Source organism: Phalangium opilio, unplaced genomic scaffold (assembly GCF_054372755.1).
Source record: "Phalangium opilio isolate 3A_F unplaced genomic scaffold, DU_Popi_V2 ptg000217l_1, whole genome shotgun sequence".
Classification (NCBI taxonomy): Eukaryota; Metazoa; Arthropoda; class Arachnida; order Opiliones; family Phalangiidae; genus Phalangium; species Phalangium opilio.
The window spans coordinates 12166455-12238307 of NW_028324218.1; the positions used below are offsets into that span (position 1 = coordinate 12166455).

At 35.8% G+C, this 71853-nt stretch overlaps 5 protein-coding genes and 1 long non-coding RNA gene across 30 annotated transcripts; 4 read left to right on the forward strand and 2 right to left on the reverse strand.

The window, feature by feature from the left end:
• Nucleotides 1–12941: 12941 nt before the first annotated feature.
• On the forward strand, nt 12942–14129 carry LOC149616339 (glycolipid beta-1,4-mannosyltransferase egh-like). Its single transcript, XM_089856186.1, has one exon. The coding sequence runs from the start codon at nt 12942–12944 to the stop codon at nt 14127–14129; it is 1188 nt and encodes a 395-aa protein (XP_089712312.1).
• Nucleotides 14130–14218: 89 nt separating this feature from the next.
• Nucleotides 14219–35548, reverse strand: su(r) (dihydropyrimidine dehydrogenase su(r)). Of its 10 annotated transcripts, none has more exons than XM_089856753.1 (24): nt 34704–35548; nt 33703–33782; nt 32616–32713; nt 32077–32187; nt 31931–32013; nt 31779–31866; nt 24705–24866; nt 24133–24329; nt 23985–24066; nt 23749–23833; nt 23570–23677; nt 22502–22671; nt 21265–21475; nt 21018–21202; nt 20251–20466; nt 20026–20190; nt 19335–19406; nt 19191–19274; nt 19009–19129; nt 18199–18461; nt 17250–17429; nt 17051–17194; nt 15850–15933; nt 14219–15764 (listed from the first exon to the last, which is right to left on the reverse strand). In XM_089856753.1, exons 3-24 carry the CDS (start codon nt 32682–32684, stop codon nt 15483–15485), a joined length of 3162 nt encoding a protein of 1053 aa, XP_089712879.1. In that variant the 5' UTR covers nt 32685–32713; nt 33703–33782; nt 34704–35548; the 3' UTR covers nt 14219–15482. The 10 variants fall into 10 exon arrangements, with proteins under 10 accessions (XP_089712879.1, XP_089712876.1, XP_089712875.1 ...); XM_089856750.1 differs by having other exon boundaries at nt 32616–33629; XM_089856749.1 differs by adding an exon at nt 33509–33629 and having other exon boundaries at nt 32616–33106; nt 33703–35548.
• On the forward strand, nt 25909–30069 carry LOC149616341 (uncharacterized). The gene is made up of 8 exons (XM_089857099.1): nt 25909–26039; nt 26103–26182; nt 26516–26582; nt 26646–26807; nt 26903–27053; nt 27401–27546; nt 29483–29775; nt 29841–30069. The coding sequence occupies exons 1-8, from the start codon at nt 25962–25964 to the stop codon at nt 30067–30069; spliced, it is 1206 nt and encodes a 401-aa protein (XP_089713225.1). The 5' UTR covers nt 25909–25961.
• On the reverse strand, nt 34987–42692 carry LOC149616342 (delta(24)-sterol reductase-like). 2 transcript variants are annotated; one of them, XM_089856756.1, is made up of 9 exons: nt 42550–42692; nt 42241–42486; nt 41036–41297; nt 39996–40114; nt 39176–39433; nt 38975–39115; nt 37466–37663; nt 37224–37402; nt 34987–35745 (listed from the first exon to the last, which is right to left on the reverse strand). In XM_089856756.1, the coding sequence occupies exons 1-9, from the start codon at nt 42616–42618 to the stop codon at nt 35592–35594; spliced, it is 1626 nt and encodes a 541-aa protein (XP_089712882.1). In that variant the 5' UTR covers nt 42619–42692; the 3' UTR covers nt 34987–35591. The 2 variants fall into 2 exon arrangements, with proteins under 2 accessions (XP_089712882.1, XP_089712883.1); XM_089856757.1 differs by lacking the exon at nt 42550–42692 and having other exon boundaries at nt 42241–42535.
• On the forward strand, nt 35651–41949 carry LOC149616343 (uncharacterized). Of its 15 annotated transcripts, XR_016375934.1 has the most exons (5): nt 35651–35788; nt 35855–38253; nt 38435–39087; nt 39208–39305; nt 39367–41949. It is a non-coding gene; the product is annotated as an uncharacterized LOC149616343 (long non-coding RNA). The 15 variants fall into 15 exon arrangements; XR_016375927.1 differs by having other exon boundaries at nt 38435–41552; nt 41672–41949; XR_016375929.1 differs by having other exon boundaries at nt 38435–40127; nt 40186–41949.
• A 6813-nt stretch (nt 42693–49505) lies between the features above and the next one.
• On the forward strand, nt 49506–57288 carry LOC149616344 (glutamate receptor U1-like). The gene is made up of 8 exons (XM_089856714.1): nt 49506–49847; nt 51133–51233; nt 51298–51385; nt 52674–52838; nt 52907–53069; nt 53948–54162; nt 54508–54788; nt 55425–57288. Exons 1-8 carry the CDS (start codon nt 49806–49808, stop codon nt 55765–55767), a joined length of 1398 nt encoding a protein of 465 aa, XP_089712840.1. The 5' UTR covers nt 49506–49805; the 3' UTR covers nt 55768–57288.
• The last annotated feature ends 14565 nt before the right edge of the window (nt 57289–71853 follow it).

Here is a 71853-nt window from a genome sequence, read left to right on the forward strand (position 1 = left end):
TTCAGCAAAGTAAGGCTGCCCTTTCAGAACCCGGAAGCGAATTTCGCTCAGACGTTCTTTATTGATTTGCTTTAGGCCTAGATTTTTCTAGGCGAAGGATTTTCAAGGCCACGCGTTTCTGCAATCAACTGAGTTGCTAGCTAAAAATAGAGGTAACCTACTTAGACCTCGTGAGCGGGACCTTGGCAACAGAGGCTCTATACATTGTAGCCTACTTTCATCGATCTATCAGGGAAATACTTCCTGGATTTAAAGGATTAGACGCTAAACGACTAAGGAACAAGGCCTAGAAACCTATTCAGGCGATAAAGTGGAATCGTTCCTCTATAATTTTATTTTGCTCTTTAATTTTTAATATTATTAAAAGTTAAAATATTTAGCAGTTAAACCATTAAATATGGAAATCTATGATTTTTTTTTCGATAATATCATTTTAGAAAGCTAACTAATTTCTATAACTTGAATTAATTGTTATAAATGTTCAAAATAATGTTCAGTAGTTTTGTACAGCCGACTCAAAACTTAACAAGTTGGGAAACCAAAATAAACCTCTCCGAGTCGAGACACAATTAAGGGGTTTTTCATAAATAATTAATTAAATAGAATTGATATTAATTATTTTAATCGTCATTAATTTACCTTAATACTAGGTTGTTCTAAATGCTCAATAGTTTTGTTCAGCTGACTCAAAACTTAACAAGTTGGGAAACCTAAATTAACTTCTTCGAGTTGAGACGCAATTAAAAGATTTTTCTTAAATAATTAAATAAATATAATTGATGTTAATTATTTTAATCGTCATTAATTTACTTTAATTCTAGTTAAATCGTTTTAAGAACCTTCATTTATTCCAAAAACCATTTTAAACATAGCTATAGTTGACGTTTGAATTCAAGCGCATGCCTTTTTACATTTTTTTTTTTTTTGGAAATTTTGGGTATATAAGGCGATTGATTCACAATAAATGGTAAGGAAACCCACAATTGCGTGAACCTTTGGTGGAAGCCCTGCCATTGTGAGACTAGACGTTTCTCATAACCCTACCAGATCGCCGCGTAAATCTTAACCCTAACGATGATAATGGAGTAGAAGCTAATATAGTTTTCTGCGAACACGTTTGCTCCGATTTACCATCTGAGAAAGCAGTGACAGACACACAGGTACATCCATTGTAATACCTCTCCATGACGTCATCGTCACTCGGAGAGGTAAAAAAGGAACTTTCTTTTTGTTTTACCATGAGATTTTTGAAGGAAATAAATTGTGGTTTAGAATAATAGAGAAATTCATTTATTAATTAGATATCTAATTAAACACATTTATGAATGTTTTTTTGTTGAATTCATAATAGGCAAATTTTTTAAAATCAGACGAAGTTCAATAATTGTCTTTCTTATTATAGTTCAAAAGCTAGGACCACCCAACTCAAAATAAGAAAAAGCGCATTTTGTTGCTCTGGCATTTGATTTTTCAAAAAATTTAAGAATTAGATCGAGATTTCGAGAGGCTTTCTCTTACTGAAAATGAAACCTACTCGAAATTCTAAGCATTTTAACCCTATTCTCCCACAGATATTCGTATGAATGTTCTATAATTTTGTATTATCAACTCAAAATTGGGAATAAAACATTTAGTATATGATGTAATGTAGTACCTTTAATTACTAACTAATTTCAGAATTAAATCTGTGATTAGATACATGTACACTTATAGATAATGAAAATCTTCTTAAGCCAACGTATTCAATTCCTTTTCTGCCACAGATATATTCACGTTATAAAGCTTTATTTTAGGTCAATCCTGAGATGTTTATAGCATAATGGTTTCCTGAACACGAGTCTCGATTAGACCAATGTTAAATAGAAAACCTAATCCAAGGTATTAAATAAAGCACGATTGAATTTGAAACGATATCGGAATTTCAATATTTACGTCTGATTTGGTTCGGTGAAATATTCACAAATGTGTATTCAAGCGCCATCTAATGAATGGAGAGGGAACCTAACTTAAAGATAATATGCAATATTTGCCATCCGAATGAGTTGTTCGTAATATGCAATTGCTAAAAGACCAAAACAATTAAAGACATATTTTATAGAAGGTTATAATAAGGTTCATACATTAATAAACTTTAACATTCTTGCAATACTGATATGATAATATCTGTTTTGATGTATATTGTATCAATTGGTAAATAACGGATATTCGATTACACAGATTATTAGTAGGCAATTATGTCTTGTGGTAAGATACGCTTCCGCAATTTTAGCAAGTGAAGGCTGGGAACTGCTATCCAGAGTAATATCTTGATGTACCTATCTATCCTGGTCTGAGCTACGCGCTTGGAAGCATTAAACGACGGTGCTGACAATTTCTAACTAGTTCGTCCAGGGGGATTCAAACAAGTTGGGAAACCAATTTTAACCTCTCCTTGTCGAGACGATATTAAACGTTTTTCCTTAAATAATTAAACAAATATAATTGATATTAATTATTTTTATCGTCAGTAATTTAACCTTAATATTAGTTAAGTCGTTTAAAGAAAAGTTATTCCTTAAATCATTTTAAACATGGCTATTGTTGTCGTTTGAAATCTAGCGTATGCCTCTTTAAGAATTTTTGAATCACAGAAATTGGTTAGTGAACCTGCAATTGCGTGAACCTTTGGTGTAGGCCCTCCCATTGTGACGTCATCGTCACTCGGAGATGTAAAAATGACGGAGGCGTCAGGCTTCTTTAAAAGGGACAGTGGAAAACCGTTGTTCCAGACGGTTCTAGGCCTTGGGTGTACAGTCTTTTCATTCAGTAACTCAAGCGTGGGTTCAGATGATCAGTTCGCAGATTGAGTCTCCGACAGTTTCACCAAGAAGCGATATCTAGTTTACTATGGAGAGGGGATAAATGGGAAGCCCTCAGATGAGCGGTTCCCGTATGAGCGGATTCCATAATAGCGGTCCTCATATCAGCAGTTCCCTAAATAGCGGTTTCCCGAAATGGCAGTTTACCCGTTACAATAGTTACCGATACAGCAGTTCTCGTAAACGCGGCGTACCATTACAGCGGTTCTCGTAAACGCGGCGTACCATTACAGCAGTTCTCTAAAGAGCAGAAAAACAGGAATGCGAAAAACGACTGTTCTTTTTTATGGTGTACGCTGTGTTATATGAACTTAAATAGAACTAGGTCAGATATGGTTAACTTCAAGTTGATTATTTGAACCCCCAATAGTGTTAGGTTAGGTTTAGTTAGGTTTGGTTAGGTTAGGTTAGGTTAGGTTAGGTTAGGTTGGGTTGGGTTGGGTTCGGTTGGGTTTTTTAGGTTTCGTTTTGATTGGTTAGACTTAGGTTAGTAATATTTTGGAAAAGGTGTAACAATGTTACGCCTTTTCCAAAATATTGTTGTTTGTCATTTTTCACTTCCCAAATAATTATATGCCTTTTCCAAAAAATTACTGTTTACAATTATCTACTTCCGAAATAAAATAAGCTTTCTTGAAATATTTTCTATTCTGGTATTAGAATTGTAAACTGATACAGCCTGAAGAATAGTGTTATATTTAAGTGTACTTTAAAAACACGATCCGTTAGTAGGTTATATTACTGACTAAATGATCACAGAAAAAGGTAGTTTTCGAAAACAACGAATATAACTGTATTGTTAAGAAATACTCGAAACTGAACACAAACCATGCTATTTCCCAAAATAGCAGCCGCTATTTCTAAAACAGCGGCCGCTATTTCTAAAACAGCAGCCGCTATTTTTAAAACGGCAGTTTTTAAGAACGCCGCTGTTTTTTTGGAATCGCGGCTGCTATTTCGAGAACTGCTCTACCGGGAACTGCTCATAAGAGGTACACCCGGATAAATTAGCCACATTTATAGCTTTATCTCCAGTCCAAACATAGGTCCTTAGTTAATACCCGCCTCTAAATTACAGTCAGCATCTCATTGGTTCTCGAAAACTCACGTCAGCGCGACGCGAATGACGAAAAATACGTATTTTCCGACTGAGCAGAGGCGAAATAGCCGCACCTCCTTTTACGTCCCCCCTTGTTTTTTGAAAGGAGGACTGGGAATATGGCGCAAGAATATTTAGGCATCTTATTGCTTCTCCCTAGTAAACTACATATCGCTTCTTGGTTTTACTCAAGGCCCGAAATACTTTGCCTCTGAAGTTACTCTTTAGTTGCTTTTTGAGGAATATTTTACTAATTAATCCACGAGAAACGGCGACCCGAAATGCAAAAACATTCCTTAATGAATAACTTCCTTCCTTTTCAACCCAATTAACAGACAATAAGTGTACGCTACACCTTATTTACGGGTTATATAATTTTTGAGTTAAATACTGTGTCACCTTTTAGAAAATTATCAAACGAAACCTGAACATGCTGACATTCTAACTAATTTAACCGATTTTGGCAGTTTGATATTTAATAAACTTATTAACAATCTAATATGATTTTTGTAGAAACCTTCGGCCATCATGGCGGTCTCAAAAAGAAACCTAATATTATGATGAGATAACATCATTCCTTCATAAAAATTACTTAAAAATTGCTTAATGTGGGCATCGCCAGAAACCAATGGTAGTAAGTCATACACCTGCCAAGGCCCTATTTTCGTATAATTAATAGTTTGCGATTTTTATACAAACCTCGTAGTTTACTAGTGTACCTGTAATTCACTTTTTTTGTAACGCATAACGTAGTACTCCTAACAAAATTGCTTTGCCCCATTTCAGCGGCAATTCATTCATCACTTTTCTATTTGCCTCGAGATCAATAGCCGGGTTAACGATCATGTGCGTTGCTGTAAATTAAAATAGACGAGCGTTTGGGTTGGGCGGAAGTGATCAAGTGAGCTAAAAACTCTTCCTAACTGCTTTTACACAGTTAAACGGATGCTGCTAGCTACGTGGACTGATTCGTTTCAACAAAAAAATTAGAGAGCTTCCAAAATATCAGGTAACGTCTGAAATTCTTAATATTAAAATTTTACATTATAGGAAATATGATCTTATAAAACCTTATATCGTTTAACATTTAAATTTTCATCGAATATTCTCAAAATCAGTTACACGCAATACATTGGTGATCAGTGATAAAAAGTGGGGTAAAATAGTCTGGTGTTTGAAAACTTAGTTTTCTAAAGACGTAACATAAGGTTTGTGGATATAAAGACGTTAGATATGGCTTCAAAAAAAAAAGGACTTAAGTGGACCGGTAACTTTGATGTCCTTTTTAACGTCTTTGGGTCCAATTACCGGATGTTACGTCTTAACCCTATATGTAGCAGACGATAAGGTGGCCTCCCTTTTGATAAGGATCTACAACACAATTTAAATTATTGCCTTATTCGGTTAAATAGGCTTAGCCTAAGTTATAAGTTCGTCTTCGCACTATACCAGTGGTAACAGCCCTCCCTCCTTATGACGTGTTTGCATTTTAATTCTATTGCTAAGTATGAAACGAGAATGATATCATTATGATAAGCGATTCGCATCTGAAAGTCTAGAGAACTCATTCGCCTATAAATTTTTAAATATTAGCTGAATGAAAACCTTGAATAAAATTAGGATGTATTAATAAATAACGGAAGTGGGTGTGATTTATTTTCGCAACACAAAAGCGATATTAAAATGAAGGGGGCGTTTCTGGAGGTACATTCGAAATCGACGAACCACTCGTCAACGCACCTCTACAAAGAAACAACTGGACTATACGTAGCTATCTTAGCATCCACACTAAAATCTCACTGAAATAGGGGAACTAGACTTTTTCTGTCGTAATAGACCATCCCATTAAATGCTTGCATAGAAACAAACGCACAAGGGAATGGCCGCCATATTAGGAGAGTTCCTTAGCGCCAAGAGGCAACGCCAGGCGGAGCTCGCGTACACGTGTGCGGGTAGTCGACTGACCCTGCCGCTTGTTGTGCTTCTTATGGCGGCCCGGCCCCTGTGCTGTTTGCTTTCCCTATGGCATTACAGGAATGGTCTAAAAGCTTATTATTAACCATCCTTCAAATTCCATTGATTTTCTCAAATAGGCCTATATTGAGCTTTTTTCATTTTCCATGAAGGTTAATATTGCTTTTCATTGGAAATATACTTGGTTCAAAAAATAATACTAACTTAAATCGGTATCAACCAGAACACATATGAGACATGAAAGCATTCAAAGATAGAATTAGACTTTGTACCGTGTTCTTAGGTTGTCTATTTTTGGTTCTCTCATGCATCGGCATGTTTGCAAGCATAATGATATAGTGAAATTATCAGCTACTCTTGAGTTTTCAGGTTCTATTTTGTTTCATTTTTTCGTATCATCCACTGAAGCATAGAGCGACATAGCTCTAATGCAGCACAGTGAACTAAGCTTGGTAAAGGCTAATTTTAGCTCCGAATGGTAAATTAGGTCAAATTGGTTACATTAGGTAGCAAAACACTTGAACTCAAGCAACAATGATCTTGGGATTAGGAATCTAAATTGGCACAAATATGGAGTAACACTCATCAGCCTGCCCATCTTGTTTAGACAATTTCAATAGCCTCCATTCATGATTATTGGGTAGTCTGAGCCTCAATGTAGAAGAACCAACCAAACAAAACTTGACTATATTTACTAATTTACTAAGTTAATAAGCCTTTATCTAGCAGACGTGAACGTTTAAAGGTAAATGTGTGCCTAAGATGGTAATGTAAAAGAAGTTCAAAGATGTAATAGCACAGGAGTTTGTAGTTAATGTTTCTTTTATTCGTACCAAGTTAACATTGTTCAAAATGTCCACTCTTGTGCTACTACACTTTGAACACTTTACTTTCCTTACGTTAATTAAATCGTATGATACTCTCAAAGTCTCAAACAAAATCCGTCAATTTTCATCACATTACATAACGGAATCTCATAAATAGGGAGTTTCGGAGTTAGGCAAAATTGACACCCCTCGTTTCAAAAAACATTACTTTGTCGGTCCTCGGTTACCATTGTTAAAGCTAATCCCTCCACCAAGAATTGTGTGACGCGTGCCTTTTCTAACGGGTTGAACTACGAAGATTGAACCTAACTAACCCATTTTACCTTCGCCCAGTAAAGCATGTCTCGCCACTGTTTTAGTTTAAACAAGTAACCTTATGGTTGATGGATAGAGTTAACTGGCACGCTGAACTAAGCAAACGCTGCATTTAGGTGTACTCTCGACGACAAATTCTGATTCATTCTTGGTTTTAGCATGTTAAAATTGCTGTGCAGAAGATTAGCCAGCATGTTAGGGGCACCAAATGAACCGTCATGTGCTTTTTAGAATAAGATTCCCCATTTTAGAGCCTCTGTGATTACATCTACTGGTGTCCCCAATACCTTCGTCCAGTAAAGCATGTCTTGGTGGTGTTTTAGTTAAAACAAGTAACCTTATGGTTGAGAGGTAGAGTTGACTGTCCCGCTAAACTAAGCAAAGGCTATATTTAGGTGTATCCTCGACGACGAATTATGATTCATTCTTGGTTTTGGCTTGTTAAAATTGCTGTGCAGAAGATTAGCCAACACGTTAGGGGCGCCACGTGAACCGACATTTGCTTTATAGAATAAGATTCCCCATTATAGAGCCTCTGTGATTACATCTACTGGTGTCCCCAATATCATCCAGTTCAACTATTAAATATCAGTTCTGACATGTGATCGTCGGTTGGTTAGGTTAATTCGACCCATTTTTTCCAACGAGATCAACAGCCGGATGTGACGTCACGCGCGATTTATAGAAAAAGAGGTTACTTGATGTTAGCACACCTCTCTCTTTGCCTTTCACTGAGATTAATTTTAAATTATTTTTATTTTGTTTCCAGAAATTACGATGACGAATTTGAAACTCTGATAAGTTGGATAAAATTTGTCTAATTGTAAAAGGTGCGAAAATGTATTCATTGAGGGTTCAGACTTTTAAGAGTGGGTTACTGGGAAACTGGATTAATAATTTTTGGACCGGTCTAGTTTCGTATATAGTAGTTGTTTTTGAAATCAGGTTTTCGGGACAAGTTGTGGTACCAGTTTTAATTCAGGACCTATGTCAACTCTCTACTAAACCATTCATGAATGTTGGATAGTCTGAGCCTCAATGTGGAACAACCAACCAAACAAAACTTGACTATATTTACTATTTTATATTTTAGTTGAAGTTTCAAAAATGATCATGACTCTTTTTTCTAATCAAGATTATTTCAATTTTACTGTAAGTATATTCCTTATTTTATCAGGGATAGATTTAATTTTAGGAGTAGGAATGGAGAACAGAGTAATGTGGGCGCCCGTCCAAGTCCCGGGCCCCCTTCCCCGGGAAAGGAGCGTATGAAAGAAGAGGCGGGTCATAGCGACAGAGGTAAAAAGGAATTACTAGTTTTTCGCCGTGCCCGTCAGAAACGTCATCAAAACGTAGTTTAAGGCTGCGTTCAGTAACTTTCAACGGAGACCAAACGCGTTGAGCTCCGTTGATCAACGTGACGTCATGCGACGTATTAGGCTACTGAACGGTTTTTTGCGAACTTTGCGTTGTGTCGTCTGCTTACTGTTCATGGAAATGTATAAGCGAGGGCCTGCTAACCGAAATAAGAGAAAACTCTGACCAGTAACTTAGCCAAGGCTTAAGCTTTAAAACCCAATAACTTTTTAAGCTTCAGAGATATAATTGAAAAAAATTCCATAAAATACTATCAGACATTATTCTTTCGCATTCAGTCGCTGCTACACCGATTTTATTAGCATTTCCGAAATTATCCGTCAAATTAACTTCTCGAAATCCTTCAGGGAGATATGTTTCCGCCATTGCCACTACGTCACAAATTGCGTTGCTCAACGAAGTAATCGGCTCTTACAGCCGATGACTTCGATGCCTCTTCGCTTACAATCGTGACGTCAAACCGGAAGTTCCGAAAATCGTTCAGTGGCGAATGCGCATTCAACGGAGCCTCCGTTGAGCGTTACTGAACGCGCCCTAAGTGAGCCAATAAGATAATTTAAACTTTTCGTTGCGTGTTTAAGGGAGGGGCTCTATACTGGGCTATGAGTTGGACTGAAGTAAATACTAACAGTTCTCCATTCCTGCTTCTAAAATTAAGTCTATCCCTGTTATTATTAAGATTTCCATAATCACTTACTTTTGTACTGGTCATTATATGCTTGCCAATATGGCAGCGATGCACTTTTGCACTGGTCATTATATGCCTGCCAATATGGCAGCGATGCACTTGTGCACTGGTCATTATATGCTTGCCAATATGGCAGCGATACACTTGTGCACTGGTCATTATATGCTTGCCAATATGGCAGCGATGCACTTGTGCACTGGTCATTATATGCTTGCCCATATGGCGGCAATGCACTTTTGTACTGGTCATTATATGCTTGCCAATATGGTGGCAATGCACAAGGGACCGGGTGGGCTAAAGAATTTTCGAGATTACGGCGCTGCATCCTAATTTTATCTTTGAATGATCTCACGTCTTCTTTGGGTCCTTGCTTTCATTAGCGCATTTTGAAACGTTGAGTAACGAATACGTTTGAAAAATCGGGCCATAGCGACACCTGGCAACTCTATTCACGCCGGAAAACGTGTACCCTACACAATGTTTCAAAATGTGCTAATGTGAAGATAAGCTATATACATTGTAGGAAGCAGTTAATCAGAATTTCTTCAGGAAACAGAGTACTTCATTATTTTCTAGTTCAGGAAATGAGGTTGAAAGTTAACACGGAATAGCATAGTGATTAATAATTAATCCTTTATTAATTTTTGTCGATTATTGTCAAGCCATTCAAACATCTTAAAGGGCCCAACCAGCGACTTGCGGGAGCTCAATGCCTACACCCACAAACGGCGGACTTACTTTAACTTCTTGAAAAGCTAGCGCGTCCGGAAGTTTCCCATGGTACCCTTTAAAAAAGTAAACCACCCCTTCCGCCAGGATGTGTGTGGTGCTTGATAGTCCCATAGTTCTACAAATAACCGTGAACTAAAAGCTAGGATTACGGGGTAGTTCTGAATGGAACCTTCGGAATAGCTTAATTTTTTTCAATGAAAGCATTCCTTAATATGTTAATGCAGGGATAGATTTAATTTTAGAAGTAGGAATGGAGAACGGTTAGTATTCACTTCAGTCCACTCATAGCCCAGTAAAAAGCCCCTCTATTCAACACGTAACGAAAAGTTTAAATTAGCATATTGGCTCACTTAAACTACGTTTTGATGACGTTGCTGACGGGGAAAGCGAAAAATACGTAATTCCATTTTACCTCTGTCGCTATGACCCGCCTCTTCTTTCACACTCCTCCGTCCCGTGGAAGGGGTTCCGGGACTTTTACGCGCGCCCAGATTACTCTGTTCTCCATTTCAGCTTCTAAAATTAAATCTATCCCTGGTTAGTGATTATGTCCCGTTTGAAATTATTTTCCTTCATCTGCATTTCGTTAAGTTTTGACTTGCGTGGGTAATTTTTTAAGATGCCATAAAGCCCTCTTTAAAATTGGGAGTATTCTCCTGAAACACTTCGAACTTTATATTGCTGGCCCCTATGACGAGAAACCTTTACTCTGGAAGCTGAATACTATTCTTACAGAGATATCAATACACTCGACCCTTTCCTTGAGAGGTATTTTGTTTTGTACCTACCTACCGAATCGACAGATACTCAAAATCCATAGTTTTAAGTGTAGAGTCAGAATTATTTTGGGATATTACAGTAAATCGAACCCGAAAATATTAGGATAGGCTTGTTAAGGTCAGATCAGATTATGTTGGGTTATGTTGAGTTGCTTTTTGTCAGCTTGACAGATAGTATCAGTGATAGGTTTAATTTTAGAAGTAGGAATGGAGAACAGAGTAATCTGGGCGCGCGTCAAAGTTCCGGACCCCCTTTCCACGGGACGGAGGGGTATGAAAGTAGAGGCGGGTCATAGCGACAGAGGTAAAAAGGAATTACGTAATTTTCTCCGTCCCCGTCAGCAACGTCTTCAACGTAGTTTAAGTGAGCAATTAAGATAATTTAAACTTTTCGTTACGTGTTTGACGGAGGGGCTCTATACTGGGCAATGAGTAGGACTGAAGCAATTACTAACTGTTCTCCATTCCTACTTCTAAAATTAAATCTATCCCTGATAGGTTATAATTGGGGGAGGGGGAAGTCGCTTTGCGATAATTTTGCCTATTTTTTCATATATCACTAGCAGAAAGGGCTATTACCATCTTCGGCATAATGCAAAGGATTCCTCATACTATGATTTAAATGAAACAATCACGGTTATACACATTATACCTTAAAAGAACGGCCTTTTTCTAAATACAAAAGGGAAGATATTAAAAAATAAATAAAGAAATGATCACTTATTAGAAAATAATTAGCATTTAATTTTTCTTGAAAACGAGGACTACTGTCCCATCCTGTGTCTAATGGCGTCTGCTAGCCAGAACCCATTACCACTACGAGACTGGCTGAACCAATCCAGTGCGGGTATAGGCTAGCAGACACCTTTAAATATGGCGAGGCAGTAGTCAGCGTTCTTTAGACCAATTAAATGGTAATTACTCTTAAATAAGAGATCATTTATTTTTTTAATATTTTCTCTTCTATTTTTAGAAAAGAGGCCATTATTTTTAGGTATAATGTTAAATTGCCTGAATCTTTCCTTAAACAGGTGTTCATTGCCATCATAAACCTATTAAACACCGAATCGTTTGTTATCCTTTTCTTCAAACACTTTGGGATTACGGGCATTATCCCCTGTCTGACCCAGTCATTTGGTCATATGATGGAAAGGTGCTACAGGAATTTATTTCTAGAACATATCCATTTTATTTTCCAATACACGTATTTTACTTAAATGCGGAAGCCATCATATATTTCTGAATTATACCACACCTGTATCCGGTTGATAACAAGCAAACTTCGCACAGGAAACGGAAAGTTCTCGATATAATATCCTTCCATTCAACGAAATTTTTAATTTAACTTCGCAAACAAATATAATCAAGAAATAATTATGATAGATTTGTAGTCGTTAGTTTTAGTCGGAAACTTAAAGAATCATATCAAACGGATTTTCAATGTGGTGTAAATTGATACAAAGTATGGTTTTTAAGAAACACCCCCATCCGTTCTTTCTGATAAAGGAACGGATATAGGCTTATATCCCGATCCGAATTAGCCCAACGTAGTATTTCCGCTAAGCGTAACCGTAACCGGTACTTCCCACAAAGAAATTAATGAGGTTACATGATTTTAGCGCCATCAATTGGAAAAATGTAATGCTAAGTTATACGGCATTTCACATATTTGATTGTGGTAGCTTATTTTTATACATTATTTCTACATAATCCGATTTTCTTCAATCAATTATATTAGAAACAATACAATCATTTTTTATCCAGAAATTTATTTTTATTAGTTTTCATGAGCCCATTTTAAAAAATGGCGCCCATTCACAGCAACTGATAATTTCAGTTCAGTTTCAGTTCTTGAAAATCTTAACTAAAATTATCAGTTCAATTTCAGTTTTATCCCAATACCGATTTGAACCGAACTGTGGGAAACCTTAGAGAATTGGGTTTACTATCTAGGCCTATAAATTGTTATCTATTTCCCTTCAATACACTTTCCTTCAACTTTGGACATATTTAATAATAATGATAATAGTCGTTCCTATTGATACTATTTTGAAAAACAATCTAACATGTCTGTAATTTTTCAATCAGCTCACATGGAAATGCGACAAAGGGACGATAAAGCATTGTCTGCACTGCGTAACGTACTTTCTCGCGATAATCCTCTTCTTTAAATACGCTGCCAAACCGTACGAACTTGAAAATGACTTCGTCATTGAAGAATTCGGTCTAGTGCGGACTATTATTTACTACGTTCTCTTCGCGCTACCAATTCTGGGTCTTCCGAGATCTATAATGGTATTTTTAGGTCTAATATTTTTCAATACATACCCACGCGCACCAACACTGCACGCTAAAGCGTGGCGAATACCCTTTATCGTCGTCCGTATCGTCACCAAGGGCGATTTTCCGATTTTGGTTCAGAAAACCGTAGAGAGAAACATCGATGCTTTCGAATCGGCAGGTCTCGAGAACTTTTTGATCGAAGTGATAACGGAAAAACCTCAAAATCTGACATTGGAATATAAGAAATGGTTGGAGATTTTGGTACCGGAAACGTACAAGACCAAGCGAAACACTCTGTACCGTGGTCGTAACTTGCAGTACGCCATAGAAAATCGCAAACATAAACGTGGAACGTGGATCGTTCATTTGGATGAAGATACTGTACTTACAACCGAGGCGGCAATAGGAATCGCAAATTTGGCTTGGGATGATGAACATGATATGGGACAAGGCCGAATACTTTGTAACGACGAGTACTATGTCCGTAACTGGAAAGATTACGTATTTTTTAGTCTTTTCGACGGATACTTTATGATGACCCATTTTGGAATGATGCGAATGTACTATAGCCTGTTTCATAGAGCGCATGTTGGTGCTATTGGAACGTACTTCGCGTGTAGATCGAACATCCTCGAACGCGTTTCTTTCGATATGGAGCCCAAATACTCCATAACCGAGGATATTCATTTTGCGCTCAAGGCTTCCCAGTTGGGTTACAGCATCGATTGGATAGAAGGTGACGTTTACAACCAAAGCGTCACGTCATTCAAAGACGTCATCGATCAACGAGCTAGATGGTTGCGCGGCATGATGAATAACGTCTCCAACCCAGCCATCAAGCTTCGGCACAAATTTATAATGTCCACTTTCGTCGCCAATTGGTGTTTGGGTTTCCCGACTATGATTATTCTAATGGCCGAGGGCTATTTTCCGTGCCTTCCCGGATTCATTGTATTACATTATGTCAAAACCTTTCAATTGGCCGTTGATTGGTACATCGATTTATTCGCAGTTTTCCAAACAAAATCTTTGACCAATGGCAAAGGGGAAACGTTCGACAGCGAAAAGTTACTCTTGTGTCGAATTTTTATCACCATGTTCTTCGAACTTCCAGCTAAAATTTTGGTATACGTCACGTCATCTTTCATGGCGTTCAACCTCAAGACTTATCACGTGGCCAGTAAAAAATGCAGCTAGACCCTTTTTAATGTTTTTTTGTGTGAACATTAAATATTGTACTTCTAATGGGTAAACCAAGGCGCCCAACATTAATTTTATTACGTAAATATTATTAAATTAGCGATTTATTTATTCTCTAACTTATATACGAAGTGTGATATTACATTATAATAATGATCACATATTGTGAAGGGTCTGAAATATAAATGTGAATGCTACAACAGATAGAACGTATTAATTGTAGTTTCGAAACGATTGAAAGGCCGTTTCGCTTAATGAAAATTAAATTTTGTTATAGAACGGAACTGATGTTCAAGCTTGCATTAACATTTTTAGAGATTACAGCGTCTCAAATATATTAGATGTTAATTGGAAGAATTCGTTAAGTTGTTTTACACGACAGATACGGTTATCAATTGCGCATTTTATATATGTAAATACATTTTAAATTTTAGATTTACTATAGCGAAAATACCGTTACTATAATAAGAATAGTCAAATTTCGACATTCCTTAATTTAACCCTTTAAGTAATAAAAGCCGGCCAATAGAATTTAAGAGCATTCTGTCTAACTACTAGGTTAGTTTAGTATCAAATTATTTCCTATCTTATTTTATATTATATTTTAAACATTGATTTTTTTCCTTAAAAAGCAAATAAAATTTAAATTCAATATTTTGTTAGATATAACTAACAAAAATCTCTCAAATTTAAAAGATAAAAAACTTTTACTTATTAAAATTTTCTATGTATGTTAAGTATTATCCATAAATTTCATGTAATTTGACGATTCTTATTTACTGTAAGGATGCGTGTATGAAGTAATCTAATTAAGGCGTTTCAAATCTTATTCTCTGAAGTAATCCTTAACGAGGGTATTAGAACGTTCGTTACAATGTAATGATCAGGCACTTATGTTATTTTTTTTTCAATATTAATTATTAATTTCTTTTTTTAAATTTTGTAATTCGATAAGCACTCACTACCTTTATTTTAATAATGAAGAAATTAACTATTATTTATACCTATTAGTGAACTTCATGGTAAAGAAATACCAAATGATTAGTCATTTACTTATCCAAGAATAAATTCAAATTCAATGTACAAAATGTTATTAAACTTGTAATGTGAAAAAAGCCAAGGCTAGTATTAAATATTTGGATAGTTAACTTTTGACGTAGTAATATCAAACGTACATAGAAAAAACACAATGTGGCTAACAGGCAGCTCTTTCGGCAACACAAGACGACCTCCAAAAAGCATGCCCACTGCCCAGGACTAGTAAAGGCAGGCTAAAATGCCAGTTAGACACTGTGTTTTTTGGGGTTTCTTTTTATTTAATTTTGGTAATATCAAATATTGACTATGGCATCAATATCCGTATCCTACAAGGTAAGGATTTCCTTGCAAGCTAATAAAATTGTGTAAGGTCTTTTCAGACTCATTTTTGGTCATTCCACGTTTGGGCATGTGAGGAATCATTTTCTTAACCATGGTAATGCAGTCATTGATAGGACATACTGATAGACAAAGTGTACATCCAGTGCAGTCATCCGTAACGTGTGGTAAATGGGTTTCAGGGTCAAATGTAATTGCTTGATACCCTGAATCGTTGCAAGTCATGTAGCATTTGCCACAGTTAATACACATATCCTAAATAATACAAATTAGTTTCTATAGTCTTTGGCTAATTCCAATGATTATGTATAATCATTATGTTCAAAGTCGAAATACTTACTTCATCGACTATTGCAACTACTTGCTGGTTTCGATCAAGGTTTTTGTGTGGTCCAAGATATTTAAGTGATGATCCAATCAAGTCCTGAAAGTAAAATTTAAACTTACATAGGGTTATCTGTAATTCAAATGATTAAAATAATGTTTTTGGGTAAAGTTAGATGTAAAGTAATATAATTTTACTTCCTGAAATTTGCTATCTAGGGATATACCTCTAATAATTTCTTAGAAAATTCAATCATGAGTTAATAATATGTTAGCTCCCTATAAGTTACTCAGGCTCCATAGGCGTAATGTATCCAGTGATTTCTTCTCATTTCGCCGCGCGGGAAAAAATCCGAATGTTGCGCTCTCTCTTAATTGTCGAAAAATAAAATCCCGCTCGTACTCCTCGACCTCGAGTCGTCGGCTGCTTTTTCACCAAGGGAGTGTTTTAGTCGTGAATGTTTATGTTTTAACAATTTAACATTAAATAATGGCGTTTGTGTCAGTACTGAGACAAAATAAAATGCAGTAACTCAATGCAATTTGCCGATATTGATAAAGAATGCTAAAGATAAGAGTTGTTATTGTGACTTGAAACCAAAAAATTATACAACTGAGCTAAATCCAATCCACTGATCTCTTAACTGTTTTCTTAACCGAGGCTACTGAGCGAAATATTCGGCTGCTTAAATAGCTCCGATATCATTGGCTAGCTTCCACTACACGCCCTTCCGGGAAAAACCGGAAAGAAGAGTAAATAAGATTGTCGTTCACGTGGCGGCCGCAGAGCGTCGCATATAATTGGGAAGCCGGCGGCGCGGAAGAAAACGCTGGAGTATAAAAATGAATTGCCTGAGTAACTTATAGGGAGCTAACATATTATTAACTCATGATTCAATTCAAATTAAGTTCAAAATTTAAAATTTTTAGTTTAAATGCCTTAAAAAAAGGCGTGTAACTGAAAAAGTTTAATCTAATTTTTTGGTGACAACCCGTGAAGTTCATATCTTCTGGACACGAATTTTATCTTGCCAAAGGCAGGAACCAATCAGATCTAAAGCACTAGGGCCCATTGGTTCCAGCCTTTGGCTTAACTAGCCTTTACCAAGCTTAGCCACGCTGTAGTAGAAAAACCATACTTAAGGGGTATCAACGGAGCCGCCCTTAGCTTTAATGTATCAGTTAATATGATATCGACAAGCAAAGACAATATTTACTTGTACACTTTGAACGTCCTTCACTTTAGGAGATGGTTCATGACTCTGTGGAAAATACGAATCATCTAGAAGATCATCTTCTAACTTTATTTTTACAACCAGCTTCTCTTTCTCTTGTTTGTACGGTCCGAATTCTGGTAAGGTCTATTGAAGTAACCAGGTTACCTTTGAAATTTAACAGTTTTATATAAAATCTTACTTTTCCAGTAATGTTTTTGTAATTAGGGACTGGTTTTCCTTTTTGATGTTTAGGTGTTGGTGGTGACTGTCCATTCCACGAATTAGTTGATTCAAGACTTTCAAGGTAAATAAGAGCTTTCAGACCCGTTATGTAGTCTTCAATGACAGTGAAGTCTTGGTTTTGTACAGCACTGCATACCTTTTGAAATACAACGAAGTTAGCATATTGCCAGGTCTCATCGCAATTAGAAACTGAAAGGTTTTAGTTTGACAGTAGCACACTGCTTCTTAAAACAGTTTAAAAACCAAAGCACCAAATTTCCCAGTACCTAAACTAGACACTTAACCGAACTGAGCATGAGCAGACAGGTAATATACGTTTGCCATTTCCCCTTGTATCAAAACAATGGTTTCACATGACAGCAATTATCCATCCACCTCAACCTTACAATTTAACCAATATGCATATGACACTGTTTTTAACGATAGCCATTTGGGTTGATTCTGTTTGAGAATCGCTCAACTCGAGCCATGTTCACACATACATGGGAAACCGGTTCGAACCGATTCATAACGCTTCCAAAGTTAAGTTTCAACAAAACTGAGAAGCTATAGCTCCGTTTCTTGAAATTGTTTCGTGAACCAACTTAAAGCGACTATTGAGGTTAGTTCCTACTATTCAGAAATATTTCACCAGGGATGAGACTAGTTTTCAGGGTTATTTCAGCCGTGATGAGACTAGTCTAAAGGATATTTTCGCTTGCCTTAACAATAGAAGCTAAGCAATAAAGTGTGAACCGAAGAAGTTAAAATCCTAATTTGTAATGAAGAGGGTTTCAAAACTAGTTGGGCAAACTAGTTCTGAACCGATTCCCGTATAAATGTGAACATAGCTTTAGTAAATCCTGTTCTCACTACAGACCCAAGTTTCATACCCTTTCAGTTTCTGGAATAAAAAATACAATTACTTGAAGAACACTGGCTCCACATCTGAGAAACTCGAGCCCAACGTCAGCAGAATCTATTCCACCAGTGGCAAGAATAGGAAACCCTTCGATTTCTTTCGCAATGGAACTTACAGCCCGAAGTGCAATAGGTTTAATGGCATTGCCTGACACGCCACCGTAGGTTGTTCTCTTTTCGGCACCCACATTGGGCCACGGTTCACCGTTACCCTTAAGCCCCATGAGTCCCGAGACAGTATTTGTTGCAGTTACGCCACTGGCACCGCCTAAAAAATAAATAAATTCAGTGTAATCATTTCAGCATTATTTCCATTTAACTCGAGGGTGGAATCGTTAAAAAAGGGCAGGAAAGGTTTTTTATTTTCCATACTGCATTATTTATATTAACAGGGATAGATTTAATTTTAGAAGTAGGAATGGAGAACGGTTAGTATTCACTTCAGTCTGACTCATAGCTCCCAGTATAGAGCCCCTCCCTCCAACACGTGACGAAAAGTTTAAATTATCTTTTTGGCTCACTTAAACTACGTTTTGATGACGTTAGTGACGGGGACGGTGAAAAATACGTAATTCCTTTTTACCTCTGCCGCTATGACCCGCCTCTTCTTTCACACGCGCGTCCACATTACTCTGTTCTCCATTCCTACTTCTAAAATTAAATTTATCCCTGATATTAATTTAGCATGGCTTAAATGTACAAAGTACAAAATAATAATAATCTGCCCCTGAGTTAGGCCTAACATCCCATTCAGTGCTTTATTAAAGTAGAACTTTATGCTGACGCTATACCTTTTGGACATCGTTCAATCTTACCTTCTTTAGCGGCTTTAGCTAATACAGCGATATCTGTGATGTTGGGTGTAAGTTTGGGAAAAAATGGAATGTTGATGCTTTCCATCAACCATTGGCAAATTTGTTTAATCTTTTCTGTGTCCTATAAGTAAAGGAAAATTTATATTGTGAGACTAAAACTATTCAAGCCATTATTCAATTACCTGACCACATGCCATTCCCATTCCACGTTCACCAATACCGTGTGGACAAGATAGGTTTAGTTCCAATGCATCAGCTTTGGCATTCTTGAGAATGATCCCTTAAATTAGCTTTATATAATTGTTAGAAACAATATGTAAACATACCTGGCAGGCAATGGCCAATTGCAACCACGATTCTTTGCTATGATACGGTGCAGTTATACTTGCAATAATAATCTATATGAGAAAGAGAAAATCCCATGTGATTTAGTACGATTTTATGGAGTATTACACATTTATTTTTAAATAATTAAAAATTCATTCATGATACTAATAACATGGAAAGGGACGCTCAAGCTGGCCATCTTCGCAATTACAAATCTACTATATATGACCATAGCTAATTTTTATTTAAACTGATAATTTAATGCATTAAAAAAATGGCAATGTCTGTCTAATTCTCTTCCAAGGGTTAAAGTGAATCAAGTAAAATCAAAAGACCTCTGTGAGATTATGTAAAAAATCATAAAACCCGTAAAACCTGTTCATACAAAGGTTTAACTCCTAAATACGTGAAAACTGAACCTGCCTCTTAACTTTAACTAACTCACCCTCTCAGTTTAGCTGAACTCTACCTCTCTTGCTTGCCAAGCACAGGATTAACACCATAAACCACTATCAAAACAACAGCGTTCTCTTAATATTTTATCAATGTTAGAAAAAAATTAGCAAACGATTATGTGCTAGAAAATTAACAAAGATGGTACCAACGGCAGAATCTTTGTCCCAGTATTATTTGCAGCATGAGTTAATTGAACTGAAACAATGAAATTAAATAATAACTGTGTGTCCTTACGTTATCTGGAAAATCAGTTTTCAACTCGTTTATAACACGCAGCCAGTATCCAGTTTGTTTCTCCGTAATTTCTTCTATGTTCAAAAATGCACCCTGCCCTGGTCCAAACAAATGACCAGAAGTAGTTCCTCGAATTATTCTTGGTGATACGTTTGTACTGACATCCTACGGGTACCCAAATTTGTTCAAAAGTGTTCCGGGATGAATTGTAACAGCGTATCTCACTTCATCCAAAGAAAATGTTTTTGTCACTACAAAACCCCAACCAGCTTCAAAGGCTCGTCTGATCATGGCAGCAGAGGTGCACGGCGGTGCACTGGCCAATCCGAAAGGATTTTTGAACTTCATTCCACACATTTCAACGCTTATGTCCACCAAGTCTATTGGTGTGTAGAATTTAGGTAAACGAGGTTCAATTGGTATGGATATACCTGTGGTTTCCTGAAATGTATTATTGATATCAACTAAGGAGTTTGGTGTAATTCGGGAACTAATAGTGACAGTGCACTAAGATCAAGATAGCCCAAGGGCTGGTCCTTAATAGTAGCCACATCGTTATCTATTTAATTAGCACATAAATAAAAGGAAAAAAATTCAAAAACCCTAAAAAAATCAGAGAAGTCAGACCCCACAGATAGAGAGGTACCCTCCCCTATCCCCAACACTTTAGAGATAAACTAAAGGATGAAAACTCGAACGTACTATCGAGTCTCTATGGTTCAGTGGTAGCGTGTCTTCCTGCTGCGCCAGCGACTCGGGTTCAATGTGAAATTTTTTTAATTAAAATAAAATCTCTGAGCTCAGTTACCCCTATTGGTGGGTTGAGGTACTATCGAGTTCCTTTTAAGCTAAAGTCTAACGATAACGAAAGCAACAACCCCGGCCACTACTACTACTACGGCACGGGTCAAACTATGAGCCTCATCGTATACTACGATATGGCTAATAAACCAACAAATAGCCTTTTAAAATGTATAGAAAACCAGAATAACCTGCAGATATCTATGAATATGCCACGCCGCTGTTTTTCCATCGTTTGTAGCTTCGACTGTTGTCTCGGCTATACCTGCTATGTCACCACCACAAAAAACCCAGGGTTCAGAAGAAACCATTGTTTTCTGGTCAACAATAGGCAGTCCGTATTTGTTAAACTTTAACGGTTGTAAAGCTTTAACAACTGAAATATTCACGTTGAAAATAAATTCGTGCTAAACTTTAGACCTATTTAAGTGAAATAACCTTCATCATTTTTTAGCGACGATCCAAAAGCAGATATGACGAAATCGGCTCTAATTCTTGTAGTTTGCTCTTCATCTTCAACCCAATTACCCTCGTCATCTTGTTCGGTTCTACAGAATTCCAGCGCAATTATTTTGTCTCCTTTAACAATAACCTTCCGTGGAGAAACGAATGGAAGAAATTCGCAATTTTCATCTTTTGCAATATCCACCTATTGAAAATAAAAATACATATGGAAAAATTATTTTATCGAATTTCAAGTGATGTCATATCAACCGGAAATACTCAATTGTAAGAGTATTTATTGCATTTTGAATATATTTGGCAAAAAGGTTTGAGTAGGCAAGGCACGCCTCTCAACTTTAATATTTGCCTTTATAGGCGCTCATATAATGTACTCACGTATCTTTTTTATCTCTTTCAATAGCTCTGGACCAATAAATTAAGACCAAGAAAAAACAAAATTTAACTTTAGCTCTGCTTTCTACCTCGTCTGTGGGTCGTCGTCACAAACCCTCACTAGAGGGGAGTTAAATTACTTAAAGTGACCTAATCCCTCCTCCGCGGCAGATGCTAATTGATAAGGAGAAAAAGTGCAGAAGGATACTTTGATGTGTTAAATTCGCCTTACTCTTAATTTTCAAGAAAACTTGATATGAAACGTTCGACAGAATGAATATAACTCACGGTAGCCCAATAGTCCCTTGGAATTGAATTATTACCTTGTGTTAATACTGTTTATATAAAACAACTGACAGAAAGATGGGCTTAATTTTTTTTCCGACTTTGTCAAGATTATTAAAGATGATGTAATAAAGCAAATTCATTAACGTAATTATATTACCCAACCCAATTTTCTATCTGCAATTGGTTTTGTTTGGATATAACGAATTGAATAAAGAATACAATGTGACTAGATGCAGTAATTTTTTAGATACGGCATGAGATCGAAAGTTTGGCCTTATTAATCATTCAAAACGCACGCTATCTGAGGATTACACTGACCAGAATTTCAATTTATTCGGGACAATGCGCGAGACTGCTGATGTCTTATTTCTCGTACATTGAACGCCGTTTACCACGAGATCCTCTATTGACCCAAAGTAAGTTGAGAAGCACTGAACACGTACGGACGGACATGTACAGAATTATAATTTCAATAATACCAACTTCTTCGGAGGTAAGAAACCGTTGGCATTATTGGTATCATTATTTGTTTACAAGCGGCGGTGGTTACCTCTTCAGGAACAGCTCTCATGTGATTAAAACCTTTCCTAAAGGCCACAAAAACGGATTTGGCTCCGCAACGGAAAGCGGATGTTGCACAATCGAAGGCGGTGTCCCCTGCACCCAGTACCACTACTCGGCCGTAAAGTTTAGGTAAGGATGATTTGCAATTGCACATACCTAAATAAAAATTATACATGGTGTTTAAATAAAGTCTGTCGTAAATCAATGGGTGTGTTCTTAGAGTCAAACTGAGTTGAAAGTTTCAAAGAACATGGGGCCTACAACATTTATTTGCAGGGATATGGGCTTCCAAACATTGGCCAATAAAAAAGGGAAAAAAGGAATAACCCACACATGTGGAGTAATTCGGTTTACTTTACCAGAATACACACACTTTACCCATTTAACTGTACACTTCTGCTGGATAAAGGTTCAATAACACTGTTATATCTTAGACTATATACGACTTAAATATATAGCCCCACATGTGTGACAATTCCTTTTGAGTTAGGGACCAATGTTTCGGAACCCATATCTCCGTAACTGAATGTTATAGAACCCATAGACCTTGACACTTTCAGTTTGATCCCAAGAATAGAGCTCCGCATCATCTATCCATTATCCACGTCTTTTTATCTTTATCCATACTCGAAAATTATCCACAGAACTTGCATGTTAAATCGTATTATATCCACAACTTTGCTTATAAATAATCGGTTATCCACCAATTTGTGGATAATGGATAGAAAATGCCCAGCTCTACCCAATAACACACCCTTTAATTTAAGACAGACTTATGAGAAACAAGTAATGAAGGGATTTCAAAATTGGCTATATTAAGATTAGAAGCGACCTAAGGAATCTTTGTGGTGCAGCAATGATACTTAGAGATATGGGATCGGCTTGAATAACTAATAAAGCCTCATGCTTTTACTAGCTTACCCGCCTTCATCTACAAGTTACATCCCTGGGCCAATGGAAACGGGGAGATTATTCTACAGAGCTGGTAGGCCCTTGTAGATATGACCTACTGCCCTTACGTATTTTTTCATGGCTTAACGTATTAAAGAATTACCCGCTTTGCTAGCCTTTGCCACAAGTGGAAGGAAATCTTTCGAAGTGTAAAACCCATTCTCTGGAGTCAAATTTTCAAAGATTTTGTCGCGTTTTGCTTCTGGCAATCCTTGATAAACGAAATATAGAGAAATTATATAAGAAGAAAGTTCAGTTAATTTCTGAGATTGTTAATTATACCAATTCCTATGAAAACCACGGCAGACCCATCCTTTTTCAGACCTTCCAATGTTAAATCTTTTCCTAGAGCTTTCCCATATTCGACCTATATTAAATATTCAACAAAAGCCAGTACTATATTAATTGAAGAAGTATTAAACAATGGAAACATCATCAGGTAGAACACGTTAACGAGTTCGTTATGGATACTGTTTCCATACTTCGAGTAGATCATACACATCGATTTAAAACAATACCTTCACACCCAAATCTTTCATCAAATCCACTTCAAAATTTACTGTATCAAACGGTAGTCGAAACTGTGGTATCTCAGATGAGCTACAGCAGGTGAAGTTTATTTAAAATTTCCTAAAATTACACAAACATTGTAATGTTCAAGTTTACCTCAGACCACCGGGAAATTTTTCTTTTTCATAAATTGTGACATCGTCATATCCTAGTCTAGCTAGAAAAGTAGCGCAACTAATAGATGCAGGACCTCCACCGATTAATGAAATTTTAGAATGGAATACTTGGGGCAGACTGGAAAGTGGTGGTAAATCCGGTGGTCTAATCTGGGGTATTTTCATATTTTTAAATATCTGAAATATAAAATGCGGTCAATTTCTGAAATATTTTTGAGTGACAAATAAGCATATTCAAAAGTGTGGTAGGACATAAGTACTATGGGTTCTATGGGCAATTTTGAGTCGAAAAGTTTCTATGAAATTTTGTCCTGTTGTTTGTTTAGAACATATGAGTGGAGTCATTTACGGATGACCCCATAATTAAATTATCATTGTTTTTCAGCTTCTTGTTTAAATCTAAGGGGTCATAGGTAAAACACTTACATCATAGCATGCAAACGGTGGCCCTTAGGACAAAATGTTATAGCACATTTTCGACTCAAAATCTTCGATAGAACCCGCTGTAGTACATTGGTCCTACGACCTATTTTAGAACACACTTTATTTTACCTCCGTGGCAAAATGTTGAAGTCCATTTATGTTAATGGCTCCTTCTTCTGTGGCTTCCAAGTTGCATCCCCCCACACAGAGATCACTAACGGGGCACACCATACCGCAAGTAAGACCCAAAGGATTGTCCGAAAATATTGCTTTGGCAGCTCCATAATAGTTCTGAAATATCACAAATAAAACATTACTACTATTTGGCCTCGTTACAATTTAACTATTGCATCATTAAATATTTATATTTTTATCAACACCCTTTATTCCATTAATTCCAGCAGAGAAGCAAAAACACTGGGTTATTTCCCTCGAATCAAAAAAAAACCTTTATTGTCATCAGAGATAGATTTAGTTTTAGAAGTAGGAATGAAGAACGGTTAGTATTTACTTCAGTCCGACTCATAGCCCAGTATAGAGCCCCTCCCTCCAACACGTAGCGAAAAGTTTAAATTATCTTATTGGCTCACTTAAACTGCGTTTTGATGACGTTGCTGACGGGGACGGTGAAAAATACGTAATTCCTTTTTACCTCTGTCTCTATGACCCGCCTCTTTTTCATACCTCCCGTCCCGGGAAGGGTGTCCGGGACTTTGACGCGCGCCCAGAATAATCTGTATTCCATTCCTACTTCTAATACTAAATCTATCCCTGGAGATAGTCGAGTTGGCTAGCCTCCCCTGTGTAGTGAACTCGAGCTCCGTCTGGTGTTATTTTCTCTGCATGCTACTTTAATGGAATGGTCTACTGCACTCAAAATAAAAAACACGAAAACAAATGTCATTCGCCCTTCACTTGGGGTGCGTTCTTGGGTGTGTGTGAAAATCAATTGAAAATGACAATGAAATTATAGCTTCGTGACAGAAAAACTTCGGGACACTATTAACTTTTCATTGTTATAGAATATAGATGCAAACTTTTTCAAATCATTGGGTAAGGTATCGTGAATTTTGTCAGCAAATCGATTTTAAATAAATGACTTTGGGAATGTAGTGACGTACTGTAACAAAAATCGTTATCTTGTTTCCAGGACAGTGTGAAAGCTTTGATTTATGCCTGGTGGATGAATCGTTATTTGAATTTTTGAGGTAGGCTCCATAGGGTGGTTTTAGTTTAAGCTCATTAGAGAATTTAAAATTTTCCGCGTATAACAATATTTGCATAAATTGTTGTTTATAAAAATGGGTAAGTAAATTAACGTTTAGATTTTGATGTGACGTTCGGCAATTTATGGTTTGAGTGCACGATCACTTGCCAGATAGCGAGATGGTTAAGAGATTGAAAGAATTTTGCGGAAATGGACTAGCCGTAACAGATCATCCTTTGATTATCGGAGTGATAGAAGTATTAATTTAATGCAACACAAGAATAATTTTCTATAACTAAAGACGTATCGTTTCCAATTAGAATTCTTTGCATATGGAAGCTTTCAATCAATTGGCAATTGCGATGATGGGGAGAATGACTAGGCTGACAAATCGCACATGGTAATATGAAATTTCAAGTTACAACTGCAGGCAACTAGCAAAAGTTCATAAGATATGTTTCATAAGTTTGTCACTGTTACTGAGAGCTTGTCATGAAGTGACCTAGGTGAAACATCATAGATTCTCATAAAGCGACGCCTGGTGTGGCGCTGCCAATGGCTTAGTACTAACTAAATATGAAGATTGACAGCAAAACTGAGTGTAGTTAATTCTCACGTCTCTCTCAATAAGTCTGTAGCATTACGAAGTATAGGTAGTGCCATTCTTAAGAAACATATCTTATAAACATATGATACTAGGAAATACTATAGTAATGGTTTCGTGTTTTACAAGTTTTGAATTCAAAGACATATCAGGTGGACTAATGACCGAAGAAATTCCACGAGATTTTTATATAGATGTATGTAAAAATTACACTTGTTTAACGATTCTAAGTTATCAGATTTTACCCATAATCCTGTAGGATGTTGAAGTATTCTTTGGAGCCTTAGACACATCTGCTTTTGGTAGTTTCAAGTATTGGGTAAACTCAGCGTGGATGGAAACGGCTGATTCGTTATTGATTAGTAAAGTACCGGAAAAATACGAAACCAATTATTCAGCTCTAGTTTCCTTGGACGATGAGGTAATTTACGATTTTGGCAATTTATATTAAGAATTGTAACTTCTAAGTTTATAATCTAAAACACTTTTGTCTATATTTATTAAATTGCGTTTCAGGTTATAGGGTTAATGATAGTTAGCATCTTCTCTGTCACCATGTTCCTAAACCTTTTTCGTAATATTTTCGTCAAGAGGGTTACGTGTTTGACTTTTAAATCAACTCTCTTAAAATCATTTTGGAACATTATGTGCCCCATATTGCGTCAAGGTAAAACGTGATAATACAGTGTCGAACAGATCAGACGAAAATTTATTCCGAGTTCAATGTCGCTGTACTACTCGTGAAATCAGAGCTGTTATTTTCATTTCTAGCTTTAAATGCAGTACAATACTGTTTGTCTTTGTTCTGAAATTTATTGTACCGATTCCATTAACAGTGCAATATTTTACTCAAAAACCATGTTCTTCTGATTTGTTCCACACTGCACTGCAGATTAAATTTCAATGAAGAGTACGAAATTCTGAATTTCTCAAAATTAGGGATGATGAATGTGCCTAGAAACATATCAAATAGGGTGGTAATTGGATCATGGCTTCTGTCTACACTTATTATAGGAATTTACGTCTCTTCTTTCTTGAAATCACACCTTTCAACGATTGGATATAATACGCTGGACAATCTATCTGATTTATTACATAAGAGTGAAGCAACACCCGTCGTGATCAAATACATGAACGAACATACCGTTTTGATTAAAAAGGTATCTGTAATCTTATCAGATTTCAGTAAAGGGGCTCTTAGCTAACATTGTAAGAGTTTTGTGGCAAGAATGACCGTCACTTTAATTGTTGGCAGACGTCTTGTTATTTCAGCATTGATGATCGTTAGAAAAATATCCCTCCGTCCCGTGGAAGGGGGTCCGAGACTTTGACGCGCCCCCAGATTACTCTCCATTCCCACTTCTAAAATTAAATCTGTCCCTGGTAAAATATAGATAGTAGTGACGAAATCTTTGCAAATATTCCCATTACAAAACTTTCGCAATTAGCTTAACGTTTAATAGAATGATAGAATCATAAAGTTGAATACAATCCATACAACACCAGTTTATAAATTGCATCGGTATGTAAATCGTTTTCAAGATTCTATAATCAGTATTACCAAAATATTCTTTATGAAAATGCAAGAACTTTCAATTAATTTAAATTCTAAAGAATAAGTGTTATTCCAATTCAATTTTTTAACGTTAAGATTTGACGACTGAATAAATGGTATAGAATCAATAGAACCTTCAACCTTTCGACGTAAAAAATGAGGATAGGCAACCCTCAGTATCGGGACATACGTGAGGGCTCATTAGGGTTGTAAATTTTCCGGAAAAATAAAACGCGGAAAATTTTCCGGAAACTTTTCCGGAAAATTTTCCTCTTAGCGGAAAAATATAAAACTAGCAATTTTGTGAGCTTTGAATCAATTTATCTAACTTTTAAAGATTTAAAACATTCTCCAGTTATTTTGCCATATTTAGTAGATCTATTAAAGTAACACCAAATATTAGTGGTTGATTTTCCCATAATATGTGACTTTAAACAGGGTTAACAAACTTAATAATATTAACAACATAACACCTCGTTTCCCTTACAATGACGCAGACTATCACTATCCTTTATGCCTGATAATTTTAGTTTCACTTGGGTCTCTTAACGGTTAGGTCTCGACTCTCTAACGCGTTATACCGTCATAAGAGCAAACAGTAACCCTATGCATGCAAGCGATAGCAAATGAGTGAGCTTTTCCTATAGAAAATAGGGGTCACTAGACTCTGTGCCCTTGGACAATTTTTTACCCCTCCGAATTCACCTAAAACAAAATAATGAATGTTTTGAAAAGAAAGGCAATTGAAAAATTTTAAAGTTTTAACTTTTTAATTGAAAAACCGGTAGCGGAAAAATACGGAAAATTTTCCGGAAAAATATAGCTCGGTCATTTTCCGGAAAATTTTCCGAGCGGAAAATTTTCCGCGGGAAATTTTCCGACTTACAACCCTAGGGCTCATACATAATACCTACAGAGTAGGCGCTGAAGAGCGGGAAGGAAGGCAGAGTTTTACACCCGGGCCTTTCTCTCTCAAATTAATCGAAATGGTGTATTCCTATCCATATCTATATAAATAAAGTCCTGACTGACTGACTGACTGACTGACAGACGGATAATCAACGCCCAGCCCATACCGCTTGCCCTAGAAGGATGAAAATTTGCAGGAACTCTACGCATAAGTAGTAGGCGCGTAATAATAAAGATTTTTCCAATCCGCCGCCATCTTAATAAATGGCGCCCAGAAATGTAAAAAATCTTCTCTATGCAACATAGTCCGCGCGTTTCAACTCATTTCACAAATATTTAGTACACTGGTTTCCCTTAACCTATAGACGGGCTGAACGGTCTTTTGGGTTCGATTTGTTGCCATCTTTATAATTGGCGGTCAGAAACTTAAAAACCCTTCTTTACGGAATAATGTCCGCATTAAAAGTAATAAAAAATGTCCCGACGGGCTGACGGGCAACGCCGAGTGCCTTCTCTCCTAGGGTGCAACAAAAATATTAGTCATCAGTAAATCTACCCATTCTTTATATCATTATAGCATTTTGTTGTTCTTATTACACGCGGGTAACAGCTAGTATATCTATAAATTACAGGCACCGTTCGACGCTATATCTGCAGAAGTGTTAGAGCGAATGGAAGAGGAAAAGGGATCCTTCATTGATTTGGCAACTTTAATCACAAATGAAAACTTTATCGATTCCATAAAGGACGGTAGTCAAGCTCTTATTGTAAACCATTTGCTATGGAAGGGTCTCTTTCAGATTGTGCATGATGAGGACGACCATAGTCTTTTCTATTACGGGCAACCGGCGATAAGCTCTGGGGTCATGACCTCTTTCTACAATAGAAGTTTACCTATTGCCGAACAAGAATCACTGAACAATCTGTTAGTTCAAAAACCTTACGACTAAATGTTTTCAATTCGAAACAGTCCTTTAACTCTGATTACAGTGTTCTCAACGTAGTGGAAAGTCAAATCTTATATCAATTTCTATTTCGCAATACTCAAAAGATGGAAATGTATACCTGGAGACAGGATGTAGAGACTGAAGGATCACCAACTACGCTGAAGGATCTAAAAATTATTCTACTAGGAATTATTGTCAGTCATATCACAGCGTTCATGGTTGTAGTTGGGGAAACTTTGGTTTTCGCATTTTGCTCTAACGCGCTATTGTGAAAAATATCATTGATTTTATTTCCATGATATGCAAATGAGACCTTTGTTATTTTTAAGTAAATCTTTAGCATAGCCATTCATCGGAATTAAATAAAATATATTCAACAATAGGAAACCCCATTTTAAGAGGCCAATGTCTCAATTTTACAAACGAAAATATTTTACATTTTCTGAACTTTATATATTCAGTACAATTAACCAATTAATTGCAGTTACTATTAACCAATTAATAGCAAGTACGATTAACCAATTAATTGAAAGCACGATTTACCAATTATTTCCATGTACTATTAACCAATTTATTGTAAAAACAATTATCCAATGAATTGCAAATACGATTAACCAATTAATTGCAAGTATGATTAACCAATTAATGGCAAGTATGATTGATAAATTAATAGCAAGTCTGACTTACCAATTAATTGCAAGTATGACTTACCAATTAATTGCATGTATTATTAACCAATTAATTGCATGTATTATTAACCAATTAATTGCATGTATTATTAACCAATTAATTGCATGTATTATTAACCAATTAATTGCAAGTACGATTACCCAATTAATTGCAAGGACGATTACCCTATTAATTGCAAGGACGATTACCCTATTAATTGCAAGGACGATTACCCTATTAATTGCGAGGACGATAACCGTATTAATTGCAAGGACGATTACCGTATTAATTGCAAGGACGATTACCCTATTAATTGCAAGTACGATTAACCAATTAATTGCAAGTACGATTAACCAATTAATTGCAAGGAAGGATAACTAAATGATTGAAAGTGGGGTAACCAATTTATTGAAGGAACGAATAACCAATTATTTTCAAGAACAATTAACCAAGTAATTTGAAGTACGATTCACCAATTAAATGCAAGTACGATTCACCAATTAATTGCAAGTACGATTAACAATTATTTTCAAGTACGGTTATCCAATTAACTGCCAGTACCAATAACTAATTAATTGCAAGTACGATTTACCATTTATTTTCATGCACTATTAACCAATTTATTGTAAAAACAATTAACTAATGAATTGCAAGTACGATTAACCAATTAATTGCAAGTATGATTGTTCAATTAATTGCAAGTATGACTTACCAATTAATTCCAAGTATGACTTACCAATTAATTGCAAGTATGACTTACCAATTAATTGCAAGTATGACTTACCAATTAATTCCAAGTATGACTTACCAATTAATTCCAAGTATGACTTACCAATTAATTGCAAGTATGACTTACCAATTAATTCCAAGTATGACTTACCAATTAATTGCAAGTATGACTTACCAATTAATTGCAAGTATGACTTACCAATTAATTGCAAGTATGACTTACCAATTAATTGCAAGTATGACTTACCAATTAATTGCAAGTATGACTTACCAATTAATTCCAAGTATGACTTACCAATTAATTCCAAGTTTGACTAACCAATTAATTGAAAGTATGACTTACCAATTAATTGCAAGTATGACTTACCAATTAATTGCAAGTATGACTTACCAATTAATTGCAAGTATGACTTACCAATTAATTGCAAGTATGACTTACCAATTAATTGCAAGTATGACTTACCAATTAATTGCAAGTATGACTTACCAATTAATTCCAAGTATGACTTACCAATTAATTCCAAGTTTGAGTAACCAATTAATTGCAAGTATGACTAACCAATTAATTGCAAGTATGACTAACCTTAGTTGCTATACTGCTGATGAAAGCTTTAATATCAATTTGAGTTGGGCAGCTTTTCTGGCATGGTGCATCGGCACATTTTAGGCATCTATGATACAATAAAGACGTCTGAATATAATGCGAAATAAATCTTGTCTTTCATTAACCTCTACCTAGCTGCTTCGCGTAAAGCTCCCCTTTCACTTAAAGTCGTAGGTTTCACATCATCGAAGTTTTTTTCCAATGTGGAGCATGACTAAATTAACAAAGTGACAATGAATAAATGAGAAGAATATATGAAAAATACAACAATTATTACTTTGCACTGCTTCTCTTTATTTCGCTTCCAGTGCTTCTTGTTGGTTTTAGTTTCAGCACTAGGAACTAAATTTGCGTAGTTTTTCACTTTTGGATTCAAAGATAGTAAATTCTATGAAAAAATATCAAAATGTATTCAAAGTCTTTTTAACGCGACACTTGTGTGTTTCGGATTGAGCTCGGAATTTTCTATCAATTATCCACAAATTGGTGGATAACCGATTATTTATAAACGAAGTTGTGAATAAAATACGATTTAACGTGTAAATTAATTTTAGTTAATTATAATTAGCATGTGAGTTCTGTGGATAATTTTCGAGTATGGATAAAGATAAAAACCATGGATAATGGATAGATAATGCCGAGCTTTAGTTTTGGAAAATGTTGATGAAAATATTCTTCAAAATAATCAGTTTTTAAAAGCACATAAATAAAATTAGTTTCAAAGTTGTCTATGATATTTCAAGTTAAAAACATTTATTTATTTTATTTAGTGGTTAGTATAAATTTAGAAAAATTTAAAATTCTTGGTACTATTACCTCGATATCGGGAGAATCCCTCGAAAGTTGTTTTCCCGTTGCTAAAGACATCTCAAGGCCTTGTAACATAAGAAATTCTTCAGCACTTGCATCGTAACCTAAATGTAATTTTATCTTTGTTTCCTACCCCACTTATCTTATCCTCGCAATGTCTTTTAAACGTTTACAATCTCTTAAGTTTGTGAACCCTTATACTTCTAAAACATTAACGGATAGGCCTAACCATAACGAGATAAAAATGTTAAACATATTTCTCTTCTAGATCGGTTTGGTTGATTTTAAGAGTATCGGTTTATATAGCTTTATAATTTCACAAGATAAGTACCGCAATTCATATTACGCGGTCTTAATTGAAAATACCTAAATTAGCTCTTCAAATAACCTGTCGAACAAAGTTCTTTTGTTTCATGTCATGTCGAACGTCTTTCGATCCACACAACGAGCACGTACAATTAGGAGATTTAGAGAGTCAAAGTTCTTTGTCAGCCCCCCTTTCGAAACCGGTACCGGTATCAGAGTTCCGCATATGCGCCATAGCCGCAACATAGAGGGGAAAAAAATCGGAGAAGTTTGATTACGGCCAGTACGGATCACGTGACTTCTGGCTCCTGGGCTATGCGCCGAGGTAGGTGCGCGTGAGAGAAAGCTAGATCGGGATCAGTTTGGGAAATGAGGATATTTTTTTAACTACTCCTTGGGACCAGTGACCGCCTAATAATAAACTGGTCTCCGGACTGGTCCCAGCCTTTGTACTCCAATAGATTAGCAATGAATAAACTGGTCCAGTAAGCCCCCTCTTCTTGAATTTAAAAACTAGTCCAAGCAATTAATAAACTGGTTTTGGACCAGAGTAGAGTGTGCTATTTCCCAGACTGATCGGGATGTGCCGTTACCTTCACCCTTCCCTCTTTGATTCTCAGTCTTATACGTGCTCACTGGCTGATCTCCCTGATCCACATATCTTATGTTCGGTCTCAAGAAAACAAGGTGGTTGAAAAATAGACTGTTTTACCCCTACGTTTGTAAAGAGTCTATTAGCTGAGCTTTGCATGCAAAGATATTGATATCTGAATATATTTAAACTTACAAAGTTAAGAAGAAACTTCTAGGTTCATTTCTTTTTCATTTTAAACTTTCAATAGTTACTGAACCTTGCAAGAGAAAATGCTAACATCGAATAAAGAATAAATTTAATACTTTTTAATTCTTTTTAAAGTAATATAAATATTTTTTTTTTCGGAACCAATTAATTCATTTACATAAACCTTAAAAGTCGAGATTCAACGAAAAGGGTTATAGGCGAACTAAAAACCAAGAGTTTAGAATTAACAAAGTGCAACCGTACCGAGGTTGGAATTAATATATGGAAAAATTTAATCAGTTCTAGACGAGAGAGCGTTTTCACTGGATCTCGGCCTTTAAACTGTTTAATTATGAAAATTTTGCTTTGAATCTAATGTTTAGTCTTATCAGAAAAATGCGCTTGAAAAATTAAAATAATTTTGCATCAATGATATAAATTATAACTGGATTTCGTCAAACGTTATATCATAATTATTCAAGCCTACGTCGTTTTAGACAAATTGCATAATGGAAAAGAGCATTACACATAAAACTAATTGATAGTTTCAAACGATCTGCTCATATGCATACGCTTGATGGGAACCAAGTAAGATTTCAGTATGGAAGTAGTATGTAATATAAGATAATATGTACCAAAAATAAATAGGCCTAGATATCTATTTACGTTTGCTTTTTATTCGAATATATTGAGATGAAGTTGATCAAAACATAGCTATATTTCGTGTAAATTGTAAAAGTTAAACGTATTGGAATTAACCTAATAGAATTATTGAAGTGATATTTTCATCTCGGCAAATTATTTCACACTAACCGTGCACTAACTAAGCTACCCGGCCATGTCCAAGCGGCATATTTTAGCGCACCGGTTTCATATTATCGCATCAAGTGGTTTTTAGAAACTAACCCTTTTTAAGACTTTTAAATTTAATAAAACTATGCTTAAATAGGGGTTAAATAAACAAAACCTAGTAACTTTCTCTCAAGTATACAAAAACAAAATGTTACTATTTTTGAGTTTCAATCGCAGGGCGTGATGATAGTGCAATCATTGTGCAGATGCGAGCAAATAACTATGTACCATCCACATTACAAACAGAACGAAAAATAAAAGGGCGAATTAATTAAGATAATCAAATGAGACACTTATCATTCTTTCACATTCGGCCATATCTTATGTCAGGTTCGTATTTAACTGTCAAATTTGATTAAACCCGTCAGCAAACAAAGCGTAAATGGTCGCTAATAAAACTGTACAGTACTTTGCGATTTTAAAGAAATGAAGTCTGCGTTTCAGAAAATATTTATATTTTGCAACAAGTTTCGAAACACAAGAAAATTTTCAAGATATACTTGATGGCTTAGCTATTTGATACCAATAGCTGATATAATCTAATGGTTTTCGTCTTCATTCCTGAACTGAAGTCATATAATCTGAAGCAAGGGTTTATTTGAACTCTGGATTCAGACTGTCATTTTTACGTTCTAAGTTCCATGGAAGGAGGGGAAAGTTCAAGGATATAAAATTTGTGGAAAAATTGGTCCGAAAACTTGATTAAAATATCTGAATCTCTCTATAAAATCTCGAAATCATGAACTATTGGACTCTAGATTTCAAGATTTTTTTAAAATATAGATTTATTAAACCTAAAATATTTAGAGATGTAATTCAAAATAATTCTCTTTGTATAGTGTTGTGCTTGCTTTCAAAAACTCATACTAAATAATAAAGTATCCTTCAAAATCTCCTAGAAAGAATCAAAATAAAAAACCTAAAGAAAATTTTCAAATCTCGTACACTAAAACGCCAAAAAGAAAAGCTTTTGAATTCAAATAGCTAAGCAACCTTGTATATTACAATTCAAGCCTCATTATCATTTGAAATACTGATTCCGATTAACGACGTGCACTTTTGCTGACTTTATCATAAACGTCGGGAAAGGCTTTCTTGCACTGGTATTTTTCACGCACTTGATCGTAAAGCGTATGGTCGAACATTTCTCGAAATTCTTCTTTAGTCAAGTAAGAATCAGCGTACAACATTTGGAATCTGAAAAATATTTGAAAATTTAAGGACTAAAGCATTTGTTTAGGTGAGTTTCAATTGACGTTTTTGGGTATAAAAGGAATAAAATAAAAATTTTTTCGACACTTTCTAGTCGTCACGCGCATATTGGGGTTGCCAATACGACGTGTTTTGTCACAAAGTGAAAAAAAAAATAATTATTTGAATTATAAATTTTTATCGTTAATCGATATTTTTGAGTATAGAGTTTTTGGGACGTCTCAGCTATGCTATCCCGTTAGTCATTTCATATGAGAATCTCATCATTTCGAAAATTCTCGATTATTAATTATACCACTTAGGAAAAATTTCCATAAAAATTTTTTACTTTAAATAAAAGCCCCTTAAATAACAAGTCTTGAAACTTTACTATATTAAAATTAGAGATTGAAACTTAATAATGAGGTTTCCAGCCTGTTTCCAAATTGGATGTTGAATTTTCTTTAAGCACTATGTGAAATAAATTGAAATTCTAACAGAGCAAGGCTATAGTACTAGTTTAGGTGGCTAGTATGCTAGACTTTCATATGACGGGTCCTTGTTTTTACACGTGAAAAACTTAACCTTACATTCTACACTAAATCTTATTCTTATTCAGTGCCACTGGCGGAGGGTCTGAAAACATCTCCTATAGAGCCTGGATAACGTACGAAGGTTTGCAGAATCACCACCAGGTGGCTCTTGCGCCGCGGCATCCGAAGTCGATTCTGGGAGCCTTCGTAAGTTAATACCCAGTCTCCATGGGAGTAGTTTCCAGACTCTCCGCCAGTGGTGGTTGTTCCTATAAGGTCAATTCCCACACTACTTTTAATAATACTTGCTTTTAAATATTTCGATGCCCAATTTCTACTCCATGCTTAGTTATAATTGACATTTTCCCTTTGCTAAATTGGTAAATGCTAAAAGTTATTAAACGTACTAATCAAGCCGGGAGTGTGGCGCACTCCTGTAAGCCAAGCTTCTGGGCGGCAAAGTTTGAGGGAATACGACACATGTCGGCGATCCTACCCTATAGCTGCCGACTGTCCCGTGTCCGCCGGAGGTGACTTACCCCAATTCCACCTTTCGTCACCTCCCAAGTAAACCTCATTTCCTTCCCTGTTTACACACATACGACCTAGCGGCAACCGTCAGTGTTGGACCGCGTAGGGTCTCGCACTCCATCAATTCTTTCTAGAGCACAGAGCCTCACGGCTATACGCTCTAAGTGTGGGTAGTAGGAAAAGAAAACGTACTACTCATATTAACCCCACTAATCGCTCTCAGAGCGTTGCTAACAGACGGGCAGATAAGTCTTTCTTATTATAATTGCAGCCTCATATGAGCCTTAAAGCGGAAGTTTAACTGGTTTCATAAAAATTATATAGATTTAACGATGTCAAGTAAGCAATATATATAATATACCACGTGAATATTATAACAACATCGCTTATTTCTTCAAATTGAAAAATCCGTATGCTTACCCATTGACATTCCGAACGTACGCCTCACACTCTCTCGTAGTCTCTTTCGGTTGAAAATTTTTAACCAAAGGTTCACCGTACACACCGATATCAATATAAACTTCCGGTTGTGATGTTCCGGTTTGAACAAATCCGGGTTCATTTGGTAGCGTCATAGGACACAACCATAGAGGATATACCTGAAAACAGAGACGCCATATCAATTAAGCGTTTCAAAGTAATTTGATGATTTGAGATTTTACCTTCACGGTTTTATCAAAAAATGATATGGCTTCACTTAGATGCTTCAAAGGGACAAACATGTCTTGAATGACATGATGTTTCTCGTACAGCTCTTTAACGGTCTGTCCTTGTGTCAATTTCATTAACGATATTTTTGGAGGGGTTAGCCAGCCAAAAAGGTTCCTGAATAGCCAGTGGTTTCCAAAGGGTATAATGTACTATAATAAATGATATCTTTATTTTTATTTTCATTAACAGCTACTATATGTATGAAAGCCAAAAATAAACACATTTAATGCAACTTAATATTGAAATGAAATAGGTATAAGTTCGACCAGGAATGTATGGAGGGGTTGGAATTGCTAGGGTCAAATCCTAATCGGCGTGAAATAATCTTGGAAACTACTGGCGTGGCTTAATTTACGCTAGTGACGTCATAGCTTGACGTAAAAATCGTCTTTACCACTTAAATTATTTTCATTCATTCATTGGCTTCCAAAACAACTTGTTTGCTATAATTCTCCACCCTCTACCCTAGGTCCTCTGCCTAGGCTTAGAGAATCGAATATGAACGCGAACGGCGACGAATCAGCGCATTTAACTTTAAAAAATCTAAAAGGTCACTTCTGCCATGCCTTTTTTTAACGAGTTATGACATTTTTTCGCCTTCGGTAGGCAGCTAAGCAGACGTAGGGGGAGGAGCTACACTTCTAAAAAATGGACTCGCCTTATGTTTCCACCATCAAGGGTACAACGAGAGCCCCGTTAGCCATTCCAGTCCCTCCATACATTCCTGGTTCGACGTTAGGTACGTTTGAGTTTCACTATAATCTCAGTTCATCGTACATGTTGTAACTGTAACACCGTCTAGGGTAGGGGCTTAAAAGTTTACGTGTACATTGAAAGTTACAACGTGTACACCAATATTATAATAATCTAAGCTTTGTCTATGAAGGGATTTCCACACTAAGCCTGTGGCTTATTTACAGGTGGGTCCCTTTACAATGCATAGAAGGGTGGTGGCTATCCCCTATGCCACAGCTGAGCTTACCGACAGCGCCCTACACTAACTATTACCGTTAACCTCTGCAAGGTTTGATGGAAAGGAGAAACCGAGTTAGACCGCGGGGAGAGAACTTGCAAACTCTACGCAGAAGGATTTGTTCCCAGATTTTCACAGGGTGCCACAGTCTGGGACCGAACCCGGGATCCTTTTGCTGCAAAGTCAAAGCGCTAACCGCCAAGCCACCCCACTTCTCAGGAGTGGCTGACACTTTTCTACATTCAAAAAATTAGGCCTATTTATAGCAAAAAATGTTATTTTAGAACCTATGGCCCATTTACATTATCGACAGACATTTCTGTCTGACATGTAAAAATTGTTCGAGTGGTTTAAAAATACAAGCTCTAGATTTCCACAAATCTCACTACGCCCCATTTAGACGTCCCAGCTACCCTGTTTTAAGATTAGGCCTACTGGTTATATCCCAATTCATCGGTTTTAATTGGAAAATTTAAGTTATTTTTACCATCATTTCCCAAAAAAGGCCTCTTGAATGTCTATGATAGTAATCCCGTATTGGAATGAATTCAACTTTTGGCCCAACATCCAATACTGATCGGGCGTGTTCGAAGAACCAAGGTTTGTTAAAGCTACATATTTTGTTCAGCTAAAAAGCAAAAGATTTCAATAAATTTATGAAAAATATGACATGTTTTGCAATTCATACTTTACTGTAATCGACTTCGTCTGTCATATCAGCGGTCATTACTACGGCAGTCGTTTCTGAATAAGCAATCCCTTCGATAAATTCGAATTTCCCAATATTTTGGGCTATTACGGACTGAATTTGTTCAGAAGTATAACAAGGAATGTAATTCATTTTGATGTAGTTTTTCGCCGGTATAATTTTAATTTCAGCTGCCACGAGAAATCCCACTGTACCATGTGACCATGGAACGGAGTAAAATAAGTCTGAGTTTTCGTCCTGGAACCAATCAAAAGTTGAAAACAAATTCGTAAGTGCTTAGTAAAACTACAACCAGAGTCAAAATTAATGCCTCACAGGGAACAAGCAAAGAGCAATTGCTGTGAGTTACAGTATATCAAGGTGGTCGACTTCAGAGCTTTCTTTAGCACCACAAATTTCTCTACGAAGTCTCAGAGTGAGTACATGCTTCATGTTAATTATACATTACATTCTTGATTGTTTCAAGTTAGCTGCTGTAAAGTTATATTTCGCAGTTTCTTTACATAGTGATGTTTGTGCTAAAAACTAGCATCAATCTGCTGGATTGTCATATTTCCTCCAATGAGGGAACTGTAACGTAACTAACGACCTTGATATACTACAAAACTAATATCGCTGTGCTAGTGCCTTGATTTTTGTACTGCCGAGGCCGTATCCATGCAATCACGTGCAGTATTAGGCAATGAAAGCATTATGATTTACCAATGCCATCAGTGAACAAATATAGAAAACCATGCATTGTTCGGTCAGTTTCTGTACATGCATGTACATGCACTGACGTTCCAATACTCATACTTACTTTGCTACAACGAACCAAAGACCCGTCAGACATAACCAGCTCATAAGACACACATATGTGTTGGAACAATCCATATTTGTGCGATGAAGATTCGATACCAGATCCCATTATGAGTCCTCCTATTAGTCAAATGTATTAAAAATACGGTCAAAATATATTGAAATAGTACCAACTATTTTATCCTGAGTAGATATAGTAATGAATAGGTCACAGTAGTCCTAGCTTGGAGGAGAGGGTATGATGGAGAAGAAATTATTTCGGCCATGTGCATTGTGCGGCAATAATCGCATCCCAGAGTACCTAGCAATTCGGTTAAAAAAGTGACAAGTGCTGGTTCCTGAGGCCCTTTTAGGAAACAGTTTTACCCTTTAGCGGCTGAACCGTACCATCCTACCGAAACGCCGAGAATGATTGGAGGACTGTTACAGGTATAAGCATTACCTATCCATCTCTTTCTCTCCTCCTTCCAGGCGTCATGATGTGCCTTTCGTTTGTTTTGGTATAAGGAGGTTTTCCATAAGTGTCACTATATGCTCCCATACTCGAGGGGTGGAGTTGAGTACTCCGCTAAGCTTGGTAAGGGCTAATTTTAGCTCTGAACTTATGAAAGAGTTCCGATTGGTATGTAGAAGGTTAACTAGCATGTTAGAGGCACCACAAGAGCCAAGATTTGCTTCGAAAGCATAGAGGTGTGCAAATCTTAACACCTTTGGCCGGGGAGACTTTTGAATAAGCCCCTTTCCTCGACTGCTATCCTCCCGCTCTTGGACACCCCCCGTCCATTTTGGGGCTGAAAAGGGGGAAGTAAGCTTAACGTTCGTTGTTTAGTCGCTTAATATGGGGCTCTATGGGTTGCCATCGGTCCTTCAGTATTGCTTAGTCCATGCTTTCCGGAGCTTAACAACCTTCCCTTAAATTGGAGAAATGTCACCCCCCTTTAATAAATCTAATAGGCTTTTTTGAGTAACAGGGACGAGTACCATAGACGGTATTGTTGTTGTATACTTCCCAGGATAAAAGTCATTAACTTCAGCTTTTACCTATTGTGAGATCATCCAGTTCAGGTATAATTGGCAAGGTCCAGCCAATTGAGTTCAATGTTGCTGTTACTTGACCCATGCTAACTAAGGGTTCAACTCTAACGGTTCTTTTATCCGTGTTGACCTCGAGGACATCCACGAGATTAATATTGATACGATTAAGATTGCTCTTGTAAATTCCTTCTCTGAAGCTGACTGTTTGGTAGCCAGGTCGACCGGTGCACATGGGAACTTTCTGACCTGACTCGGTCCATTTTCGAACCTTCAAATAAAGGATTGTATCAGGGATAGATGTAATTTTGGAAGCAGGAATGGAGAACAGTGTAATGTGAGCGCGCGTCAAAGTCCAGGACCCCCTTCCACGGGACGGGCCGGTTATGAAAGAAGAGGCGGGTCATAGCGACAGAGGTAAAAAGGAATTACGTATTTTACGCCATCCCAGTCAGCAACGTCATCAAAACGTAGTTTAAGTGAGCCAATAAGAGGGGCTCTATACTGGGCTATGAGTCGGACTGAGGTAAATATTAACCGTTCTCCATTCCTACTCTAAAATTAAATCTATCCCTGATTGTATATTTTATACGAGGAAACCTTACAAGTAATAATTTTCTGAAATTATCTTCCTAAATTTTAAAGGAGCAACTAGACTAATTTCCATGCGGAATTTCAAGTGATTGGTGATCATGTGCAACTTGACTAACTGAGCGTTGAACCGTGCACGCGCTCCTAACTTCGTAGGGTACTCCACATTTATTTTAAAGATTGCTAGAAAAGTGAATCTTTCAAAAACGTTAGAGTACATTTTTTTTGCACTGCCATCTAGCTATAAGAAATTTTAACCTATTATTCCTAAGAATTAAGCCCCCAGCATATATTTTAACAAGATAATAAATTATATTATAAAGCTTCAAGACACATTTTTGTATTTTAAATTTAAATTATTATTCACATAACAATTTGGGATATTAGGATTAACCTTGGCATATAACATCAATAAAACTATCAAGAAACCAAATTCTGACGGCGCGGGTCTCGCCATCTATGACTTAATATTAGAACTAATTCAAAATAAATCGATTGAATACTTTCACGCTCTTCTACACGTACACGATATTCTAAGAACCCCTACGAAAAGGCTGTAACCTAATATAATCATCAACCCTTAATTTTTAGAAAAGGTGCCAAGTGCAGGGAAAACTACTTACTTGTTGTTGAATATCTTTAACTCGAAGGTCATGCAGTTTAGGTGCTGTGCGCAACTTGAAGACTATCTTATTTCTCAGATAAAACCAAATATCGTACACAAACGACGCCGGCAGCAAGAAAAAACATACGAAAACCCAACGGTACTCAATAATAATTTTCTCTAATAGCGACATTTTTAAATAACGTCGTTTCTTCACACAAACACGCGCTTTCACGACAGACTGGAATGACAGTTCATTAAAGAACTAAAATATACTTTAGAAAATGTACTGCTTTTGTCAAAATCAAAGTTAAAAAGAGAGGCTCACATTTTTTTCCTCTTCAGAAATCACGTAGAGATATGAGAGATAAAAAATGGGCAACCTTGGCCGCTGCATCTATTTCGAGAGGTACTGGTACTATGGTTAGTTTAGGATAATAAATTGGTTTGAAAGTTATGTAATTCAGGGTGAATCGGGGAGGTTCTAATCAGTTTTAATACTATAACCTTTCAAGTTCAACGCATAATAAGTTATAAAAAGAGAAAAATGTTATAATATGACAAATTTCTATATTAAAACTATTCATAGTTATAGCATATGCAACAAAACGACAATAAGTATGGCATTCATTAAAACCAAATTTTTATTGTCAAAAAAAAAAAAAAGCCCCCTTTGCACGGTGATGCACATAAATACGCAAAATTTCTCTTTATATTCAAAACTTTGTAAGGAAAATTATAATTTTGGTAATGGGAAAATTCATACTTGTTCACATCATGTTACTTAACATGTATAGATAACTATATCTACATAAGTAAAATTCCAGAATGACTCAACAGACTAATTGATAAGCACCGCCTGGCCGAAAACTTGAGGGTTGAAACTACTTTCGTATGGACCTTATTATTAAGAATGATTTAGAAAATCAATTCTTTTGAAAGATTTTGAATAGAAATATAGAAGCTGCCTTACTTTTTGTCCCTACATTTCAAACAAATTATTTAATATTTAGTATACTGCTTCGCTATATTGAGTATGCCAACTAATATTAAAATGGCGCCCAATAAAGTGATAAAATTTAAAACTTTAAAGTGACAAAACATTTTTTGTTACCCCCTAACTTCGTTCGAGTGGAATTGATATTATAAAGAAGTGATTTCTATTTTATTAGGGAGAAAGTATTTATTCGGCACATTTCTAGCTTTATCTCCAGTCCAAAAATAGGTCCGGATTAAATCCCCGCCTCTAAATTACAACCAGCATCTCATTGGTTCTTGAAAACTCACGTCAGCGTGACGCGAATGACGAAAATTACGTATTTTCCGACTGAGGAGAGGCGAAATAGCCCAGCCTCCTTTTACGTCCCCCCTTGTATTTTGAAAGGGGGGACTCGCGTTTACTTAGGCAACTTATACCTTCTGCCTTCTTGATATTATCTTATAATTAATAATCGGAAAGCAAACAGCAAAACCATAATCGCAAATGCATAGGAAAATGAACAACACGGTAATCAAATAAACCGCTAATTAAAATAAAGGAGCGTTGAAATTTTTCCAAGCGTTAAAAAAAAAGAAATAAAAAGAAACAATATCACCTTTTTTACCTACGAATGGATGTCTACACTATATAAGCCTGCGACTTATTTGCAATGCATGGAGAGGTTATGCGGCTACCCCCATGTCACAGTTAACTGAAGGCACCGTATTATAACTATTACCGTTAACCTAGCAAGCTTTGATGGAAAGGAGAAATAACGCAAAAAAAACTTATTTAACAAGTGGGGAGAGAAAAGGGTTTCGTACGAAATGAAAATGCCTGACTTTTCCAGCTTATCCCTGACCAAATTTTGGCAATAGCCCTGACCATTTTAAGGTGTTTACCAGAGCCCACTTCATCACACCTGGCTGATAATTATCATTGCTCGAAGCATGATTTTATGTACCGAAAGAAATCCCTGACACATCCCTGACCTTTTAGGAAAAAAAAATTAAATCCCTGACTTATCACTGACGTTTTCCCTTAATTTCCATATCCCTGACTTATTCAGGTTTTCCAGCTTATCCAGGTTCCGTACGAACGCTGGAGAACTTGTAAACTCAATGCAGAATGGTTTTTCCCCAAGTTCATTTAATAATTTATGTAATTGTAACCAAAAACCAAGTTGGAAGACCAAAATAAACCTCTCCGTGTTTAGACGAGGGTTATCTACCTACTTAAGAGGTTTTCTTAAATAATTCAATGAATATAATTGGTATTAATTATTCTAATGAAGAGTAACTTACCTTAATTCCAGTCTTTTTAAGAAACTTTATGACTGAAATAATTTTAAACATAGCCATTGTTGACGTATGCCTCTTTAAAGATCTGTGGAAATATAAGGTATATAAGTTAGTCAATTTCCGATTGGTGACAAGAAATAGCGCAATTGCGTGAACCTTTGTGATATTTAACCTTAACTATATTCTTCAATCATTGAACAAAACAAAATACCGATGCGCAAAAAAAAAATTCCAATTTTCTAAAAAGCATTTGGCTTCAAAGTTTATGCTATATTGCAATTAACGAGGGGATACTCACACGGGTAATCGGTACGCGCAGGAATGTATGGAGGGGTTGGAATTGCTAGGGTCAAATCCTAATCTGCGTGAAATAATCTTGGAAACTACTGGCGTGGCTTAATTTACGCTAGTGACGTCATAGCTTGACGTAAAAATCGTCTTTACCACTTAAATTATTTTCATTCATTCATTGGCTTCCAAAACAACTTGTTTGCTATAATTCTCCACCCTCTACCCTAGGTCCTCTGCCTAGGCTTAGAGAATCGAATATGAACGCGAACGGCGACGAATCAGCGCATTTAACTTTAAACAAGTTGGGAAAACCAAAATATTACCTCTCCGTGTCAAGAAGATTATATAAACTTAAGAATCCAATAAAAACGTTATTATGTTTCTGAGTTGGGGTTTCCCATTTTTGTTGTTGTTTTGAAAAATATATCGCAATGCACGGGCCTTGATAGATATAGGAGGCAATGAATGAAATATATCACAATGCACGGGCCTTGATAGATATAGGAGGCAATGAATGAAATATATCACAATGCACGGGCCTTGATAGATATAGGAGGCAATGAATGAAATATATCACAATGCACGGGCCTTGATAGATACAGGAGGCAATGAATGAAATATATCACAATGCACGGGCCTTCATAGATATAGGAGGCAACGAAGGAAATATATCGCATGCACGGGCCTTGGTAGATATATGAGGCAATGATAATCTCTCTCTTTGCACGAGAGGTTTATCTTTAATATTTAAATAAATATAATTATTTTTAATTATTTTAATCTTCAATAATTAACATTAATAATAGTTAAATCGTTTAAAATAAAGTTATACCTATTATCTTCTCAAACTTTGCTAATATTGACGTTTAAAGTGAAGGGTACCCCTCTTGCCCGCTTTTTTCAAATTTGGGGTATATATACGATTCGTTTCCATTATAATAGTAAGGAAATTGCGCAATTGCGAAAACCTTTGGTGGCGATCCCACCTTAGGGAGGCTAGACGTTTCTCGTAACCCTAGCTGATCGCCGCGTATATCCTAAAACCAAACGATGATAATGGAGTAGAAGCCAATGATACAGATTGGTGTCTATGTGGAATAGACGGAAGACCAGTGGATGGTGGTGTTAGAAGCCAGTGTAAGTGCAGACTGGTGTCAATGTTGGGATTGACAAAGAACAGAAGATGGTGGTGATTAGAAGCCAGTAAGAACAGACTGGTGTCCGTGTGGGATGGACGAAGACCAGAAGATGGTGGTGTGAGAACTCAAGTAGAGGAGCCATTTCCGTGACTGTGAAAGCAGTTCGGAAATGGCGAACACGTTTGCTCCGATACGCAAACTGCGAACGCGGTCACGTGGGTGTAACAACGGACAGACAGACAGACACACACACAGACACACAGACAGACACGGCCGTTACAGAACCTCTCCTGGACTACGTCACACGGAGAGGTAAAAATCTAATAGGTCACTTCTGCCATGCCTTTTTTTAACGAGTTATGACATTTTTTCGCCTTCGGTAGGCAGCTAAGCAGACGTAGGGGGAGGAGCTACACTTCTAAAAAATGGACTCGCCTTATGTTTCCACCATCAAGGGTACAACGAGAGCCCCGTTAGCCATTCCAGTCCCTCCATACAACCCTGGTACGCGCTATTCTAAAGAGATCAAGAATAATCTATCTTTGACAGTCAAAATTCATTACGGGTAAGCTGTACTAGGTGTACAGGTAATTTGAATGTGATTAGCCCCTCGGTATTTAATGTGATTAGCCCCTCGGTATTTAATGTTTTTTTAGATTATTGGAAAACAATTCACCTCATCACGCATGATTAGGTCATGCATTTCAAGTTTTGTCTCTTGTTAATACAGGAGTTCCTTTAAACCATACAACAGAATTTAAATCTCTAGATTAACGCTGGCACTAGCTTTTATGTTACTCAAAATAGGGTGGTAACGTTGCAAGTATACAAGTAGATACTGTGTAAAACTGAACAATGGAAATGTTGCCAGCTACGCATTTTTCTTTCAATATAAACAAGTATATCGACAAGTTTAATGATATTGAAATCAATAGATCCATAAACGAAAACGATCTTTCGTCGATACGCTTAACTTCTCAAGTGTGAGACATATTTTCTAACAACTGTGCGCGCTTTTGACCAAGGTGCTCGGCAAGTATCGAACAAATTCAATTTCATTATATGATATCCTTAGGTAAGAATGATATTTTACCCTGTAGAGAAAACGTTAGTCGTTGGAAATTTAAGGGATATTATCTGATATTATTAATAATTATTTTAAGCCTTGCCTAAAGAAGAATTTCAAAACATATTAAAGGAAAAGGTCAGGTAACATAACATTATAGAACGGCCTTTTTTTTAAATATAGAAGGAAAAAAAATATTAAAAAAATAAAATAATTGATCTTACAAAATAATTAGCATTTAATTAGTCTTAAAAACGAGGACTACTGTTTCGCCATTGGTTTTGTGGCGTCTGCTAAACCGAACCTGTTACCCTCACGGGATTGGCGAAATTCTTACAGGCTGTGAGAGGTAAGAGTAAAGGTAAGAGGTTTGGTTGAGCAATTGCCACTAAACCAATAGTTTTCGTTTTAAGACTAATTAAATACTAATTATATTGTAATTACGTAGTATATCCTTTTTTTAACATTTTTTTTTATAATTAGAAAAAGGCCGTTCTTTTCAGATTATGTTTGCCTCCCTTTTCTTAAAAGCATTTGGGTCATTTATTATACACTATCTAAAAACCTTTCCTCGAAATATTTGTTTTTAAAACTGGTCTATTAATTTGAATGATATCCAAAGACAATATATATGAATTTGAGCGAAATATTAATTTTTAATAACAAGGAACAATAAAAAAAATTGGAATTAAAGAACTAAAATTCCGAGGATAATAATAAAAGCATAAGTTTATCATGCCTCTAAGTAGAGATATGGCTGCTAATTCTATGGCAATAGTGTTTGTCTGGCTCCCTTTAATGAAACCCTATACTCTCTCCGTATCATTTATCACCTCAACTTCAACACAAAATTGTACTGCCTAGGCTAGCGTTTCTTTTATCCCTTTTAGAATGTTTCAGGACTGAAACCGCCTCTATCTCACGAGAGAGGGTGTTTTTGGGGTTCTTAAGTAAAATTCGTTTCCCCCCAATGCCTATACGAAACGTAAAAATCTTCTTTATTCCATTCGATGATTTTTTTCATGTGACCCATTTAGTAATCATCTCGAATGTTTGGTGACTGCACCGCGACGGGAATTTCAAAATTTTCTCTCTTCGAATCTTAGCGCTATACGAGTTCTGACATCACAGTAACCTGCGGAAGATGCCCAGTCGTAACCCATATTTGTGTACTTAGAGGCATGATAAACTTATGATAAAAGGTATACCTGGGTTCAATGAAAACTATAAACATAACTTGTACAAACTATCTTCTCAATTTAATGAATCGCATAACATAAACCAGAGTATCTGTTCCCTAATGTCGAATGATATTTGGTATAAGTAAAACCATAAGTATCATAATAACCATAAGTATGACAATTAGCCAAAACTAACTACAAACCTATTTTCGGACCTTTTACGTCATCATAAGTTCGCGCCCAGCACAGAGACCCCTAGCCGTGGAAAAAGAAGCGACTTCCGCCCCTTATCGGAAATCCGGTTCAGAGGTTTAAAGAGACTCCATTGAGATTTGAGTCAATGGTCCTAAGCCTTGGTTATATGGTTGATTTGTATTGACTTTTACCGACTTTAGCGCGACCACATTACGAAGTTGAAAATTGCCCTGGGTAGATTTAGTTGCCGAATATTTAGACTTCAAAAGGCTTATCATTTTTGGTGCTGAAATATCTGAATTATCGCAATCTCAAAGTCAAACATACAAACACCGTGACCGCGCGAGCTCGTACAATAAATAGCAGACGAGCTATTTCCGACACAAATACGTTCAAGGAGATGGTTTATTGTCATTGGCTAAAATTGTATAGCTATGTCATTCGCCAAAGACCAGCATGAAGTACTCGACGGAGTTGCAAGTCCTGGCCTGATATAAGTGAGAGTGTCAGTGTTGATTATAGGTTTCATTTTGAAATTTGCATTATTACAATAGGAAGAGTCATACTTCTGTTTATTACGTTACTTATGGTAAAACTATTAAAAGGAGTTTCGTGAAAACAAGATGAAAAGTTCCTCGAAATTGTGAACCGAGCTTTAGTTCCGTTCCCCACTTGATCATACTATTTTCGACTCACTATAGAGCCACGTCACGTCCCCTGATGCACGGTACATTTGGTGGTTGTCTTCTCAGCGAAGTTGGGAATCTGCAATACCTAGTATTTTTATTAGAGATGGGCCGATACCAGTTTTAACCGATACCGATATCATTCGATATTTGGGAAACCGATACCGATATTTTACCCGATCCTTCGAATAAACCGATATTAAACCGATACCGATATATTAACCGATATCAATAAGAAAATAGATGCTATAATATAGGTTGTAGAGATGGGCCGATACTGATCCCATATCGGTATCGGTACCGATATTTGACTTTAAACGATATATCGGTATTGGTTGACAATAAACCGATATTTTTCCTTAAAAAATATCGGGTAGAAATATCGGTTCATTTTTAACCGATACCGATATATCGGTTAAAGTCAAATATCGGTACCGATACCGATATGGGATCGGTATCGGCCCATCTCTAGTATTTATACACATCCATGCCTAAATTTACGTATTTCATTCAGTGCCATACCTACTGTTGTTATGTTACGCAAACGTAAGCATTATTAAATTTATATTTTATCGATCACATATCGAGTAGTTCTATTATCAAGAACGTTAATGGATAAACATTGAAGGGCAATACATTGAAATTGAAATGGTGTTTTTTAAGTATTCCATTTTAATGGAAAAATCAATGTTTTGAGACACCGTTAAAGCCAAAGCACAAATTATATCAGAAACATCGTGCGAAGTATGGTTGACAACAAGCAGTCTTTACGATGGGGAGTTTTTAATGTAAGTATTATTGAATTTATTTCTCAGCGCGGTCGGTTAGCCGTGTCATATGGGCTAGATGTTATCCCTCTATGCATTGTAAAGCGAGGTATTAGCCAATTGCCGAAATCGGTAATGATTACGTAATTATTCTCGGATAGCTCCAACTGTAATCAACCGTAATCAGTTTTAATCATTGACAATAATTTGTGCAATCACACGAAATCATCACACGTAATTATTCGTTAATCATTCGAACTCCTTCGTTTTCCTGTAATCAAGCGTAATCATTGACAATAATTTATGTAATCACGCGAAATCATCCGTAATCATTAACAAGCAATAGGCCATTCTAGTGTATAAAGACTGGAAACTGAACTAAAATTGAATTTTTTGCGTTAACGACGTATATCCGCCGTTCTATCTGATATTCTCGACTTTCATTTTTATAACGCTTTTAAGTCTTGTTTTAAAAAACAACCTATGGAAAACACAAATACAAAAAATTAGTAAGAAAGTTTATAATAATTTTTAGCAGATGTTTATGGGGATATAGGTAAAAAACAGATCTATTCTCAAGTAGAACAAGCTGCATGATTGATGTAAGAAACTCAGAAGTGGTTTGATTGAGTTCCTCAAGGTTGGTTTCACGAACCCCTAGCCATTAACCCTTTAATGAACTTTCTTATTTAGATCCTTAAGAGTTTAGCTTTCCGATTAGCCCCTAATTATTGATCGTTTCATTGAATTTGAAAGTTGTAAAACATTATCATTTACATTCTACTACATTTCATACGGATGGGTAAAGACCATTTATTAATAGCAGAATGGGATAACAGAAGAAGGATGACACTCTGTATCCTCTTAAGTCATTCTTTCCAGGCTCACCCTTTTTGCTTGCTTCCCTGCTCATCAAACTATAGATGGGCATCGCGCCGTCGGGTCAATTCTATTGCTGTTTGGTATCCTCAGCAATCAACCCACAAACCTCATCTTGTCATGGGACAAATATTCACAAGCGTGCCTTGACAAATAATTAAGCGTAATAGAGTAATGATGAGGGAACTATTTATCGCGTATGTGATTTGGTTTAGTAACCTAGCTCCAAATGCTCTGATGTTGGGAAGAATGCGTTAGACTTACCCCACTTTGTGGTACACTTCTTTCGAAGAGAAGTATTATATACTTTTGGTAATAGTGCCTACATACAACGGAAACTCGTCCCGGTATCTTGTCCTTTAAAAAACCGGGTAACACCACGTGCTTTATACACGTACTTGAATTTCTACATTTTTTAAAATATTAGAATGATCCGTGGAGTAATATCAGTAAAGATACCAATGGACTTAAACTATCGGGGAGATTAACGGACTTTTTCGACTATTTGATTAAGTCCCTCAATTTAAGGTATTAGTAAACCACCTATGCAATTTTCGTTTTATGGCATAAACTATGACTTTTCTCGTTCCAGTCGAGGTCTGTACTTCCCTGACAACGATCAAACTGGAATTCTGCACAATGGCAGGTGGAATGGAGCTCTGGGAATGATTGCAAGAAACGTTCGTAAAGATTATACACATTCTAAAAGCCCCCAACCTGTTTCAGTCTCGATGCTTCTTCCAATACTTGGAAAATCGAAAGTTGAAGAGGACTTAGAGCCTGAAATGAAAATAGAATTAATTTTGTAAGGTTTAAATTCCTATCAGCCTGACGAGTTAAAAGAATACTTGATTCGACTTTAACGAATACTCGATTTGAATTTAACGAATACTCGATTCGAATTTAACGAATACTCGATTCGAATGAAACGAATGCTCGATACGAATCAAACGAATGCTCGATACGAATCAAACGAATACTCGATACGAATCAAACGAATACTCGATACGAATCAAACGAATACTCGATACGAATCAAACGAATACTCGATACGAATCGAACGAATACTCTATTCGAATCAAACGAATACTCTATTCGAATCAAACGAATACTCTATTCGAATCAAACGAATGCTCGATTTGAATGAAACGAATGCTCGATTCGAATTTAACGAATACTCGATTCGAATGAAACGAATACTCGATTCGAATGAAACGAATACTCGATTCGAACTAAACGAATACTCGATTCGAACTAAACGAATACTCGTTTCGAATCAAACGAATACTCGATACGAATCAAACGAATACTCGATACGAATCAAACGAATACTCGATACGAATCGAACGAATACTCTATTCGAATCAAACGAATACTCTATTCGAATCAAACGAATACTCTATTCGAATCAAACGAATGCTCGATTTGAATGAAACGAATGCTCGATTCGAATTTAACGAATACTCGATTCGAATGAAACGAATACTCGATTCGAATGAAACGAATACTCGATTCGAACTAAACGAATACTCGATTCGAACTAAACGAATACTCGTTTCGAATCAAACGAATACTCGATTCGAATTTAACGAATACTCGATTCGAATTTAACGAATACTCGATTCGAATGAAGCGAATACTCGATTTGAATGAAACGAATGCTCGATACGAATCAAACGAATACTCTATTCGAATCAAACGAATACTCTATTCGAATGAAACGAATACTCTATTCGAATGAAACGAATACTCGATTCGAATTAAACGAATACTATTCGAAAATTCGGCTATTATAACCCTAGAAAGAAGGAACCGAATTCAAAATGTATTGACTTATTTTCTGGCGACTATAAATGCTTTTAATGTTACAATCACAAAATTATTATTATACAAACATATGATGCATGAAACGTCAAACAATTACACCATTTGTGGATTTCATATGTGATTCTAATGATATTTTAACAGGAAGTGGATATTGTTTTCCCTCCAATATTCGTGAATGAAGAAAGATTCACGGTGGGTGAATTTACTTCTCCAGTTGCGTCCGTTCCTTACACGATCTTGGCAGGCGTGAAAAGATTAGCTCATGAAAACGCCCAATTTTTCTCGTTCAAAGTTGTCCAATTCGAAGTATTTCAAATTTTTTTACACAGTAGTTCGTTTTATTTTTACTTTTGAAATATATATATTTATTTCAGGTTTGGATATTGCTAATAGTTTTCGCCATAATTATATCAATATTTTGTTACGCGACCAATGGAATTGAAGCCATGATAGAGGGACATCAGCGACGACACCATAACCATTGCTACGAGTTCATGAAATACGTTTTTGTCTGTTTTGCTATTTTAACATTAAAAGGTAAGGGGCGGCTTCTACTGAGATGCTCAGACTATGAGTAATAACTTGCTTGTGAAAACCCAGGGATTTTTTACCTTATTTCATATCCAAAGCTTAACAGTTTCCAGTTTTAAGTAACCCTTCGAGAAAGAAATTTTTGGATAATAGTTTTACTCTTTGGCCCGTGTTTTTGTTTAGAACCGGAAACGTTGAGTGTTATCATAATTTTATAAGATATGTTCCATAAGTATGACACTTCCTATTGTTCGTAATGCTAGAGACTTACTGAGGGCTAGTTCAAGAACGACGCGATAATTGACTAGACCTCTTCCTATTTAGTTTGAACTAAGGCTTTGATAGCGCCTCACCAGGCGTCGCTTTACGAGAGTCTATGACTTTCACCTACGTCACTTCATGGGAAGCTCTCAGTAACGAGTGACAAACGTATGGAACATATCATATTATAGAAAGAACCCCATTTTAAATTATCAACAACCGCCTGAATCGTTTAGCAAAGGAAAATTACTTTTGGACTTTACCTTCTTTTCTCACTAAATCTCAATGTTAGTACTAAATATTTCGGGACGAATTTACTATTTTACTAGACTTATAAACATATCGGACGAGCCCTCTTCTCAACGGATAGAAGAGAATTTAAATGTGGGGGAAAAATTTCAAAAAAGCTTAGACGGTTTAGCTAAGCCATTTGCTTTAACGGAATCAATTATGATCAATATCTGCCCTTTTGAAAATAGGTTATAATAAATTTTTGGGAGAGAGTTTTTAAGAGTAGGATCGAATTTTGTGTCTCTTTCAAAATACAGATTATTTCAAAACATTAATATAGATTCATAAAACTATTCTTACTGATACACATATTTACTTAAATTTTATTACAGTCTCACCCATCAATTGTAAAACACTGGGACGGCGTGTAATTTTATTTTCCTGGATGTTTGGAGTCGTTTTGATTATCAGCATATTTTCTTGCTCAATTATATCACGTCTTAACTCAAAAACCAATAAGAAAATCGATTCATTCAGCGATATACTCCGATATCCTAAACTTCGGCCTTTGATTCGCAACAATAGCTTTATTTTCAAGTATATTATGGTAAGATCAGAATATTAGTACAGGAATACATAGATTTCTTTTACTTGGAATCCTTAAACGCCCATACTAACATCTGATTGAAGGTAAGGGTAAGGGCTAATATCTTCGTTAAACCGCTAGCTCCTCCTTCCTCGCATTTCATTAGCCATTGGAATGTATATGCTGCATTGGATCTGTTGCGACGCGCATAGGTCGATATTCACGTCATTTTTACAACTTCTCCTCCCAAATTTAAGCAGAAAGGACCAGAAAATGGTCTCTCAAAGATTCCAAGTTGAAGAAATCTATGAATTCCTGATGAGTGAGTTCTTACCGAAAAGTGTTTTACCTTTGCTTAAATTCCAGAAATCGGAGAACAAGGGCTTGAGTCTTCTGAGAAAACAAATTCAGACACAGAAGAGTACAATTCCCAAAGAAGCGTTTAATGCGAAGAAAACGATAAAAGATATTTCAGATTATAAAGCAGTAGCCATAGAGACAGAACCGAATTTATCCAAAATGGTCGCAGGACAATGCACGCAAGCAACACAGTTTTATTTGGCTAGAAATGGAATTACACAAGTGTTCGCTGCCATCCCGATGCGCAAGGATTTACCGAATAACATAAAGAAGGATTTAAATTTGGGGTAAACAATTTAAAATAAGGTTTGGGCGTTAGATCGGTACGCCACAATTTTGTCCCGTGACAGTAAGGTCTTGGGACAAATTGGTCTCTTGACAGTGAGGTCGTGGGTCAAGTTGGTCTTGTGACCGTATGGTTTTGGAACAAATTGGTCATGTGATAATATTGTCTTGGAACAAATAGCTCAAGTGATAATATTGTCTTGGAACAAATTGGTCATGTGATAATATTGTCTTGGAACAAACTGATTTCGTGGGACAAATTGGTCTTGTCTCTGTAAGGTCCTGGGAATTTAATTCGAGACAGTCAGGTCGTGGGTCTAATTGATCTTGCGACAGTAAGGTTTAATCAATTTGACAGGATCTTACTATTACGAGACCAATTTGTCAAAGTTGTCTTGTGACAGTAAGGTCTTGGAACAAACATTTCTCGTGAGAGTAAGGTCGTGGGACAAATTAATATTGTGACAAAGAGACCTGGTCTTTTCTCAGATGGAGCTTCGCAAGTTAATTAACAATAAAAGTCGTCTAGCATAGCCAATGAATAGTTTTTGTACTATTGTACTAGAATAATTAAAAATTCTATGCACATACATTTTTCAATTGTAGAATAGCTTATAAAGCCGTTTTTTACGTTATAGGGTGTTATTGTACACGGAAATTGGCTTGATGAACATAGACTGGGAAGGAAAACGCGTAAATTACTCGAAACCTTCGTGTCTTAACTTGGTTGAGATACAAAGTGAAGAATTCGAAGCTATGGATTTTAGAGACTTGCTAATATGTTTTAACATTTGGCTAATTGGAACGGTAGCTCTGCCCGTTGTTCTCCTTATTGAAATAATTGTCCATTCGTTATCAGGAACTTCGACCTCATGTTCAAAAAAATTGTGGGCACGACGAAAACCCCGACCATTATTGCGGAAGGTCAAAGTAGCGATTCTCACGAAAGATTTGTCAATCACCAAAATAGCCACTGAATAGGAGTTAAAATATAAGTATTGGGGTTGTTTCTGATAAGACTGGGTGTGTTCTTAGGTTCAAACTTTGTGGAAAGTAAAATAACATGGATCTATGACATATTTTTACGGAGTTAAAGGCTTCCAAGCACTGGCCCCTTAAGAAGGAAATAAACGTTCTTAGATTCAAGACTGACATGATTTACACTACATGTGTGACTATTTCCTTGTCTTAAGTATCAACGTTCGGAGGGCCATACCTCAGTAATAAAACGTTGTAGACCCCAAATGTTTTGACACTTTTCCCCTCAGTTTGGCCATAAGTCCACACCCTTTAATTGGTAGCGTCATGAGTCGTATAGCTCAAGTTTTGTCGCCCATACGCTTAGCTAACAGGAGTGCGCCCCACCCCCGACTGCGTTCTTTGTTATGTGTATAAATTTGCTGTAAAAATATTTACTAATATATGAAATTGCATTCCGTGTATACCTATACTTAACCGATACCAATAAATTTAAAGATATCCATATTAACAAGAAATTATTATATTTGTACAAACAATAACTACGTTATTATTTAAAGTAATATGTGATCGTGTCTATACTTTAATATTTTAAATAATGCATACATAACTACGTGGATCGTCGAATTATTTAATATGCTGTTTGGAAAAGGAGGAAAATATTCTACATTGACCTTCACTTTAAATCTTAAATGATAGACAGTTCTCAAGTTAACATAAGTATACCTTAAAACCTAATTTTAAAAATATTTTCCGTTTATATATATTTGTAAATAATTGAGTTTAATATTTATATATGCAAAAACAGAACAAGAAACATTGCAATGGATATTCTTATAATTGGCTAAATAGTGATTATACATAATTAAATAAAACAAACATGTTTGAAAATATCGCTTAATTTTTAACCGAAGCCCAGGTATCGGTATACAGAAATATTGGTACCAAGACAAATTAGACATAGATTTCTGTTCATGTATGCAAGAATATGTTTTTCGTGAAGCTGTAAGTACCCTTAGTCGGCTACTGTGATATATTATTTTTCGATACAATGATCATATTTTTGTCACCAAGAACTGATTTAAGACTTGATATACTTAAGCAATTCTTACGGAGATTAATATTCTGCATGGCGATTTTGCCATGGTAGACGTAGCTTTCTGTACGATTTCATCTATATTTCCCGATATGGCACTATTGTGAGAAAAGCAATTAATTTGTACTCCCCGAAGTTGACACACTTAACAACATTTAAGCACAATGACAACGTTAGTAAATACACATTGAATTACAAGAATAGATGAAATTTTAACTTAAGAACTAAATTTTCGAGTCTCAGAAATGTTTTAAAACAACTCTAGCGAACTAATTGGCTTTACAGAAATAATGAATATAAATAAATATAAAACAACTATAGCTTCTTAAACATTAATTCCACTCAGAGTCTACCATATTTATTTATTGCGAAAACATTGAATATGTACCACTAAGAAAAATATTTGGTATACCGCGTTTTATAATTTGTCATATGTTTCTTTAAAGTGCTTATGTCGATTAACATTAATTTATTTTTCGAAAATCATTGCTATGGTTTAACCAACATCATTGGAACGTTTTAACCAACATCATTGTAACGTTTTAACCAACATCATTGTAACGTTTTAACCAACATCATTGTAACGTTTTAACCAACATCAAGGCGAGGTTTAAACCAACATTATTGCAACCAAGTTAACCAACATCATTGCGAACGCGTCTAACAAATATCATTGCAACAGTTTAACCAATACCATTGCAAAGAATTAACCAAAATCATTCCAACGCTAAAACCAAAATTATACCAACGTTCTAACCAAAACTATTCCAAAGCTTTAATCAAAATAAATGGAACACTTTAACCAAAATAAATGGAACACTTTAACCAAAATCATTAAATCACTTCAAGCAAAGTAGTTACTAAGCTTTAACCAAAATCATTGAAACGCTTCGAGCAAAGTAATAACAACGCTTTAACCAAAATAATTCCAAAATGTTAACCAAAATCTTTCCAACAGTTGAACTAAAATCATTCGAGTGCTTTAACAAACATCAATCCTTATTCAACAGTGAATTTTGGTTAAAAGAGGTGATCTCAGTCTAGGGGTATTGGTAACTATTTTTTTTTCGATTTATATAAATATTAAAATTGTAAACAACTTTCTTCCCAAATATCCCTCACATATCTTCTCCGTCTAATGGAACAGTGCTATTAAAGCTGGAATCTAAGTCTTCATCACCATCTAAGGTACGACCAGACATAAATCCCTTAGTGTTATTCAGTACCCCAAGCACAAAGGTCAAAAAAGAAACGGCTGCTTTAAACATTCCCATCATAAACTCCTTTTCAATCGGAAAACAATTCAAAATTGAAAATGCCAGCACCCCGGTTCTCATCTTAATTCTCATATACAACTCGTAAATCTGACTTCTCCTAGGCTTACCATCTAAACGCCTTTTGTAACAAGTATCTACTAATTGCAAATTACAATCGTGAAGCTGGGAAAATCTCACCATCATCAAAGAGGTGCCGATTAAGGGCAGTAAAATTTGCAAAAGCCAATATATCAAATAGTAATCATTTGCAGAGTTTGTTTCGGTTACCATTACATTAAAATTTACGAGGAAATCTGCTAACCATTGAACTAGCAAAATGAAAACACTCCATTTGAAAGTGGAATCAAGGTCTTGGACAATTTCTAATATTTGAGAATGATCTTCACCAAGTTTATCAAGATCACATTCAGGTCGTTTTAGGTCGTAACTCATGGACTGAATGTGATTTATAATTATGTCAACTGTAATCGTCATTATGGATTGATACAAATATTTGAAGCTTAAAAAGATGCCGTAAGCTATGTGGTTTGCTGCCATTAGAATGAAAGCTATGTACATTTTGTCTTTCATAGTGGGTATCCCGAAATCTTCGCTAAGAAAAGGTATTTGCTCCTCAGTAAGTAAAGCTAAAGCGACTAAACTAATAAATAACGAGAAAAATGACAGAAAAGTAAAAATTGCTATGAGAAAACTCAATCCTCCATTGATTCGTGCGTTGGGGTTAGTTCGGGCCAAGTAGGCAATCGCTCTTAAACACCTCTCGGGCAGATTGTTCTTCAAAAGAGACGTATTGACCAAATAACAGACAGTTAGCATTTCCATTGGGAACAATACTTGAATTGTCACCGAAAACTCGCTTCTGAGATGTTGCCTCGTTATCAAACAGAAAGAATAGGACAAGTACAAATTTGCGCATAAAATTGTTACGAATTGTTTAGTGTTGATGCACTTTGCGTCGCGCGGTCGAATAAAACCCAAATAATAACTAGCTCGAAAAAGAAAGTTCAAAACACGATTTTCTCGCACAAATCTCGGAAATACGACATAACCGTTGGATAAAGTGACAAACGGATCGACTTCAACCGTCATAATTTCACGAAAATTTCAATTGAAAATGGGTCTCAAGAGTACAACGACAATGCGAACTTCGCGTTTCCTCTCTTTAAAAATTCAAATCAATAGACCCGAAGTTAGCACAGGAGAAGCTTTATATCTTTTCTTAACCAAACACTACCCCTAATATGAATTCAAAAATAAGGTCACGATCGTTAAATATGAAATACTGTTGCACTAGGTTTAAAATCAGTTTGTACAAAAACGGATCTATGTACTAAGAACGTCGGATCGTAGCTTTAGCCTCTAGTATCATCCTCGCATACTTTATTGAGAAACTTCGTTTGCTTATATTTTGACTCCACGCAACAATTTTGTTCTATAGCGACTTCTAGTGGTCGAAAATGTCATTCTTATCTCTATTTTCGTGGTTAAATAATTTTTTTATTTATTTTATTTTTTCGAAATAGCTCCAGTGATAAAAAAGCAAAGTGGACAACAATGCGATGTAACTCCCGATTTAGTGGAATTAAGTTTTAAAGTTAAGAATATAAATAATTGATGTTTCTTTTTTAAATATCTAGTTTTTCTTTCTTTGTACTAAAATTATTATTGTAGTACAATTATAAGTTATTATTATTATTATTTACTTAACTTATGCCGTATCTATATTAAAAGCTCAAAATAAACGAGATAAGTCCGTTAGATAGCGAGCGCGAGTTTTGAAATTACAAGCCACTTCCATCAAAACATACAAAGTAGTCCAGGATGAGTAGGGAATTTGCTAAGTTCAACGTTCTTCCTACATAAATCCGTTTTTGGTTTGTAATTTATCATAATTTGTTATAATATATAGATTTATTTTATATTTAAAAGTTATAAGATAGCAGTTAAGCCTGGTTCTCACCTGGCGAAAAATGCATTTTTTGATATCCGCCAATAAAATAGGCGAATTTTCCTCTATTAGCCGTCAAAGTCGCCCCAAAGAGTCCCAAAGCGACTGTTCTATTTTTTTCGCTAAACGATTGGCGAAAAAAGACTTCAGCCAATCAGGTTCAGGTAGTGGGAAGGGGAAGGGGGAGTGTGATACGTCGCCAATTTTAAGCCTTGGTCACTTGGTGTAAAATAAACATGAGTTCTAATATATATGTTCTGATCTCTATGAAAATAACAGAGGCCTGTTTCTAATTTAATTTTTTAAAGGTGAGATACGTACGCTAGTTAAAATTATGTTTCTATTAGATAAATATGGATGTGTCAAAAAATTCTTTAAAGAAGGACAAGAAAATAACTTGGTTCATTATTAAATAGAATAGAGAAATGGCAGTATTCCACCTTTAACTGTATTAAACTCAGTAGAGAAATAACATGGGCTGCCACTAGTCTATTCAAGTTTGAATTTTTAGGCTTAATTAAGATGCGTAAAATAGCGTTTGACCGGCTGAAGCGTTTTTAAAATTTCGCGCCCAATGAGAACCACTCGAGGGGTCGGACGTTCGGCATTTTAGTGTACGGGATTTTGAGATTTCAAGATTTTGACCAAGATTTTGAGATTTTCCCCAGATTTTGAGATTCTGACTGAGATTTTAGAAATCTTGAAATCTACTCCAGGATTTTAAGATTTCGGGATTTTTAATGAGATTTTCAGATTTTAAAGGAGATTTCGGGATTTTGAGGGAGATTTTCAGATTTTGAAGGAGATTTCGGGATTTTGAGGGAGATTTTCAGATTTTGAAGGAGATTTCGGGATTTTGAAGGAGATTTCGGGATTTTGAGGGAGATTTTCAGATTTCGAGGAGATTTTTCAGATTTCGAGGAGATTTTTCAGATTTCGAGGAGATTTTTCAGATTTTGAAGGAGATTTTCAGATTTTGAAGGAGATTTTCAGATTTTGAAGGAGATTTTCAGATTTCGAGGAGATTTTCGGATTTTTGATGAAATTTTGGGTATTTGCAGGGGATATCAAGATTTACTATTAACTTCCGGTGTTCAAAGGATAGTTCGAGATTTTGAAATATAGGTTTAGGTTTTAGACTTTAAATTTGTTTTAAATTACCCTAATGAATACTGGAGAAAAATCAAGAAAAATAGTCTAGTTTGTAATACAGAACTCTTACATAACGCAGGTGTCAAAAAGAGAGACGGAAGGCTGAGTTTTACCCTCGTGTCTTCCCCTCTTAAATAGATTCAAAACGTGTATTGTAAGCGTGGGGATTTTCAGATTTTGATATTTTAGGGTGAGATTTCGGGATTTTACGTTAAGATTTCGGGATTTCTAGATTTTAATGTGGGATTTCGGGATTTTAGGTGAAGATTTCGGGATTTTCAGATTTTAAGGTAGGGATTTTGGGATTTTCAGATTTTGAGGTAGGGATTTTGGGATTTCCAGATTTTGACGTGAGATTTCAGGATTTTGAGATTTTAAGGGTAAGATTTCGGGATTTCGAGATTTTCGAGAGAAATTTTAATAGATTTCAAACGAACTGTACGGGATTTTGACAAACGTCTGACCCCTCGGAACCACTCCCCCAGCGACTAAAATATCGCCGGTTTTTTTCGCCACGCGAAAAATTAATTCGTCGCGGCTACTTGCCAAGTGAGAACTAGCCTTTAGGCATGAAATATTTTATGTTTACCGAGAATACTAAGGCTAATGGTATTACGAATTAGTATGCGATTTACCATATAACTGTTTGACTATGAAAAACATTTAGGCTAAAAAAATGTAGATGCAGTTAAAACACTGAGACCTTCAAAAATGGACTATAATATCTATAGCCATAACTCAAGCAACAATAACAAAAGTCTTGGATAAAATCAATGCAGTCTGTATTTGATAACCGTGTTGACTCAAGGCGGCAAATCCAATATATGGATCCTAAAACGTTAGATGTGGCTACAAACAAAAGGACTTTGGTGGACTGGCAACGTTGAAGACTTATCTAACTTCTTTGGTTACACATACCGGGTGTTCCGACTTAACCTTTTATCATGCAGACTTAGAGATGTTAGTCGGTAATTTACCGTCCGTAAATTACCGGTAATTCACCAAATACCGCGTAAATTACCGTTTTATATCTTACAGTAATTTTATAAGGGTAATTTACCGGTAAATTACCGTGGTAAATTACCAAACATTTTTTTGCGCATTAAATGTTCATTTTACACTTAAATGATCAATTATTTCTGTGTTTACTTCTAAAATGACTCACCAGGTGCTACTCGCTAGCCTGTACTTATAAAGTTGCGCTAGAAATTAGTCTTTTGATAAATCTTGAATTAGAATTCAGAATAGAAAGGCCACGGCTGCCGTCTTGGTAGCAAAACCGCAAATACGTGTAAAGCAGTCATGATAGTGCTCACAATTAAGCGTTGTTTAAAGTAATGGATTGTAAGCACGGGAAAATATAAATCCTTGCCATCCCGATGCGCAAGGATTTACCGAATAACATAAAGAAGGATTTAAATTTGGGGTAAACATTTTAAAATAAGGTTTGGGCGTAAGTTCGGTACGCCACAATTTTGTCCCTTGAGAGTTGACGAATATCTTTCTATGGTGCTAGCTTGTCTTGTGGGAGAGCTAATATACTAATGAATGCATACCGACTGAAAAATATACATTCCTTGATTTCTTATAAAAACAAACTTGAAAAATAACTCGAGACTTTCACTTAAAGGGTATGAGAAGCAATGAGATAGAATATATATATTAAACTATATAGTCACAAGTCACAACGTGAGATATCGAGATCGACGTTTCGCGATACACCTTTTGTCGAGCATGAATCTTTATCAAATACGGGTGGCGCCACCTATTAATCACTCGAATAACCTTTTTATTGCTGTCTGTTGCTATAATCTGCGTAACAAGCTGTCAAGATAGTTTTTTAAACGTGTTAAATAAAATACACGAGTTAAATAATAAAAACTCTAGTTCTTTTTAATCTTATAAATAGATGAAATAAAAATCATAACTATATTTCTGATTGCAAATAAGTAAGTAAAAGTTGTAATTAGTTCAGCTAGAGGCTCACAGGTGGCGCTGTCATGTTTTGATAGACGTGCTTGATAAAAACAATGTGTTTCACGGTAAGCCGATCTGAATCGTAACTCTATCTATCTCTTTGATGAGAAGCTTCGTTTGAAAAACCTCTGATTTATATAACAAAAGAGATATTTAATTTCTGTGTGAATTCAAAAATTATAAAAATATCAAGCTTTTAATTCTCCGATTTCTGGTTATTTGCCAATATGCATTTGAAATCCACTTTTTATGAAAGGCTGAAACGTTTCCAGTAGTTTCACGTCACAGATATATTTTTTCACGCGAGACGGTGCCACTCTCTCTCTCTCTCTGCTATCTGACCAAAGAAGATACACGCCCCAGGAATGGAAAGTGTAGCTTCCTCTAGTGTAAATTTTTGTCTGGCCCCTCCTAGTACGCTCCAAAGGCAGGCTCGGTTGACCGAGGTATTTCCGGCTACATTGAAATAGCATAGACCGGAAGTTCCTTGGTCAACCCAATCCCCAGACATAGCTTCCATTCCTGGAGCGTATATTTTCTTTGATCTGACCCAGAGTTTAGACGGGCGAGAAGCTCGAGACGCGTATAGGATTTCCGCGCTTTTTTTCCTCACGTCATAGTGATGTCATAAAACTGGCGAACAAGCTCGACAAGACAAAGTGATTTATATATGAAACTGAGTTTTCGTGATTTTTCAATGGATTTTAAAAATGGAAACTTTGGTTCAATTATATTAAAAACTTGATATTTTGAAAGTAGAGACTTGAAAGTGTAATATAATACAACTTTCGTGCTAAAATATGATATGAAATTGTAAAATCTCATACCCTTTAATGATACTCTAAATTTTAGGGGTGTGCGAATACCACATTTTGGGTATCGAACCGGTTATCGAATACCAAAAAGTTTTCCTTATCAAATACCGAATCGAATAGTTTATTCCAAATCGAATACCGAATAGTTGGGCCTTGGTAATTTTTTTCCTTCCCGATTAATCGCGAATAGTTAAGCCTAGTAACCGCGAATATTTAACCCTAATATTCGCGAATACTAGGCCAACTATTCGCGGTTAATCGGGTAGTAACCCTAATATTCGCCAATAGTCAATACAAAGCAAGGAGAAGAACATTTAGAAGCTCCTAAATTTCAAAATACCTCTCCTCATTGGTGGTCAAGTATTTCTTAAAATTTTCCTATTCACTTGCTGGTAGTTTTTGATGGGGACAAAAAAATTGGGATGATATTTTTTTAAATAAGGTGGGTCTTTCTAGTGCCAAGGACCTAAATTTATGGTAGTCGAACTTTAACCGAATAGCCAGTTCGGTATTCGATATTCGAATCGAATAGTGAAAATGGGCTTATCGAATACCGAATCGAATTATTCGGTTCGGTATTCGATCGAATTATTCGATTGAAACGGTTAACCGCACACCTCTACTAAATTTCATTTATCCTTTAAATCCGTATCTTATTAATTTCATTCTTAAAAAGGAATTATCCCAAAAAGAGCAAATACACTTTAAACTATGGAATTAAATGATTTACAATCTCTACAAATTAAGAAAAAACAAACAATTGCTATTTTTAACGAAATTTACGATTTACAAATAAAATTTCGTTAACAAGAGTAAAGGCTTGAGACAAATTAATTTCTTGACACGAAGGTCGTGGGTCAAGATGGTCTCGTCACTGTATAGTTTTGGAACAACTATTTGGCTTTACAGAAATAGTGAATATAAATAAATATTAAACAACTAGGCCAATAGCTTCATGAACAATTCAACTCGGAGTCTACCACATTTATTTATTGCAAAAACCTTAAAGATGTACCACTAACAAAAATAATTGATATACTGCGCTTATAATTTGTCAAATGTTTCTTTAAAGCGCTTATGACGACAAACATCTATATATTTTTCGACAAGTATTGCAACGGTTTCACTAGGGAGAGAAAGGGAGATGCCGCGTGAATAGCGCGAGGTGTCTCTCTTTTGGGTGGGGGAAGTAAATTTCCCAGCCAACGGGGGTAGTATCGCCCGGACCACCGCGAGCGCTACTGCGCAAAATCCAAAGTTTTTATCTCATGTAGCGACTATTCGCGCATGCTCAATGATCCACCGAATGACCCAAGGTAGAGAGAGAGAGAACATAGTATTTCATACCCCCGTTTTCAACCCCTACCCGCAAGATACGAGTTCTGTTAGCATTAGGCGGCTTCTCCCTTTCTCTCCCTGGTTTCACCTACATCATTGAAACGTTTAAACCAACATCATTGCAACTGTTCAACCAAAATCATTCCAAAGAAGTAACCAAAATAATTCCAACACTAAAACCAAAATTATTCCAACACTTTAACCGAAATATATCCAACACTTTAACCGAAATATATCCAACACTTTAACCGAAATATATCCAACACTTTAACCGAAATATATCCAACACTTTAACCTAATTCATTCCAAAGTTCTTACCAAAACTATTCCAAAGTTCTTACCAAAACTATTCCAAAGCTTTAATCAAAACTATTCCAAAGCTTTAATCAAAATAAATGCAATACTTTAACCAAAATCATTAAAACGCTTCAAGCAAAGTCATTACAACGCTTTAACCAAAATCATTTCAAAGTGTTAACCTTCCTAAAATCATTCGAGTGCTTTAACAATCATCATTCCTTATTCAACAGTGAATTTTTTCTTTAAGGTGGTGAATCTCAGTCTAGTATTAGTAACTATTTTTTTTTTTGCGATTTATATAAATATTTAAATTGTACACAACTTTCTTCCCAAACTCTTCACATATCTTCTACGTCTAATGGAGCAGTGCTATTAAAGCTGGAATCTAAGTCTTCATCACCATCTAAGGTACGACCAGACATAAATCCCTTAGTGTTATTCAGTACTCCAAGCACAAAGGTCAAAAAAGAAACGGCTGCTTTAAACATTCCCATCATAAACTCCTTTTCAATCGGAAAACAATTCAAAATTGAAAATGCCAGCACCCCGGTTCTCATCTTAATTCTCATATACAACTCGTAAATCTGACTTCTCCTAGGCTTACCATCTAAACGCCTTTTGTAACAAGTATCGACTAGTTGCAAATTACAATCGTGAAGCTGGGAAAATCTCACCATCATCAAAGAGGTGCCGATTAATGGCAGTAAAATTTGCAAAAGCCAAAATATCAAATAGTAATCATTTACAGAGTTAGTTTCGGTTACCATTAAATTGAAATTTATAAGGAAATCTGCTAACCATTGAACTAGTAAAATGAAAACACTCCATTTGAAAGACGAATCTAAGTCTTGGACAATTTCTAATATTTGAGAATGATCTTCCCCAAGTTTATCAAGATCACAGTCAGGTCGTTTTAGATCGTAACTCATGGACTGAATGTGATTTATAATTATGTCAACTGTAATAGTCATTATGGATTGATACAAAAACTTGAAGCTTAAAAAGGTGCCGTAAGTTATGTGGTTTGCTTCCATTAGAATGAAAGCTATGTACATTTTGTCTTTCATAGTGGGTATCCCGAAATCTTAGCTAAGAAAAGGCATTTGCTCCTCAGTAATGAAAGCTACAGCGACTATACTAATAAATAACGAGAAAAATGTCAGAAAAATAAAAATTGCTATGAGAAAACTCAATCCTCCATTGATTCTTGTGTTGGGGTTAGTTCGGGCCAAGTAGGTAATCGCTCTTAAACACCTCTCGGGCAGATTGTTCTTCAAAAGAGACGTATTGACCAAATAACAGACAGTTAGCATTTCCATTGGGAACAATACTTGAATTGTCACCGAAAACTCGCTTCTGAGATGTTGCCTCGTTATCAAACAGAAAGAATAGGACAAGTACAAATTTGCGCATAAAATTGTTACGAATTGTTTAGTGTTGATGCACTTTGCGTTGCGCGGTCGAATAAAACCCAAATAATAACTAGCTCGAAAAAGAAAGTTCAAAACTCGATTTTCTCGCACAAATCTCGGAAATACTACATAACCGTTGGATAAAGTGACAAACGGATCGACTTCAACCGTCATAATTTCACGAAAATTTTAATCGAAAATGGGTCTCAAGAGTACATCGACAATGTGAACTTCGCGTTTCCTCTCTTCGAAAAATTCAAGTCAAAAGACCCGAGGTTTGCAGAGGAGAAGCTTTATATCTTTTCTTAACCAAACAATACCCTCTAATATAAATTCACAAATAAGGTCATGATCGTTAAATATAAAATACTGTTACATTAGGTTTAAAATCAGATTGTAATTTTGCATAATTTTGTTATAATATTCCTACTAATGGATATAGAATTATTTTATATTTAAAGTCAAAATCACAGAACAAAGTCATAAGAAAGCAGTTAGGCATAAAATATTTTATGTTTACGGTGATTAATAAGGCTAATGGTCTTACGAAGGAGTATCCCATTTACCTTATAACTGTTTGTTTGACTATAAAAACATTTAGGCTAAAAAACGTTAAGAAGCACTTAAAACATTGAGACCTTCAAAAATGGACTCTACAAGCTATAGTCGTAACAAGGCTCTCGAAGTTGGGGACGCAAGCTAGATGGAGTGTTTTCTCTTCCCCTCTCTTGCTTTGGCTTCCCTCTCGTGTTCTTAACTTCACACACGCTGGCTTGGGCAGTGCTTCTACAACGGTGGCGCGAATTCTCCGCTTCGCCTCGACTACGGGTCTCTTCAAGACCTGATTATGAGGGTGCACAATATGCCTCTCGCATCAGTGCTAGGGCGGAAGCCCCCCTCTTTCAATTTAAGCCAGTCGACAGACTGGCTGATATATACGGGTCGTTCGAGTTTCCTGCCTTTGTACGGGCAAATTTTTGGAACGGGAGAGTAGATAATTTTGACGCCAGAAATGGCAGGCCTATGGCTTCAAGCGAATAAACGCCAATTCATTTTTAACCGTTGTGTTGCAAACAGGACCCCTCAGCGTAAGTATTTTTGAGGTGCAGAAATGGCAACCCTACGACTTCACGCGAATAAACGACAATTCGTTTTCAACCCTTGTGCTGCCACGAGCGTATAGGTCGCGTAAGTCGCGTAGGTCGCGTAGGTTTTTCTCGAGGGTAGGCTCTATCTATCTCTTATCATGGTGGGGGATCTTTTAACGACGTACTTGGGTTCAAAATTCTCCTAACTCCAAGGCATTGAGGTTAAAATGCACGTATCTTCGATTCGTTTATTGAGACTTGGACTCTCTTTGAGTTACAATGCACGTATCTCTGTCGTTCTCCGATTCGTTTCATTATCAGTAAGACCAAGCCTTTCATGGAAGAGACACATAAATATCCATTCCGTTTGAAATTAATCATTTCATATTTCATTATTAGTAAGACCAAGCCTTTCAAGGAAGGGACACATATTATAAAAAAACCGTTTTTACAAACGGAAAAAAACCTGATATATACTACATCGTTGATTTTGGGTCGCCACTCACTGTTCTTGTCACGGCTTCTAAGGGACAGATATTATTTATTCTAACCGTTTCATATAACACCACCATTTATTAAAGCGGTAACATTGCGTCATGACAATTAATATCACATGTCATGACAGCACCAACTATTAATGCGGTAATCTTAACACATTTTCTTTATTTTTTATTTCGGCTGACATTTTTACCATAACTTCGTTGTTATGGTAAAAATTATTTATTTTTAGCTTCAAAAAATGTCAGCCGAAATAAAAAGTAAAGAAAATGTGTTAAGATTACCGCATTAATAGTTGGTGCTGTCATGACATGTGATATTAATTGTCATGACGCAATGTTACCGCTTTAATAAATGGTGGTGTTATATGAAACGGTTAGAATAAATAATATCTGTCCCTTAGAAGCCGTGACAAGAACAGTGAGTGGCGACCCAAAATCAACGATGTAGTATATATCAGGTTTTTTTCCGTTTGTAAAAACGGTTTTTTTATAATAATAATAATAGTCGTAACAAAAGCTACAATAACAAAAGCCATGGGTAAAATACAGTCTGGCATGATCACCTTGTTGTCTCAAGGCGGAAAATCCGATATGTGGCTCCTAAAACGTTAGATGTGCCTTCAAACAAAAGGACTTCTTCAACGTTGAAGTCTTATCTAACGTCTTTGGTTCCACATACCGGATATTCCAATTTAACCTTTTATCCTACATAAATACGTAACGACCTTTCTTAAATTTAGCTTCAAGTCTTCTATACCTTGAACAGGAGATACGAATTGCGGACGTGGATATTGGTTAAAAATATATAGGCTAGTATTTGGAGCTCCAGTCCTAATAAGTCGACAGCGGATGTCCTCCCTAATGAACAAAGTTATTAAATTTGAATTAATGTTTTAGAATAAAGACAAATTTTGACCAGAAATACCTGAATAATACGTTATCGAAGTAAATTTAAATGTCTTTTTTAAGAGGACGTTTAATAGAAGTTGATGTTTACAATGCTCTTAGCATATTGTTACTATAAAAATCCTTCTTAATTTGGTATGATCATCTATTTGTACACTAATTCAAAATTGAACCAAACATTTGATCAAAATAAATGTAAAGTTGGGATTAATCATAATTTTAATTGCGTAACAGTGAAATATTTAAAATTATCAGAAAAAACATTATGTATATATTAGATTTTTGCTGTTTGGTTGAATTCGTGTCAATTTGCCAGGTCCCCGGTGCAATGTTGACTCCCTTTGGTTGAATACTAATTACTTTCTTCCTGTGGTAGATTATCTTATATTTGAAAGTGTTGGGACTTTAGATTATTAAAAAAAAAACATTAAATTGTATGAGAACAGCTATACTTCAATAATATTCGTCACCCATTTGAAATACCGAAATTAAAAACCCTAAATATAAATAGTTAAATCCATTTTTGAATCAATGGAGTATTTTAACAAGTTGGGGAACCAAAATTAACCTCTCCGAGTCGAGACGTTTTTCTTAAATGATTAAATAAATATAATTGATATTAATTATTTTTGTCGTCAGTAATTTACCTTAATATTAGTACTTGAGATATTAGATAAGTCATTTTAAGAAATGTGTTTCCTAAAATCATTTTAAACATAGCTATTGTTGACGTTTTAATTCAAGCGTATACCTCTTTAACAATTTTTGTAAATTTAGGGTATTTAAGGCGATTGAATCACAGTAAACGATAAGAAAACTCGCAATTGTATGAACCTTTGGTGGAAGCCCTGCCATTGGGAAGCTAGACATTTCTCGTAACCCAGTTAAATTTAAAATTAGTAAATAACGATTATAAACAAAAAACTAATAACGAATATTAAAATGAAATATTAAATATAATAAAGCCACGAAATTCCATTGAAAATAGCTTTGAAGAGATAGAAATATAAAGGTAAAAACGCATGAACTAGTAAACATAACAATAAATCAAAATGGACAGTTGTAAAACCCCAAAAATATGAAAAGCTGGGTTTTTCTGTGGTATCGGAAGAGTAAGGGGACAATTTTATGAGATTCTCTCTCACCTTTAAAATCAAATTCACTCCTAAAATCGGACGCTAACGGAGAGGAGTAAAATACGTAGGCTCTCTAATAGAGCATTAGAAAAAATATAAGTAGACTCTCTAAAAGAGAATTAGTTCGGCTCACTAATGGAGCATAGTTAAAATTAGCTCGGCTCAATAATGGAGCATTAATTTAAAAATAGGTTTGGCTCACTAATGGACCATTATCACACAACAATAAATTGTAGTTAGTTTTCGTAAAATTTAAATTAAAGTTTTTTTTCATTCGTTACATCTGGAATTGTCTCATAAACAAAAGGATAATCCTAAAATTATCAAACCCCAGCTTATCGTCGCGTAAATCTTAACCCTAACAGTGATAATGAGACTGCGAACGCGTTCCGGATATAGCATGCACGATTGCTCCGATTTGTCAACTGCGAACGCGGTGACAGACTGGCAGACAGACACACACACAGACACGTCCAGTGTAATTCCGCTCCGTGACGTAATCGTCACTCGGAGAGGTAAAAAGAGGCATGACCAAAGTTTGTATAATGTTAATTTTAAGAAACTAGGGCTGTATTCGAACTATTGACTAATTGCTGCTAATCGCTTATCCAAGGCTTTGCCGAATTTTCACGTCTCTAAAGTCCAAAAATCCAAAACTTTATATTCAGTGGCTAATCATACCGCATTATTTGATTGGAAAAGTGAACCAGATTTTCTTTGAACGACATAAATTTAAACAATAAATGATAGAAAAAAGTTATAAAATCTTACCCGCTATGCGAAACAAAATGTTTAAAGAAAAAATAAAATGGAAAATGTTATAAACTTGGCGTAGAACTAATAAATAAAAATTCAAAATAAACAGGAATATCTTACATCCTATGCAATTATATAAAAACGGACTTGGTTTGCCCAAGCCTAAAAAACAAAACGATAAGAGTTTTTTCCAGTTGACTGAAGCGCGGATATTTTATTTTTCTATATAATTTTAAAGACAATCCGTATTTTACTACTCTTTAGAATTTAATTCAATCTCCTGATTTTACTGCTAATGGATTTATTTCCTATAAATTAATTGAAATAAAAAATTACTTATCTCAGATTTTTCATGATAAAATTTTACGCAAATGGAATTGTTGAAAAA

What these genes read in the sequence shown, in the direction of transcription:
- LOC149616341 (XM_089857099.1), top strand. Translation starts at nt 25,962, where the DNA reads ATGGTTAAGAGATTGAAAGAATTTTGCGGAAATGGACTAGCCGTAACA. An exon ending in TGATTATCGGAGTGATAGAA is followed by an intron (nt 26,040 to 26,102) that starts GTATTAATTTAA and finishes GTTTCCAATTAG; the next exon opens with AATTCTTTGCATATGGAAGC. An exon ending in CAAGAATCACTGAACAATCT is followed by an intron (nt 29,776 to 29,840) that starts GTTAGTTCAAAA and finishes CTCTGATTACAG; the next exon opens with TGTTCTCAACGTAGTGGAAA.
- LOC149616342 (XM_089856756.1), bottom strand. Translation starts at nt 42,618, where the DNA reads ATGCAGCGGCCAAGGTTGCCCATTTTTTATCTCTCATATCTCTACGTG. An exon ending in ACGAAGTCGATTACAGTAAA is followed by an intron (nt 39,116 to 39,175) that starts GTATGAATTGCA and finishes TTTGCTTTTTAG; the next exon opens with CTGAACAAAATATGTAGCTT. An exon ending in GCCTTTTTTGGGAAATGATG is followed by an intron (nt 37,664 to 38,974) that starts GTAAAAATAACT and finishes CATTTATTATAG; the next exon opens with TACATTATACCCTTTGGAAA.
- LOC149616344 (XM_089856714.1), top strand. Translation starts at nt 49,806, where the DNA reads ATGGTTGACAACAAGCAGTCTTTACGATGGGGAGTTTTTAAT. An exon ending in TTATTTTCAAGTATATTATG is followed by an intron (nt 54,163 to 54,507) that starts GTAAGATCAGAA and finishes CTTAAATTCCAG; the next exon opens with AAATCGGAGAACAAGGGCTT. An exon ending in AAGAAGGATTTAAATTTGGG is followed by an intron (nt 54,789 to 55,424) that starts GTAAACAATTTA and finishes TTTACGTTATAG; the next exon opens with GGTGTTATTGTACACGGAAA.
- LOC149616339 (XM_089856186.1), top strand. Translation starts at nt 12,942, where the DNA reads ATGGTATTTTTAGGTCTAATATTTTTCAATACATACCCACGCGCACCA.